Raw genomic sequence first — 67,446 nt, 5'->3', positions numbered from 1 at the left:
AGGGGGTCGTTAGCTCAGGTCAGACAGACGGAGGGGCCCACCCTCCTTCGGGAGCTGCTGCTGAACCCCCAGGACCTTGGAATGGGACTCGACTGGGCAACAGAGTCTCTGCAGGTGGGAGGAGGGAAGGACCTGGGAGGAGGTCGTCCTGGGTCAGGTGGCCCTGCGTCCAGTGACAGTGTCCTGAGAAGGGACAGAAGAGGAGACACGGACAAGGAGGAGAAGCCACGTGGAGATGGAGGCAGAGACGGGAGGGACGAGGCCACCAGCCCAGGGACCCCTGGAGGCCCCGGAGCTGGAAGAGGCCCCTCCCTGGAGCCGGTGGACAGAGCTGGGCCCCGGGACACCTGGACCTCAGACGTCTGGAAACCTCTGGCCCGGCTAGAATCTTCTGGGGAACTCGGCCCACCGGAAGGCTAGGGTCAGGGTTGCCTTCTCCACCGCACCCAATACAAGTCCCCCCTTGTCCCCCCGTGTCCTGGCGGGACCCCTGCCACCAGCAGGCCCTTCAGAAGGGACCCCCAGGGGACTATTCAGGGGGTCCCCGCCTCTTCCGACACCCACCTGAACCATTGAGACCCACCCCCCCCACATGCACCCGACTTCCAACGAACCTCTTCCACGCTTCCCGCACTGTGTCTAAAGCCTGCCCCTGTCCCACCCCAGGGCTCCAGCTAGGAGGCTGTCTGTGTCTCCCGAAATTCGGACTCTGGAACATTCCCTGTGAGCCCCTGTTGGAAGCACGGTAGGGCTGCCTCACTCCCAGGTGCAGAGCTCCAAAACACCCACCTGTGCAGTTGACTGTGAATAAGGCAGATGTCTTGGGCACCAGCCCCCCAGTTCCAAATGCACGTATAACCCGACTCCCCAGAAATGTAGGTGCCCCCCCGTTTGCTGTTAAGGAACACTGGCCGATCACCTACAGCGTCGATGAGCCCACATTTCGGAGGTTCTATGCCTTACGTACTGTATCCTTCCAATGAGGTAGAGGAAAGGAAATGCTACTGAGAAAAACCATGAGGAAGAGGAGATGGATGTACGGGACTTACTGAAAACGGAGCAGAACGCGCTCATGGACCTGCCTCCTCCAAACCCGGGCTGTTTGAGCCGCAGCCGCACTTTGGTGGAGGACAACCCAGGGACATCGTCCCCCCCCACACCCCGAGGGCTGGCCTGAGCCCAGACTTGTCTGCCTGGCTCCTGCAAACCGACCCCCAAACCATCGTGTTCAAAATGCCTCATAGTGTGGCAAATGGGTCCCTTCGGCTTCCGCGCTGTGAGCCCCACGACCGTCCAGGCCTTGGAAGAACCGGAGGCTGCTCTGGGGGTCCCCAAAACAGGGCCCTTTGTGGAGGTGGCAGCGCTGAGCCCCAGGAGGCCCAGGAAGGAGCCGCCCAGTCACCAGCAGCCCTGGAGGCCGGGCCGGGCGTCAATGTTTACAGCAGCGGGTCCCTGGCGTCCACCCTGGGGCAGCCCCAGCTGACCCCTCTATTTATAACTCCGGCAGCACCAGGCAACTGCACAAACAGCGACAGCTGGCCGCTGAGAGGGTGCCAGGCTCGGGCACTCAGGCCTGTCAGGAGGGACCAGATTGTGTGGGGTGCCCCCCGTGGACCCTCCCCCCAGCTGTGGGGCAGCTGGATCCTCGGGGGTCAGCCCTGCAGACTCTGGGACCGGACACGACCGAGGAAACTGTTCGGTCATCCTTTTGTCCCTCCCCTGGGGGGTCCAGTGGCCCCCAGTTTGGAGGTGCCACGTCCCCCAGGCCAAGCTCAGAATCATGCTGTCCCCAGCTTGGCCTGGCTCGGGCGGCCGCGCTGTGGGCGGTGAAGACACTGTGTGGACACGCAGGAATCCAGGGCCGCAAGCAGAGGCAGCTCGCCGTGCCTTTAAAAGGCGAAAGCGGCGTCTAAATTCGGACCCCGGCGTTCCTGTGGATAATCCCCCGGGGCTCACCGCGCCCCAGGCGCTGCCTTGGCTCCGGGGAGCGTGTGAGGAAAATGCTGGGACCAGGTGAGCCGCCCGCCCTCCGCGCCCCGAGCTATTCATAGGGGAGGCTTTCGGAAGCTTCTCCCAGCCGGAGGCGCCCTTGGGCCTCAGGAATGCAACGACTTTGGAATTTCGGGCTGGGCCGGGGAGGCCAGCAGAGTCCCCAGCTGTCCTGGACCACTGTGAGTCCATTTTTATTTTCATCCCTCTTCCTGGGCCCGGGGAGGCCCCCGGCAGCGGGGCCCACGATCCCTTCCATGAAAAGTGTGCGCTCCGTTGGGCAGGCCGGTCCTGCCAGGAAGGACGAGCCAGACTGCCTGCCCCTGAAGTCCTCCCTGGCCACTCAGGCCAAGAGGTCGAAGCAGCCCATGTATCTGTCAGTGGACAAAACGCAAGCACAGAATGGGGGCCAGCCTCGCACACGGTGGAATATTACACAGCCAGGAACAGGACCGAGGCTCTGGCTCAGGCGGCAGCATGGATGGACCTTGAGCACCCGATGAGAGAATGCCAGACACTCACAGCCCCATGGTGCGGATTCCATGTGCGGGACATGTCCAGAGCAGGCCAATCCGCAGGGACAAAGGCGCATTCATGATTGCCTGCAGGAAGAAATGCCGTTTGGGGGGTTTTTTTGGAGGGGGAGTGTATTTTGGAATTAGATAGTAAGGGTAGTTGCTCCATACTGTGCATCTGTTGAATATGACACAGAATTGTTCACTTTCAAAGGATTCATTTTATACTGAGTAAATTTCACTGTAAAAAAAAATGTTCAAAACACCCCCCCCCCAAAATTTAAAAACCCACGACCCGACCTCTCTCTCAGAGAACAGCAGCCCCAGTCCCCAGTGCCGAAGTCCCCAGCAGCCCGGGGAGGCCAGCCGGCTCCGCCCCAACCCCGACCTGCGCCCACGTCACCTCCCCACCTGTACGGCCGGTGTCCTGCTGCCTGCTGCCCTGGGACCCTGCTTTGTCCCCTCGGCGGGCAGGTGGGACAGAGCTCTGCTGCCAGCCACCCCTGCGCACATGGTCACAGGCACATGCAGGGGTGATACCCAGTTTCCCAGGCTCCTAGACGCACGGATCCCTGGTTGCACAGAGGCACGAATGGGTGGGTGGGCGTGTGGATATAGCAAGATGGAGACATTGATACATAGGTGGCCAGACTGATGCGTAGGTACAGAGTAACAGATGGAAGGACCCGGGACGGATGGACGGATGGATAGATGGACGGATGGATGGACGGATGGACGGACGGATGGATGAGGGGATGTACAGATTGTCGGTAAATAAATGGACAATGGAGAGACAGGTAAGTGGCTGGGTCGCAGCTGAGCCCAAGAGCCGAGAGCCCCTGGATGAGGTCCCCCAGCCCTGTCCCCGTCCGTGGGCCGGCTTCCTGGCCCAGGGGTGTCTCCGGGTCACCCGTGCCGGACAGAAGGGTGGACGAGGCAGGAAATGTCACCCTGGGCGGCCATAGCGACGGGTAAACAGACCGGCCGGCGCTGCTGACAGGAAGGGGCCCACGAGGACGCCCCGGCCGTGCAGGTCAGGCCCCAGCTGTCCCTCCAGCACAGCTGCTTGTCCCCACCACAGCCGTCAGCGCTCCCGGGGCCACAACCTGAGGTGAGGCACGGCCGTCACCCAGCGGCACAGACGCCTCCGCACCGGGCCACGCCCCAGGTTCGCCACGGCCCGGGCACACAGTGACGCACAGGACACGGCCTTCTGCACCAGTGTGGCCTGAGGACACTGCGCTGTGGGTCACGGCCAGGTCTGCCAGGGGGCACCTGTGCCGAGGCTCTGACTGATTCTGGGGGGGGAGAGCCCCAAAGACGGGGACACCCACGGAGGGGGCAGCGTCCTCTGCGTCTGGTCCTCAAGGGGGCGCCGACCGTCCCCACAGCCGCCCACCGAGTGCAACGTGAGAGAGGCAGGGACAGAGGTCCGATGACCTCAACACCGACCTGCCCTTTTCAGAGGGGCAGGGTCCCTTGCACCTGTGAAGGAAAGTCCCGCGGCCGTCGAAATGGCGCAGAGAAAGCCTTTGCAAAATGCCCAGGACGTCTTCACGGTGAAGACTCAGTACATGAGGCAGAGGAGGCAGCATCCTCAACCCGTGGGCACCGTGCTGGTTCTTAATGTCATGGGACGGTCCCCACCACCTGGGAAATTGGGAGAGCGGCCAGCCCGCCCCTCCGCCAGCTTTCCGCCCACAGAGGCACAGGCTGGCAAAGCAGCAGGACTCGGGAGGGAGGGACCTTGGTCGTGGCTCCAGGGACATGGGGGGCTGTGTGGGGTCCCACCCACAGGGGACCTCTCGGTGTTTGCGCTACCAGCCTAATGTGGCTCAGGACGACGAGGTGACAGTGTTCTCTGCATGGAAGAAAGGATGGCCTGGTGATGACAGCTGGCCGCAGGCTTGGCCGCCTGAGTTCAGCGTCCCCCCGCCCCACCCAGGGCCCCCGTGGAGGACGGCAGTGACCGGGGTGGAGAAGGAGACCGTGGTGATGGCACAGATCCCTGGCTCGGACCCCCTCTCTTCCCCTCAGTGCTGCCTGAGCCACCCTCTCCTAGTCATGCTCACGGTTTTGGTGACAAAGACGCAGGGGTGTGTGAGCAAGCCGGGGCCCTGTGTGGACATGACCAGGATCATGAAGAAGCTTCACAACATCCAGACGGACGTGGGTCTGTGATGGGGGGGAGTGGACACAGTGTGATCGGGACAGGCTACCACGGCATTTGTTAGCCCTGGAAAGTGAACCTAAGTGCCCGGATGTTTTTCCTGCTCAGAGAAAAACACAGGTTGGTCAGTGAGGACAAAGTCGAGGAAGGAAATGAACCCACGTTTCATGGAAACCATGTAGCAAAACAGAGGTTACAGCGCGCTGTTTACCAGCAAGCACTTTTGTGCAACTTTGCGTTCCAAACATGGCTATAATGTTTCAGATCAAAAGAGGGCATAAAGGTCCGTGAAAGCCTTTTCTTTTTTGTTGGTGGAGCCTTTTCTCATTAAAATCGTTACGTTTTGTCTGGAATTATTCCCTCCTTGAACAAAGAGCGCATTTTTGGTTTTTGTCTCAGGACGAAAAAACAATTATGCTATTCCATGTTTGGCTCCAAAGATGTACTGTAATATGAAGTAATAAAAAAGAAAAAACAATATAAAGTAAGAGTTAGACAGATTAAATTACCTAATAGAAACCTGAGACAGCAAGGCCGGCTCCGCTTTATTGAGAAAGCTTTTACGAACGTGCAATCAATAACAAAGTTTATACATCCTGTTTTATGATTTGATTAAAAAATTCTTCCATTTATTAAATAAGTCCACATCGTTCTGAGGAGTAATGAAACAGCTGCCATGCCTCTCAGGTCGTCTTTCTTGGGAGGGCAGATGGCGTCGCACACGGACCTCCTTTCCGGGCGCCTTCCACGCGCGCAGACTTTAAAGTCTGGAGCAAACCCCGCGGATCCCCAAGGTGACCCATGTCCACGGTACCTGGTTCCCCGAAGAAACTGGGACACGCAGGTGCCAGGCATCCCGCGGTATCCGAAACGCGTCGTTTGTGGCATGTGGCCATGTGGCTGTGATTTACCACAATTTCCGGGTCCCGGGTCTAGGAAAATAACAAAGGGCTGTAATAACAGGAATCCGTGGGCTGAGCTCTGCAAACGGGGCCCTAAGTCTCTTCAAGTGAGGATGCTACGCCTGCAGTTTTAAAAAATATTTTATTTGCTTTTAGAGAGAGGGGAAAGAGGGAGAGAAACCACCCCTGTGTGGTTGTCTCTCGTGCGCCCCCTACTGGGGACCTGGCCCAGGACACAGGCTTGTGCCCTGTCTGGGAATCAAACCAACGAACCTTTGGTTCACCCGCTGGCGCTCAGTCCACTGAGCCACACCAGCCAGGGCTCAGCCTGCATTTTTCGATGTGGCCGAAGACACCTGTCGCTTTGGGGGAGGAGATGCATTGGGGAGCTGCTCAGGGGCAGAGGAAGCGCCGGATGGCCACGCCCATCTGCGGCCCTACACTGGACTCAGCTGGGTCCCTGCCCCGCTGGACACTGTGGCTTTCAGGTGCAGGACGAGGCAGCGGGGACCGGCTTCCACGCCAGCTGCGCCGCAGCCCCCAGGCTCCAGGGAGTCCAGCCTGGACGTCGGAAGGCTGACACACCGCTACAGAAACACACCATGCGTCCACATGCCAGGGGCCTACCTGCGTAGAGCACCGGCTGCCCGCCGGCCACCTGGCCCTCCTCGGCCCCACCTTCACTGCCACTGGGCCCCCTTGGCAGCCCTGCCCCCCCACCCCACCCCCCACGTCCTCCCACAAGGTCACGGTGACACACAGGCCCACCCTGTGCCCACAAACCTCTCCCTCCCAATCCGGATGTGGGCCGAGTGCCCTGGGTGACGACATGCCCCTCCCTCACCAGGACCAGGCTGAGCACCCCACTTCGGGCACCCCACCTGCTCCTTCCCCCACCCAGGAAGGAGCTGGGGGCAGGGCCCAGATGTGGCAGGCCCCCCCCTCCTCAGAATGTTCCGGAATTCGGATAACGTCTGCCAGTGAGAAGACCGTCCCCCACACCCACGGGGCAGGAGATGGTGGGAAGGTGCCACATGTTTATTTTATGTGCAAACATCTCTTTTTGCGACTCCTGTCTCCTCCGAGTCCGTGTAGGTTCAACAACGCACAGCATGGTGAGTGGGGGGTGCACCGGACTGTTGGCTTCAGCACACACAGGCCTGGGGACCCCTGCTGTCCAGCCCCCGGGACAGGCCCATGGACACCTCCCTCTGCCCCCGAACACCCCAGAGTCTCTGACTGCCCAGGAGACAGCTCCCGTGGGAAACCCATTCAACACAGAAGAAAGGAGAAAGCATGAAGGACTGGTATCCTCAGGATTTCACACAAAAGTTTGCTTCTGCAGGAAAAACGCAAAGAAAGGAACACACACAGTCTGGTGCCTGTCTGCTTAGGGATGGGGCAGGGGAGGGGGTGCCTGCTTTTGCTCAAACAAGCTCCTTCATGCCTGAGGTTCCCACGGGGCCTCGGGGTGGAGCAGGGAGGGTCCCCGTGAGAACCGTGGCCCCAAACGGGACGGGGACACAGGTCTATAAATGCTGCATCAGGTGCCCCGACACTGGGTGAATGCCCCACGCGTGCAGCACAGGTCTCCCGGCACAGTAGTAGCGAGACGTAACCAGCCCTTTGCCGTGAAGAGCAAAATTCTCTTCCGCCCTCGGAAAAACCGTCTCCCGCTGCGACTCTCTCCTGGATCTGAAACCCCGAAATCGGAGGCTTCCTCGGCTGGGCGGAGGGAGCCCGAAACATAAAATGGGAACAGGCGTTGGAATCTGCCAGCGTCTCCAGCCGCCTGCTTGCTCCTTCCAGCAGCTGCCGTCCCGAAATAGAGCCGGTCCGCACGCCGATATCAAGTGACAGCCAGAGGTGTGTGGGACAGATGCCGTCCCCGCGGTCAGAGGGACGCTTTTAGGGTGTTGAAATGTGGTCCACTTGTGCCGTGGCCACAAATAACCTGCCCCGCTCGGATCTGAGGCGCCCGCCAGTCGTGGGGGCGGCAGCCTCTCTGCACAGATGGGGACAGAGCTCGGGGAAGTCACCTTGTCCCACAGGGTCCCCTCCGGACCCGAGATGGCAGCTGCTTCATCCTGAGCGTTCGCATCAAAGACGCCCCTTTTTGTGATAAAAACTGTCTTCTGCGTGCGCCACAGTCTTTTGTTAGTTAGTAATATCATGCAAACATCTCGGGTGCAACATTGTAACAGCGTCTGCCTACTCTATCCCCGGCTCACCCAGCAGACCCAGTTTCCACCTATCTGACCCTCTTCACCCAGTTTTGCCTTTTTCCTCCCCCCCACATTGGTGTTCTGTATCTGTGAGTCTGTTTTGCTGCCTTAACTTGTTACTTTCTTGCTTTCTCTTCTACATGCCTCGCAGTGCTGTTTACAATAACCAAGACATGGAAACGACCCTTTATTTCCGAGCTAAAGCTGCAGCCTCGGGCTGCCCTGAGCCCCCAGGGACCTGGGCTGGGCTTGGCAGGCCCAGCACCCCGCGGACCCCGAGCGGAGAGCTGCAGCCGCATTGGGCTGGGCCTCGATTTCTGCTGCATAACCATCCCAGGAGACATCCATGCGTCCCTGCCTGGCACGGGGACACTCTCCCCTGGACACTCTAAGCATATGACACACGGATCTTCAGATGCTTGTGGGCATAGCGCAAGTATCTGAACACACGAGACAGAAGGATGCCAGCCTTCGGTGACAACGTCAAACTATGAATAACAGGTCGATGCCCAATTCTGCTGACAGGCAGACATGCTTTTCAGAGACCAGGGGCAGCCCCTGCAGAGTGGGAGCAGGTCCTGGGTGCCACGTCCACTGCCGCGTCCACTGTTGGATCCCTCTCTCCGTGACAAGGTCCTGAGAGGGGGTGTAAGACTTCAAGGAAGCAGTTTCCAACCTGGTGGACGTGGCATGGAAGGCCTTGCAATACCTATTGTGATTGTGCTTGCTTTGGAGATCATGACCTTTTTGCTTTAATTATTATGAATACCCTGGCAGTGATTCAGATAGTGTGCCTAGACCTTTCCCGGCTCAATGAACAGAATAATAATATCATACTAGAACATCAGGGAATATAGGCACAAGGAAACAATCAGAACAATCTGAGAATTCAGGCTTAATCAATAACAATCATTAGAAAAACACCCAAGATAAGATAGAATACTCTAGGAAATCATAAGATAATCTCACTACTTTCTTAGAAAGAATTAAAGTACAAAACATGTTTATAAAAAGAACTCCTAGAGAAACTTAGAAGAAGTACCCTTGAAAGCCCCCTGCTACATAGGAATAGCCCTTCCTTTACCTTGAATAGGAATATATATCAACTAGACAGGCAAAGTAATAAGAAAAGCTAGTTAGTTATTACAAACTGAACAGTTACTAGGGAGTCAGAATTTATGGTACACTGAAAAAATATTTTAAGCAAAAAAAAGGTAGATAGCTAAGTTAGACATCACGAGGGCTTCATAATAAATCTCCTATTTTCTCTACTCAGTCTAGCGTATCCTTATACCCTATACCAAATTCTGAGAAACTTTGGTATACAATAAGATATTTTTAACTGTCTGATTAATGGCTCTCCTAGTTAAAATAATTTTTAACTGAATCTATGAGAACTTTTATACTTTTACTGATTGCCTTTGTGTTGATTTTTTCTGCTTAAATGATCATGTTATACTGCAAATATTAATCACTACCTGAAATGAAAATTATAAAAACCTGCTTGTACTTTCAATAAACGGAACAGAGCTTCACTGTCCTTTGAGGCGTGATGTCGTCTGTTACCCAGCGCCGACGCCTTGCCCTCACCTGTGGGACCCCTTGACCCGCTGCGGCTGGACCGTGGCACCTGGGGACACTCTGGGGCACAGGGCCTCTCTGGCTCCCTCTCCAGCCCAGAGAGGCCACGACCCTTCCTTGCAGCCTCCTGTGAGGTGCGGTCACCCAGTGGGACCCTCATCCTCCGGGGCCAAGGCCAGTGCACAAAGCCATCTTCTCAGTCTGTGGGGTCATAAAGGCAGCTCATTACTATATTATATGCACAGGCATGGAGACCAGGCCTCTGAGGTCCCGGGGTCCCAGGGCCTCCTCCCCCCACAGGCTCCAGGGAGGGGCCTTCCCGCCTCTTCCAGCTCCAGGGGCTCCAGGCGTCCCCGAGCTGGTGGCCACGTCCCTGCCGTCTCTGCCTCCATCTCCACGTGGCTTCTCCTGTGAGTCTGCGTCTCCTCTTCTGTCCCTTCTCAGGACACTGTCACTGGACGCAGGGCCACCCTGACCCCAGACGACCTCCTCTCAGACCCTTCCCTAAACTACAAAGACCCCATTTGCAGGTGCAGCTCCCCTGCAGGTGCAGACAGGTCCCGAGGGCTTCCTCATGCGAGTCGCCGTCCTGTGGCATGGGCTCCGATGAAGGCAGCGTCACCAGGGTGGGGACTGGGGTTGAAGCAGCTGAGTCCCGTCGTGGGGTCACAGACGTCACCAGGACCATCCGCACATCAGGGTCACAGTGAGGTCACATCCGAGAGCCCAGGAGCCCGGGCTGGATGGGGTCTCAGAGGTTCCCCAGGGGGAGGTTTTGGGGTCACAGATGGACACACACATCGAAATCCCTCTGCCCCGATGGTCCGGCCCACAGCTGGGTGTCCACAGTCTGCCTCAGTGGCCAGGTCACAGAAGGGCGGGCGACCCCTGCCCCCTTTTGTACCTGGGACCCTGGACACGCTGTTCCTGGGTGGAATATGGACAGGAATCTCATCTTCCTTCTCGGAGGCCCCCAGAAAGCCCCCTGTCCCACCTGGGCCCTGCCCCTCCCTCGGACGTGTGTCCTGCGCAGTGGGAGCAGCGAGGACGAAGCCGGCAGCCAGCGTCACGGCGTGAGTGAAACAGTGTTCACCAATGGTGCGTTGTCCGCACGCTCCCTCACTGTGGGCCCGGTGAGCAGGTGTGTGGACGACGGTCGTCATCGTCACTGAGACTGAAACTGCACTGGGCTGCAGGAGAACCAAAGGGGACACCGCGGGGACATGCCTTTCTGCCTTCGCTGGGTCCACCTGAAGGAAAACGTCTTTCAAAGGGAGAGGCGGCCGCGGTTCTGTGCGATCCATGAGAACAGCTACTGGGGGAGCGCTGACTCGGGCAGGAGCCCACGCAGGGTCCCCGTGAGGAGCAGACACAGGGGTGGCACCTATGAGAGAGGAGAGGGGACAGGGACACCCACAGCAGGGAGGCGTGGACGTGGGCACAGCTGACATGGCATCGTGAGGCTGATTCTCCACAGCGAGTTTCATGCTCAGTCCTGGGCTCATCTGTCCAGTCGTTACCCCGTCTGCTTTCCTGTCCCCTTTGCACACAGCTCTGTTGGACTCAGGGTGGCTTTCGGCCCCGAGCAAGCAGAGGTGACTTTGTCCTGGTTTAACATCCACAGGGTGGAGGCCTCTGACGGCTGAGGCAGCTCCTCGGGGCGGCGGCTGCAGCTCCATCCCAAAGTGGCTTCCTTTATTGTATCAACCGCATCGCTCCTACCTGTTACATAAAAAAACAGCTGTGCACAGCCGGCTGAGCTGGGATCTGCTGGCCCCAGTCTCCAAACTCATTGCAGCCACGAGCTCTTCCACACCCAATGACCCAAGTCCTGCACCCCGGCCCAAAATTTGTCTCGGGAAGGGGCAGAAGCACTGTTCCAGTTCTTCCATCGGGTAGCTGGATTTCCCGACAATAATCTGCTTCTAATTCTCCGTTCCCCGAAAGGATGAATGTCCTCCTTGGCCTAAATCCCTCCTCCCAATGCACTGAGTCTCACAGCTCGTCCTCATTTCTCACCAGGCACCCCGCTCGCCGGAGGCCGCATTTATTCAGCGAAATGGTGGGGGGCAGCCGCCACCTTTGGTCTGTGGAGCTGCTGCCTGTTACATGCTACCGCTGCATTAATTCTTAATCCGTGACCACCTTTCCCGGCCGGGGGGTGGGATGACAACGGGGCTGTGACGGGCGAGGTAATAAGGGAACTCGGGGTCTCGTCCTGAAATGTGTCTCTCTGCGCTTTATGAGAATATCGAACAGACTTCATTATGCCTTCCCATCCCGGACTGCGTCCTGCCATTTGATTACGCGAACCAGAAGTATTTCCATACGCCATCCATCACCCTGACCAGGGCAACGCGCTGAATATTCAGATTAAATTGGAACTTTTTCCCTATGAATAAGGAATTGGATTCTCTTCTATAATATACACTGTCTCCAGGGACAGGAAATTGAGTTGAAGGTGGCTGAAGGCAAGTAAGGAAATTTTATTAACCAAATACAGAATTCTCTTCCTTATCATCAAAGCCCCAAACAGCGCCGTGGGGAACCAAGGGGTCAGGAGAGAATTCAATTAGAGATGAAAATGGAAAAGGGGCATTTTTCAACTTACCTTTTATTTCCCCAAACAAGTGCCAGCAAGAAGCGGCAGGGGACAAAGGGGTATTTGTCAAGGTGTCTGACTGACTTCCGACGGAGCAGGCAGCCGCTGTGCAGAGTTGCAGCTGCGGGCAGATGGCGGGACACATTTGCCATGCCAGGGACGGCAAGCCTGGCCCCGACCCTGACCCTGACCCTGACCCCAAGGTTGCCCACCTCCCCTGCGCAGTGCGCTCAACGGCCAGGTGAGCTCATCTTTGCTCCTGCAGTGAGAGCCATAAATGCTCCCGCATCTCAGAGGGAGGGGGCAGCCTTTCACCCGCCCCCCCAACTCCGACACGCACCCGTACCCCACCGGCAGGTGCAACACACAAGACAGCCGTTCTCCCCTGCAGCCCGCTGGGGCATCCCAACCCAGCGACTGTGACCTTGGGCTTCCGAGCCCCAGAACAGTGACAGGACACTGTTGCGTTGTGTGAAGCCACCGAGGTGGTGGCAGTTGGTTACAGCGGCCAGAGGACACTCACATGTCCTCTAATATTGCAGCAGCCTCTTCATGGGCATCTGAAGTCCCATGGCTGTGGCGGATTTTGTCCCTGACGTCGGATGTACATGCTGCACTCCTATTCCATGGTTTCAACTGCCTGGCTTGAAAACCTTCGGTGGCTCTGCGTTTGCTGTACCCGTCAGCTAACTGTGCGTGACAACCATCCCAAACTCAGAGCTTGGCTGATCCAGGCCAGGGCTTCTCTCCAAAGCCACTCACAGGGGTCCTACTCACTTCAGACTTCTTGTCTTGCCTGTTGACCCACCTTCGTTCTTCCAAACGTCTTCACAAAGGGCTTTCGGCCTTCACTGGGTCTGGCCCCCAAGGCCGTGCCATAATGGACACACTTTCCAAGGGAACGAAATGACCCTGCGGTCTCCAGGCTGACCGCCTCGTCCCTGCATTCTTTGTGCGGAACTCTCACTCCTGCAGACTCAACGGTCGTCTCTTTCATGAGCACTCACCCACCCAAGGCTGCACGACCAGCCCCCAGGTGTGCTTTCTGACGCTCTCCCAGAGCTGCAGGAGTGCAGGGCACCTTCTCTGCCCCCAAGATGACCGCAAGCAACAGGTGCACGTAACGTTTTGGCACAGCGGAACACGGGGTGCTGTCTCCAGCTCCCCACTGTAACAGCCAAATCTCTGTGGCAGACACGGAAGCCCTTCCCCGCAGAACCCCAAAAGCTCTTTCCACTTTTGTTTTTTCTGGGTTCCGTCCACTCATGCTGTGTTCCACTATTAACCGTCCTGAAAAATTCCATGCCAGTAGCACGGCCTCTCACAGGCTCCTCTCCCCTCCCCTCCGGTTTGTGTTCTATCGTAATCCTGCGTTGTGTTGCATAATTGCACAGTGAATTATCTAATTACATAATCTCCCCCCCCCCCCCGCCGCCCCACTGTTAGACCCGCATCTGCGAGATCATCGGCTGTTTTATTTATCTCTGTCCTCCGGCTCCTGTGCACACGCCAAACACCCAATCCTAACCGGTTTAATTAGGCTCTTCTCAGGCATAATAAACACATTGTGAGTAAATTAAAACAGAAAGGACTGGTAGAGGCACGCGAGTGGATGGGACGAGCTCACAGTGAATAACAGGCATGTGGGCAGTCGCTGGATAAAAACAAACCAAAAAAAAAGAGAGAAAGAAAGAAAAAAAGTGAGGCAGTCAGTGGCCCCTGAGCGGGCAGGGGGTCACACAGCCCTGCTCCCACCATTCACTGCTTCTCTTTATTCCTGTTGTATTTATATTTCTTTTTTGAGAGAGGGGAAGAGAGGGACAGAAACATCCATCAGCTGCCTCCTGTATGTGCCCTGACCGGGCACCGAACCCGCAACCCAGGCAGACGCCCTGCCGGGGATTCGAACAGTGATTTTCGTTTTGCAGGATGATGCCCGAGCCACTGAGCCACACCAGCCTGTGCTCCTGTTTCTGCTTCAAACTGGGGTGTTGGCTAAAGCAAGCCAGCGGACATCTGAAAGGTTTCGCCGCAAATACCTAGGCAAAAAGGCACACAGTACCTCGGTACAAGTCTTTCTTGTGGATGAAAGGGCAAATCTGAGTGCTCCTCAAGATTTGGGGGTCGGTTTTTTACTTTTCGGTTCTCTTTAGTTTGGCTAGAACGGCTGTCAATTAGTTGCACTATCTCTGATCTGTTCAATCCTGCCATCCTTGTAAAGCTCACAGAATGGGTGCTAACAAAATAAAATTAGTGTTTTCAATGACCAGGGCCACCTAGCATTTCATCGGGAATGATACTGTTTAGGCAGAAATTTTAATGGGCTGCCCCCCTTTCCGGGCCGATTGCGGCACAATGAGAGCCCATCAGGAACGGCCGTAAAACCGTCTCGACTGTAAAAACCTTCAAAGGCCATTTGATTCATCGTCCTGTCTGGCGAAAGCTCTCCCGTGAAACTGCTCTGCTTTTAATCAGAAAAGCAGGGCGCTGGGTGCTGGCTTGCCGGCGTGCGGCAGGAAGGGGTGCCAGCTGCACAGGAAGGAAACCTTTCGGAGGCGACAGGAATAAAACATGCGGTATTCAAAGAGTGGAACGGGCCTGCGGGTCAGCGGCCTGTGGCCCTCGCACAGACGGACCGGAACGGCCCCGGAAAAGAGCAAATCCCCGCACTTTCAAGTTGCACGGAAGGCAGACTGATGGAGCCGCAAACGAAACCAAATGTAGAGAGAGGAATCAGTCGGCCATAAAGCAAGCACAAGTGGGAAAGGGGAAGACGAAGATGGAATTCATAACCGGTACCAGGGCCCACCAATCACGAAGGGGCCTGGACAGGTTTCTTTGAACATCTCGTTAGCTACTTGGAGAGGAGATGGCTTGACATCAAACGTGCACCCGAGTGGCAATTCCGGCGTCCTATGCCAGGCGCGAGGCGCGGACGGAAACAAAAGAAGCTCACTGAGGTTCACGCAGGTGGCAGACACAAGCGCAATCTGCGTCTGATCTCTGGCCGCACTGGTGACGTGCGCTTGGCACCCGAGGCCAACTCCAGGGCCAGGGGGATTCACCTCCCCGCACCCTCACTGGGGGGCATCTTCCTTTCTCACACCCAAGCTTGCCATCAATCACCTGGGGCTCTGGTGCTTTCAGACTGTGTGTGATTCACTGTGAGGGGATGGTTTGAGATCCAGGCACCTCAGAAGCTTCGGGTGTGACCCCAGGGCTCAGGTGGGCCAAGGAAGGTGGGGCCCACCCTCCCACCTGGCCTAGGTAACGCACCTCGGAGGCAAGCCCACCCAGCTGGTGCTCAGACCTCCTTCCGGGTAGTCCTCCAGAAGTCTCCTTCCGTGAGCAACGTCCCCACCCCCTCTTCTGTCCCTGGGACGTCTTGCCACCCCCTGGAGACAGAAGGAACCAGCTCAGCTGCCCCCCACGCCACAGGCAGACCCCTGCTCCTGCCGGGGCAGGCAGTGCCCATCCCCACAGGCCTCCCGGCCACAGCCCCTCTTTGTGCTCCTGGGACAGCTCGGCAGAACCCGCACACCCTGAAGGGGCATTCTGTGCCTGTCCTGCCACAGAGTTCTGTCCCCTTGGCAGCCACACAGGCTCTCCCTTGGTCTCCCTACTGTGCCCAGGCAGATAAAGCCGGCTTGTGCAGCAGCTCCAAAAGCCCTCTTCCCCCCAAACCGCTAATGAATGGAGCTCTGACAAGCAGCTCATTACAGCCCCGAGTGAAAGGAAGCCTTGTTCTTGGACAAGAGGGCTGTATGCGATGCCCAGACAGACAGCTGTGCTCCTGTGCGCTTCTCCCCAGAAGGGACAGCGTGGCACACACGGGCACGTGCTTCCTGATGCGCGGACCTAACTCAGAATCCCTGCCCCTGGCGCCCTGCAGACTCAGGCCACACGGATCTCCATCTCCAGTCAGGGACAAGAGCTGAGCTTGGAATCGTTGGCTTCCAACAGTTATGTCGTCGGTCTGGCTATATCGACCCTGTGCAGAAGTATTTAGCAGAAACCAGACCATTACGCCCTGCAATTACCCCTAAAAGAGACCAGAAACGAGAAAAAGCTTCAGAAAGCTTTTGTTAAAAAAAAAAAAAAACTCACAAAAATAAAAAGATCAGGAATAAAGGAAAGAGGTGCATGTGTGCAACGGAGATGATTTACCGACCCTGGAAGAAGCATACTCGGAAATAAACGAGGCATGGGGCAACGTCATGTAGTTAACTCCAGATTTATTATTTTTATTTTTGCAGTCAAAGAAGCAGTTCAGAAAAGCAAAGCAGTTCACTCTCATCCGAATACAACAGTGTTGAAAGTGGTTGCACGCCTCCAACGCATCGTTAATCACTTGGTAAACTAAAGGGACATAAACGGGTCGCCTTCGCTCTAACCCGAGCTCGGGCTCCGGCTCGCGCTCGCTCCTGGCCCCGCAACCCGCGTGCTCGCCCCCGAGCTCGGGGGACGCACTGCGCGTGCCCGGCCGCTCCCGGAGAGCACGCGCGGCGCACGCCCCTCGCGCAACGCCGGGCCTCCAGTTCTAGCTTGGTGGGCACACAGTGCGCATGCTCAACCCGCCGACCTACTCCCCGCCCACCTCAGACCCCGGCGACCACGCACAGCGCCAGCTCGCACTTTCTAGGCCCTAGGGTGGCGTCGTCCGCGTGGGTCACACCCTTAGGAAGCCCCACAGCAGAAAAATTTCTTTCGGGGCGACCGCCACTCCCGGTCCCCGCCCCCACCCCTACCCCAGTGCCTACACGCCCCTGGTTCCACCAAATGCCTCCACAGAAGCCCGGCGGCCGGCACGTCGGCCAGCGGCGACGTGCGCCGCCATGATGACGCCACGCGCCGCGGTGACGCAAGACGTAGGCGACTTGTTTGGGAGCGCGGCTGGCGCGGCCGTTTTGAAGCTGTTCTGAGGCGCGCGCGTCCTGCCTGGGCCGCCTCAGCCGGTATCTCCAAGTCTGTGCAAAACGCCGAGGCGCGGGCGCTCCGGCGCCTGGACCGAAAAGTCTTGTCAGGCCGGTCGCTCCCTCCTCCCGGACGCCGGGCCCGCACCCCAGCCTGGCCGGGTGCCGCCTGCACTTGTGTCCTGCACCCCCGAGGTCCCTGGCGGCCGCACTCGGCCCCTGGCGTGTGGATCCGGGCTCCCAGAAAAGAGGGACCGAGCCTCAGAGATGCCGCCCGGCAAAGCCCTGCAGCCCGTGCTGAAGATGAAGGTGGACGAGCTGTTCCTGCGCTGGCTCAGCGAGGCCGGCACGCAGGCCATGCTGCGGGACTGTCTGCAGAGGATCCGGGCGCCCGGGCGGGCCGACTGCGGTGATGGCGACGCGGAGCGGTCCCGGCCCACGCCCGCAGCCCCGGCCCCCGCGGCGCCCACGCTGCCCGTGGGAGCCGCCTCCAGCCCGAGGCATGGGCCGCAGGTCCGCGGGACTCGAAGGTCGGCCGGGCCGAGAGGAGTAAGTTTCTCTTCCTTCCGCTAACGCCTGTCCAGGGCCAGGTAACTCGGGACGCGGACGCGTGGCAGGTGCCGGAGGAGGCAGAGGGTGGCAACGGCAGATGTGAGCGCTGGCGCATGTGGCGTGTACCCCCCCTCACCCCGCTCCCTGAAAAAGACAGCCCTACATGCTGGAAACGTAGGGTCCCACGTTGGCCATAATTTTGGAGTTTTAGTCAGGTGGTGTGAAATTTTTTTTCCTCTTGAGAGAGAGAGAGAGAGAGATCTATGTGTTGCATTCATGGGTTGCTTTTTGTGTGCATCCCGACTGGGGAAGTGAACTGCAACGCGGATTATTGGGACGACGCTGTCACCCAGTGAGCTCCTGAGCGTTGAGGTTTTAGACCCACTGTGTCTGGACCTGGACCTGGACATGGACAGAGCGTGAAACACAAGTTGATTTCTGCCGTTTAGCACAGGGTCCATTTAATAAGATGCGGCCTCCACTTATTACGGAAAAACGTAAGGTTGGTGCTAAAATCTACCCACGGTACTGCATGGGAATTTGCTGTTAACCCTTCAATTTGCAGTGGGATCCCCTGTGCCGTCCCCAGCACTAAGCACGTCCCAAACTGGTACCATTCAGTGTCACAGGGTCCCCACCAAAATGCAGCTGTCACCCAGGGGAGAGTGGTGGGTGGATGTCCACCCAAAGACAGGCAGGCACTTGGCAAAGTTGGTCTGGAAAGTGAGTGTCCCAGGAGCACAGGTAGTGGGTGGGGCTGGGGCAGCTTCGCAGACCCCCAGGCATAGACCCCCCCCAGAGGAGCGCAGCAGGAGGCCTGTCGGGACCCCTAGGAACCGTCCCATGGAACCGTCACTGAGCTCTGACCTGGAGCCCTTCCCAGTGAACACTACGGGCCGGGGCTCAGGTTGGTCCCTCCAACACTGACGGAGTTTCCTGCCCCACTGGCGTCTGTCCCTCTGTATCGTCTGTCCGGACTCCCCGGACGGCACACCCTGGACTGCTCCCATCTTTACGGAGCTCCCCACCGTGTTCCCGGAACTGGGCCCAGCAGCGCTCCAAGGTGCATTCCTGCAATTCGTGCCCTGTGCCTGTGTCCCCGAGGGACCGGGGACACAGAGTACAGACAGGTCAGCTCTGTGCGACGAGACAGTCCAGCAAGGGGTCCTCGGCCGGCACAGGGCCTTGTCTTTCATGTGGGAAGACAGGGCACTTCATCCAGGATGGACGGCGCACCCACTGTGGTCCGCCGTCTATTCCAGGCTGCCTGGGTTTCTGTGAGCAGGCAGCAGGCTCACGGGCCCTTGAGCGAAGGGCCCTCCTGTCTCCATGCGCACCGGCTCCTGGAGGACCCGGGGGGGCCCACTTGGGAGATGGAAGGGGGGGCTGGGTACCTTTCCAGGAAGGGGCTTCCCGGTGGGATTGTGGGGTTTGGGCAGGTGTTGGGCCGGCACTGTGTGGGGTGGGATCTCAGTCTTGGGTGTTGCGCGACTCTCTCTCTCTCTCCCCCCGTGGCCAGAGGACGGCTCCTTTGCTGGGGGAGGTGGGCCATCGGGGCAGCACAGGGCTGGCGTCCCAAGCTCCAGGAGCAGCACCTCCTCTCCAGGTCTGCAGGAAGGAGGACAAATGAGAGCCCCTCAGCAGGAAGCCAGCCAGCGCGCAGGACTGCGCCAGTCTGGGGGAGCGCCTGGCCGCCCCACCGCCACCTGGATGGTGGTCTGACTCCAGCCCCCCGACCAGCTCGCTCTGAATGCTGCCCGTCTGCAGTGTGGAGCCGAGGGGCCTCCTGCGTGTGGCTGCTGAGTGTCAGAGGGTGGAGCTCGAGCACCCACCCAGCCTTATAGCCCAGCTCCCAGGTCACCTGGCACCCTCTTTTCTGTCCCTCTCACGGTGGCGTCATCTCTCAGTTCTCTGTCTGGAGAACTTTGAGGGGGGTCACACCCTGAGTCCTTCACGACATTCAAAGTGTGGGCAGGAAGGTGGATTTGAGCAGAGATGGGGCAAGGCGGGAGCCCCGAGGGAGTGACCCTGAGGAGAGCCTGAAAAAGGAATGGGGGTTCAGATGGTGCAGACACTGGGGGGAGAGGCAGTCAGGGCCCCTCCTGTTTGCCCCCAACTCTGTGATAAGCGGGAAGGGGCAGACTCGGGGTGGCCAGTGATCAGAGGTGCCCGAGGTAAGAGGGAGTAGAAGGGCCACCGGCCGAGAAACTGCGTGAATATGGTGGAGAACGTGCTTGTGTTGGGGGGGGGGTCTGCACTTCAGTGCAGCCAGCGTGGCAGCCGTGACGCACGCAGCCCCCGCCCAAACAGCACGTGCACCGTGGGGTGTGCCGGAGCCCACGGGGGCTGCGTGCCTCCTGCCTCGCGTCCGTGACCCCGAGGCTGCTGGAGGAGCAGAGGCTGTTAATCGATCAGAGACGCAAGGTGGGCAGTGGGGCGGGTGCTGTGCTCTGTCTGCCCAGCTCTGTCTGGCACCATTGTCCCCAGTGGCAGGGACACGCCGGCGGCGCCACCTGCCTGTCGGGGACCCTGTCACCATGCGGCTGGGGGCCTGGCAGAGGGAGCTGGTAACCCCTCTGCATGTGGTGCTGTGTCTGGCAGACTCAGGCCCCTCCACCCCTCAGCTGACAAAGTGAGTGCACAGGGAGGGGTGGAGAGCAGGAGAGGCTGCCCTCTGTGGACCTCACTGAGGGGAGCCTCCTGGACTGTGCCCAGGGGAAGAGGTGGGCAGTAGGCACTGGCAGGCAGGTGCTGCCCAGGGCCCGGCTGTGAGGTGTAGGGGCCCTGACTGCTCTGGGCTGTGGGACCCAGATGGAGCTAGGTGCCGCTCAGCATTGCCCGGCCACAGTTGCTTAGAGAAGTCGGACACTGTGAGGCTGTCTTCCCTCTCGGGCAGCCGGATGTCCCACAGCCCCCCTTGCCACCTGACCTAGTGCTGCTGACCTGGTGTCCCGCCCCCCCAACAGAGCTCATGGTCCATCACAGACAGGGCCCCTCCGGGCTCTCCTTTGGGCAGTTCAGGAGCTGACTGCTGTGTCCTGTGTCCTCCCATCTGTTTCACCACCTTCCCTCTGGGGGGTGCACCCTGCTCTGCAGCCGAGGGCACGCAAACCTGCTTTATTGCTGGGAGGAGTTTTCCTCAGAACCCCCATGTGGGACCCCCCTGGGCTTTGGACGTGGCTTTCCATCTGTCAGGGAGGCCTGGGCTGTGATCTCAGCATCTGGGCCTGCCCCCTGCCGTCCCCACCCTCTTCATCCACCTCACGGTCAGGACGTGAGGCCTGCATCGATCCCAGAGCCAAGTGGAGGGGCCCCCAGGCCACCCGGCCCTGCAGACTCCTTGCCTGCTCCTCAGCCCTGGGCAGACAGCCTGAGCCTGCCCTTGGGAGTTGGGACACTGGGCGTCAGCGCTGCAGCGGAGGGGGTGGGGGCGGAGCTGGCAGAGCCAGCGTGTGCCTCTGGGAGGGAGCAGCTGTCCCGGCCCTCCGCCGGCCCAGGACCACAGGGCAGGGTGCGCGCTCCGGGGCAGGTCCTGTCTGCTGCTGCTGCACAGCCTCCCCTTGTCTGGAGCGCGCCTGCCTTTGTCCCCTCCCTCCCGGGAACTCGCAGGCGCTGCCCCTGCGTCCTCTCGCCGCCGCCGACCTCTCAGTGTCAGTCTCTGTCCCCGTCCCTTGGGTGGGCTGAGCTGCAGACAGTCGCCGCGCCCCTCCCGTCACCGGCACAGAGAACAGCTCCGGCAGCCACCTGGGGCTCCCTCCCTCCCTCTCGCTGCTGCCGTTGCCGCCACAGCGGGCTCCCTGCTCAGCTGCCACTGCCCTGCCGGCCCTGCCTCCCCCACCCTCCAGCCATGTGCCCGCCTCAGCCTGTGGAATGCGTGCGGCCCAGGGCCGGCCCCCAGAGCGCCCGCCCGGCCGCGCATGGAGCGCGCTGAGCCCGGCCACCCTCTCCGCCCTGCCCGGCACAGCTGCCGCCTCGAGCCCCCTGGCCCGGCCCAGCCCCGAGACCCCGGGCCCCGGTGGCCCGTGCGTGTGGACATGCGGCTCCGCGAGCTGTCCCTGCGCCAGGACCCAGACCTGAGGCAGGAGCTGGCCTCGCTGGCCCGCGGCTGCGACTTCGTGCTGCCCTCGCGATTCAAGAAGCGGCTCAAGGCCTTCCAGCAGGTGCAGATCCACGCGTCCTCTGACCCTCCGCTGGCTGTGTGTCTGTTCCCGTGGGTCCTCGCCCGGTCCCTCACTCGTCCCTGGGGCGGGGGCTGCGGCCACTCCGGTGGGGGTCCGTGCAGCTCGGGAAGTTTGCTGGGGCAGAGCTCCCTCTGCAAACAACTGCAGCAGCGTCTCCCCCGCGGTCTGGCTGCAGATGCCCCCGTGGCTGTGGGACTGGCTTCTGCGTGCGCCCCATGGCTGGCCGGGCACCGAGTCCGCGGGGCTCGGCCCTTTGTGGGGGACCGGGCGCGTTTTCCCCGTGGAGAGAGAGTGTTGTGCGCGCACGTGTGTGGCGCTGAAGCCTCACCGGGGCGCTGTGGGCTGCAGTGCGTTTGAAGGGGTCTGTGGGGACAGTCACACCCTGGACCACCCGGAGAACTGAATTCCATGCTTTTCAGGGACCGGTGGGTGGCAGGGCTTGGCCGTGACTCCCGTGAGTGCTCAGAGTGGTGAGGTGGGGCTCGGGCTGCTGGCTGTGCGCGTTGTGGGAGTGAGTGCAGGCACCGTGGAGCGTTCCTGGGACACCTGTGCACCCCTTTGTGACGGGCGGTTCTCCTGCTGACCCAGCCTCACCCTCTGCTCCCTCTCAGAGCTCCCCCCTGCTTTACAGTTGCTGCCCCTGGTCGAGCTCTGCGCGGGGGCGCCCTGTGGCGGCCTGAAGACCAGGCTGCGCCAGACCCCATGCTTCACCTGGGCGAGCACAGGCCCGCTGTCTGCCGGGGCTGCCGCTGGGGTTTTTCCGGGAGCACACGCCAGCTCATCTGCAGCTGCTGTGGCCCCCCGCCCCCGTCTGTCCCATGTTCCCAAGTCCCACGCGCTGTCTGCCCCTCCCTGTGAAGGGAGTCTGTCCAAACTCGTCTGACTCGGGGGCCCTTGCGGTGGACGCCGCGCAGTGTGCCCTTGCTCAGCGGGGAGGGAAGCCGGCCGTGTGGCCGTCAGTTCCCTGCAGGGTGGTCACAGGGCGTGTGGTGCGTTCGGGCCTGCTCCTCGCGTGGCGGGCACTGCCACACGGGCTCGTCTCTGAGTCTGGACTGGGCTGCTCGTGCACCCGCGTCAGACTCCGGGGAGCGGAGTCTCTGAGTTCCCCATGTGGGGCGTCATTTCTCATCGCATGGCACGCGTGTCCACTGCGGTTTCGGGGGGACAGCCTGTGTCACCCCAGTGCCTTTGTGATGGGACCCCCATGGGCAGGGAAGAACCAGAGGGTCGTTCTCGTGGGGGTCGGGGCAGGCGGAGGCACCTTGCGTGGGTGTTTCCGCCCGGTGTGGTTCCGTGTGGCCCGCGGCAGAGCCTCAGCAGGTGGGCACGCGTGTGTGGTTGGGGGGGTGGGAGTGATGGGCCCATGGACCGTGAGGAGCCCACGGGGCGATGGTGAGGGTGGGGTCAGACACACCAGGGACGCTGTGCAGGCTGCAGTGCGTCTGGCTGTGGGGCTGCCTGGAGCATGGCCACGGGGTGCGTGGGCCACGTCCACCCGCCTGGGACTGTGCTGCCACAGGGCCCAGTGGGGGTCTTGGGTGCCTCCCAGTCCCAGCTCTGGGACCCCCAGGGCCCCAAGCAGAAGGTTCCCTGTGTACGGCACGCGGCTGGCACCGCCTGCTCCTCGCCCCCCGCCCTGCCTTCTGGGTGCACAGGCTCTGCCACCGCCACCCGTCCTGCCGCTGTGGGCGCCCGTCTCCCCCAAGGACACGTTTCCTGCCCTCGTAGGGAGAGGAGGAGGCGGGGGTGGGGGACCCAGGCAGACATGGGTGTGGGAGAGACCCCGACCTGCTGCCGGCCTCGCGCACCCCGACCGGGCGTTGAACCGCCCCCACAGGCACATGCCCTGACCGGGGACGGAACCACAGGCTTCCCGTGTGCGCTGGCACTCCCGCCCGCCGTGCTGCCGGGCCGGGGCGCAGGCAGGCGACCTCTGAAGAAACCCTGGCAAGGGGTCTGCTTTCTTATCTTTATAAGAAAGATAAGGAAGGACCAGGTCTTGTCCCTCTGTGTTTGATGTGGACCTGGTCGCTCACTGTGGTTGTGTGGGGTGGTCTGCCAGGGGTGTGGAGGGCCCTGGGCTCCCGGACAGAAGCTGTGGTCTCCCGCTGGGACAAGCAGTGGTGCTGTGGGTGCTCCAGTCACGTAAGACCCTTGTGCTGCTGGGCCAAGCCCCACGGTCGGGGTCCAGCGTGCCAGACTGTTCCTGTGCCCTGTGGGCGTCCGCCCTGGGACCCCGCAGCACCTCTCGGCCCTTCCCGGCCTGCCTCTGCCTGGCCTGCCGGGCCCCTCCCACATGCGGGGGCCCCGCTGGCGGGCCCGAGCCCACAGCAGGACAGGCTGGCTTCCTGAGTCCCGCACGTGCCTGGGGCACTCGGCCCTCAGTGGGGACCAGCGTGTCCACAGGCCTGGCCCAGCTGCTGTCTCGCGTGGACTCCTGGCACCACAGGCACAGTGCCCGCACACACACACACACACACACACACACGCACGCAGGTCACCGCCTGCGGGGCATGCTTCTAGGGGCCAGGCGGCGGCACGATGTGCTCTGGGAGGCTGCAGGCATCCCTGCGATTCCTGGAATTGGAACGGGCCTGAAAGAGCCTGTGCGGGGAGGGCGCCCGCACAGGACGGGCAGCCGAGGCCCAGGTGAGGAGGGTGAGGAGCCCGCTGTGCAGCGGTGTCCTGCTGCACGTCCCCTCTGGGCGGCCGCGGGCCTGTCTCACGGCCCTCCTGACTCTCGTGCACACTCACGCCTTTGCACCCATCCCGGCTGCCTCTGCCCCCCTCACTGGCGTCCAGCCCGGTCACACTGCGCGGTCAGGAAACGCTGTCCCGGTGCACAGCCCGCCAAGGCAGCTGGCCAGCTCCTGACAGGGTGGGAAGAGAGTGTTCCTCTGCGGCTGTGCTGTGGCTCTATTTCTGTCCCGCAGGCTAAGCCTGCAAATCCCCGAGTCCGCACGGGCCCTGCTGCTTCTCCTCGTCCCCCCAGCTCTGGGGGGGGGGGTGGTGGGGGCGCCCTGTGCTCGGCCTCCCTCCGTGCTGCCTTTCGGCACTTCCTGCCAGCGCCTGCCCGCAGTGCGGGCACTGGGCGCTTGGGGGGTGGCAGTTCCCACCCCCGGGACGTGGTGACGCTGTTCCTCCCGGGGTCCACGTGCCCGCCTGCCCGCGGACGCAGCAGCGCCTTCCTCGGCTCTCCACGGGGTCACTCGCCCGTAGACCTGTCATGACTTGGAAATGCCGTGCGCTGAAAACACACTCGACCTGGATAGCATCACAGCCTGGCCGCTCCTACCAGTGGTGGCGGCTCCCGCAGCGTTGGCCGGCTGCACGGACCCCAGTGCGGGTCCCGGCGTCTGGGGCCGGCAGTGCCCCTGGGGCAGCCGTGCATTCAGACTCCCGGGCTTCCCGCTCGCTGCCCTGTCCCTGCTCTTTCTCCGTCTTCTCAGGAAATGCCCCTGTCACTGTCCTTCCGTGTCCCTCACAGGTCAGCGAGGTCTTTGCCAGCCTGCCCTTTGTCTTGGGTGCAGGCGTCCGCCCGTTCGCAGTTGGCCAGCAGTCTTTCCCCGTTCCGGTCTGTTTTCAGTCTTAGCTGCTGTTTATTTGCCCGTCCTCCCCTGTCTCCTCTGTACGGCTTCCTCGTCCGCCATGCCGTACACCCTCCTCCCGGCTCCCTGCTCGTCCTGACAGCGGGGACCACTCATGTTTCCTCAGTGCACGGCCGGTGTCCCCACCCCTCACGCGCATATGCTGCTGCCATCCTGCGGGTTTCAGCGGGGGGCGAGGCTGCGTCCTCGTGTCCGATCCCTGTGCTGGGCATGTGCAGGCTCCCCCTGCACCGGCCCGCCAGGCCTGCCTCCTCTGTGCACTTGTGGCCGTGTCTGGGGCACTGGGCCCCTACCGGACACACAGCCTCCGGCATTTCCTCGCACGGTGTCTGCTGATGGTAAACCAGCTGTTTCTTTTGGGTGTTGCATTTCTGAGCGGACCCAGCACAAGCCCCAGGGGTACCGCACACCCACACTGCCTCTCAGGGTGTGCTGTTGTGTGTGCCCGCAGCAACCAGGGGTCAGTGCTGGGTGGCCCGTCCCCAAGGCTCAGCCCAGGCTCCGTGCCCCAGGGACGGCCCGTTGTCCCCTCACATGGTTGCCCTGGGGTGGGCGAGGCGTGTGTGTGTGTGTGTGTGTGTGTGTGTGTGTGTGTGAGAGAGAGAGAGAGAGAGAGAGACAGAGAGAGGGAGCGCACAGTTTCAGTCCCAAGTGGACTGAGTACCAGAGCTGCAGCTTTGTGGCCACTGCACAGGACACGCAGGTCATGACCTGACCTGTCCAGGACGGCCGGGCACGGCCCACTCCTGCCCTTCTAGGTCCTGACACGGGGGTCTGCAGCACCAAGTCGCCAGAAGGAGGCAGGGCCAGGGTGTAGGTGCCACCCAGCCCTGGGGGCGTGGGGTGGGCATCCTGATGTCGTGAAGACACGGGACAACCCAGACCCTTGCGAGCTGCAGGCACCCCCCCCGCCCCATGGGAGCACGCATGGCCCACCTGTGTGGCCCTGACTCCCTCGGGGGGGGGATGTGGGACAGGCTGTGTGCAGCACTGGGTGCCCTCAGCGCTGGGGTGGCAGCCGTCCCTGTGCTGGGGTCCCCTGCCCCGGAGCAGCAGGACGCCGCTGAGCAGCAGGGATCCAGCCCCGAGTGGCAATCACCACGCCACACACGGGTGCTCGGAGCACGTTGGCTCCCCGAGGTCTGACGGAGCCGCCTCGCGTCCTGTCTCCCAGGTGCAGACGAGGAAGGAGGAGCCCCGGCCGCCGGCCTCCAGCCAAAACATTCCCGCCTTCTACTTTCCTCGCGGTCGGCCACAGGACACAGCGAACACCGACGCTGTCATCGCTAAGATCGAGAGAACCTTCGCCCAGTTCCCACACGAGAGGGCCACCATGGAGGACATGGGCAGAGTGGCCAAGGTGGGGATGCTGCGGGGGGTGGGGCAGAGCTGGTGGCCCTGGGCCCGCCCTCTTCAGTCGGAGGGTCATGCACACGGGGCCTTGGGTTCCCTTTTGTCCTCAATGTCAGGGAACCGGAGCGTCCTGTGTCACCTCCCAGGCGAGAGAGGGGAAATGCCCATGTGAGGTGGGGCAGCGCCCAACGTCAGGTGCGGGTGCTGGGCAGACCCGTGGCTGCGTGCCCTCCCTGCTGGGGCTGCTTTTGCCCCCGTGCGGGCGTCTGCGGTTGGCGGGTGTCCTCAGTGCCGGCAGAGTGGCTCTCATATTGTTTTCTCTGCCTTGCGTATGTGTAAGTCCCGAAGCGGGGCGCGGGCGTGGGGCAGACCCCGAACCCGGCCTTGCGGATCCTGCGCAGGCCTGGGGGGCGGGGCCTCGGGCCCCACCTCAGTGCGGGCTGTGCTGGTTTCCAGTCGGTCTTCTGCACCGGGCGCTGGGGCCCGGGGGCGCGCTCGCACGTGTGGAACAGCCTGTCGCCGCCTACAGTTCGCCACAGTCACACCACCGACCAGCTGCATGACGCTTGTCCCCTCAGTCTCCCGGGCTGCGTCCTGCCCACAGCAGCCCCGGCCACAGGCGCCTCAGCTTCGTGGGAGCGTCGGCTCTTCCTCCCGCTTCCAGAGCTGTGACCGCTCCTGGTGCACCCACGCGCCGCAGAGTGGCCTCGGCCTTGGCAGGGCAGCCTCAGCGCTGCGTCAGGCAGCTTCCGGGGTGCGGGTGCAGGCTCCTTACCGGACTGGGTCCGCCAGCTCCGACCTCCCTGAGCCTCCCTTTGGGGGAGTCGCCAGCACCCCGGGTGCTGTACTGGGGCTTCTGCTGTTTCGGCCCTGAACCTCTTTCAGCAAGCGTGTTGTCCCTGAGTGTCACCCGCGGGTTGCGTTGTGGAATCACGTGGTTGTACCTATCAGGACAGCACCCTGCAGCGCACACCACTGCTGCGGACTTGGGTGCGAGACCACGTGTCTTAGGGGCTCAGCACCCTCTCGTGTTGGACCCCCACTCGGGTGGATGGAAACATCCTGACGACCCCCATGTGGCTGGTCCCGGCGCGGATGGCGCGTGGTCTGTGCTCGTGCAGCAGCGTGTGCTGCGTTGGCGGTGGCGGCATCGGCCTGGGCCCCCGGGGACCTGTTTATTCCTGGCTGCCCTCCGCGGCTGCTGGTGCTGGTGCTGAGCTCAGCAGGGAGCTGTTGGGCGCGGTCCGGCTGCTCACTTCCTCCTGATGACAGCTTGTTTACGGTGGGGGACGCAGCGTGAGGCTTCGCCCGGAGCCGGCCGTGCAGCGGCCGTTTTCCTTTTGTCAGGTGCCCCGGCTTCAGAGTCTCTGGGGACCTCGTCCCGCCACTTCTGACACGGACGTGCGGGCCCCGCCTTTTATGCTCCATCCCTCTGTCCACGTTTTGTTCTACCTTTCCCAGAAAGTGGCGTTCGGTGTTAGAGGTGTTTCTGTCACGCTGATTTCCAGGCTTTGTGCGCCACGCCCCCTTTTCAGCCAACACAGGGCTACTGTTTTCTCTCTGCGGGGTCTCCTTGCGCAGCTGCGCCCGCCCTCCCTGGGTCTTCGGCGCACTGCCACCGCGAGGTGTGCACTTGCTCCCGAGTGTGGCCCCAGGGCGCGCACACGTGCAGCGGTCGGGGTTTCTCAGTTCCGTTTTGTAGCCGTGGGGTCCTGCTGTCCTGCCACGTGTCCCGTGTGCAAGAGTCGCGTGGACGGTGCTGGTTCCGTTTTTTGCGGTTTGGAGCTCCTCGGAGGCCTTTCGTGGTGGGCGTTCGACTTACCCCCGTGTCGGCAGCCAGGGGCCCCGACTGCGGTGCGTTTGCGTTACCGGGACTTGTTTCAGGGCAGAGGGCGGCCCAGCTCAGGCCGCAGCCTGGAGTCCTGCTTGGAGAGGAGTGCGCGCGCCCTTGGCTGCTGCTCTCAGACGTGCGCGTGCACCTGGGAGCGACTGGTGCTTCCCGGCCTGAGGGGATGGTCCGGTGCTGCGCTGGCCTGGCCACTGCGTGCTGGTCCTGCTCTCAGGCCCTCTGGCGTCCCTGCTCTCGGCGCCTGCTGGCGGAGGTGGCCTGAGGACACGCTGAGGGTTTCTCCCTCCCCTGAGCCTCTGTTCTCGCAGGGCTGTCCTGCTCCGGTGCCGCTGCTCAGAGCAGCTGGAGGGCATTAGGTCCACAGTGGACAGAACCCAACTGCTGAAGGAGGCCTGCGTTTCCCTCCCTGCCACGCCGTGGGCGTTGGGCAGCGGATAGGGACCCGTGAGAGGCCATGGGTGCAGACGGGGATGAGGCATAAGGACCAGACCGACTGCTGGGACGACATCCGGCTTAATGTTATGTCCTTGTGCCAGAGACACCATCATCTGGTGGGTCGGCGTGGAGTTATTCGGCCTGTGTGTCTGTCCCCTCGGTCATCCGCTCTGGGGCCCGAGGTGGTCACAAACCCGGCCCCTGGTGTTTTGTTTCTGTTTTGCGAAGTTGCAGTTGATCTTTTCAAGCAGCGCACTTGGGATTTTGTGGATTCTTCCCCTTGAGTACTTGCTTTCTCTTTCCTGCCGGTCTTTTCATCCTTTCTGTCCTTTTCTGAGCGGAAGCTGTGTGCCTGGGTCAGCCTTCTTTCCCGGTGCAGGGACGAACGTCCGGGTGCTCGTCCTGTTGGGCTGCGCTGCACAGAGCGAGGTGGCCGTTGTTGCCGCACTCACGATGTTCTCCAACGTGCGCTGCCCTTCTCTCCCTGGTGGCTTCCCAGCTGCCGCTTCGTGTGTCCGGGCAGGGGACCTGCTGCTCGCGCTCTTGGGGCGCTGCCCTACTCCGATGTGGGGTGGTGGCCCCACAGCGGGATGCGTTTCAGCTGCCGTTTGGGGTGTGGAGGGGGCGCGCCCTCACGCCGATGCTCTGTGCGCAGGCCTGTGGCTGCCCGCTGTACTGGAAGGGGCCCCTCTTCTGCTGCGCCGGCGGGGAGCGCACGGGCTCCGTCTCCGTGCACAAGTTCGTCGCCATGTGGAGAAAGTGAGTGCCGGGCCTGGGCTGGGCACCGTGGGCTGGGTGGGCGGTCGGGCCACCTGTTTCACGGCTCGTTCTACGGGGCCGGGTTCACGGTCCGCATGGCAGCGCCCCATCCCCGCACTGCGGCCGCTGCTGTAGATGCAGAGGTGTGACCGGGACACGTGGGTGCCCTCCCCGCCCCCAGGATCTTGCAGAACTGCCACGACGATGCCGCCCGGTTCGTCCACCTGCTCATGAGCCCGGGTTGCAACTACCTGGTGCAGGAGGACTTCGTTCCCTTCCTGCAGGTACCGCCTCGGCCACCAGCACGTGCCCCCACCCCTTCTCTGCCCCTTACCCCCGCCCTCAGCCACCGCTCACACGCCCCGCCCTCAGCCACTGCTCGGGCCCCCTCACAGAGGGGTGCAGTGTGGACACCCTCCCAGGCTGGCTGTCCGGCCGCGCCTGCAGGGGCTCCCCCGCCCCCAGAGCTGACTCAGCCCACGTCCCCTCGGTCATGAGTGCGGATGGCACAGGCTTGTCCCTACAGGGCGTGCCCTGGGAGACGTGGTGTCCCTGAGAGGGAGGGAAGAGCACCCGGCGTGGGGCTTCTTGGTGCGTGGGCACGTGGTCCAACGTAACTACACCTCGGTAACGGCACACGCAGCGTGTGCGCGCCCAGCAGTCCTCCGAGCAGCGGCGCGGGGCTCGGTTGGGGAGCTGCCGTGTGCAGCCCCCGCAGCTGCCTCCTGTGCCCAGCTGCTCCCTGTCCTCTGTGCAGGACGTGGTGAACACCCACCCCGGCCTGGCCTTCCTGAAGGAGGCGTCGGAGTTCCACTCGCGCTACATTACCACGGTGAGTACCCGCGCCCACCCGGGTCCAGGCCCCACCCAGACGCCACCTCCTCCCCCTGGATGAGCTCTCTGCCCTTGGCTGGGCGGGGCTGGGTGCCCGAGGGGTCAGGGCTGAGGAGGGGCATGGCGTCGGCCTGGGCCCCGGGTGCCTTCCGCCTCAGCAGCACAGTGAGGGCGCAGGGCGTGCAGACCCCTGCCTCCCCCCGCCGGGCAGGACCCTAACCCTCCCGCGATGCGCGCTGCTCTCCAGCAACTGCTCTGGTTGGAAGCCCGTGTCCCATAACACGCGGTGGGTCGGGCCGCGATTCACACTCAGCCTGCGCTGTCAGCATCATGGGGTCCTCACGGGGCCAGGATGTTGGACAGAGTGTAAACGGGGCCTGTGGCCGGTCTCACGCGGGGTGCTGCAGCCATAACTGTCCCGCATCGCACGGGCGGGGGTTGGGGGTGTCCTGGGACGGGCACAGGTGGCAGTGTGCAGGGCTGGCCTCTGTGAGTTCTGGGATGTGTTCTAGTCCAGCTTTCAGATCCCGCTGTTCCTGGGGTGGTGGATTAGTGGGGACGTGTGCGGAGCTGATTCCATTTTAATGCACCCCTGCAGCCCAGGTGTGTCTGAGCCGGGCACAGGCCCCGCCCTGGGTGCGAGGCCCCGCCCACCTGTCCCTTCCTCGGGTAGCGGGCGCCCTCTGCTGGCGGCGGGTGGTCCTGCAGTCTGCTGAAGCTCTCCTGCCCCGCAGGTCATTCAGAGGATCTTCTACGCTGTGAACAGGTCCTGGTCGGGGCGGATCACCTGTGCTGAGCTGCGCAGGAGCACCTTCCTGCAGGTGAGCGGTGGGGCGGGGCCTGACCTCCACCCACCCTCCGTCCCTCTGACCGTCTGTGTTTCCTGCGGCCTGTGCAGGAGGCAGAACCTGCAGGACCGAGGCGTGCCCTGCACACTGAGGGCACGTGGGCACGCGGGCCTGGGGGCACTGAGCAGCAGGGCTGACTTGGGGGGCCGCTGGGACAGCATCTGGGTCCCCGTGCCGGCCAGGGCGGCTGTGCTCCCACCCTCAAGCAGGGCCCGGGCCCCGTGGGTTCCTGGGTGGGATTTCTGAGGCGCCCACCGGGGAGGCCTGTGCCCCCCAAACCGCAGCAGGGTCTCGGGGCGTTTGCAGAACGTGGCGCTGCTGGAGGAGGAGGCGGACATCAACCAGCTGACGGAGTTCTTCTCCTACGAGCACTTCTACGTCATCTACTGCAAGTTCTGGGAGCTGGACACCGACCACGACCTGCTCATCGACCCGCAGGACCTGGCCCGGCACAACGACCACGGTGAGCGTGCTGCTGCGGGTGGGGGCCCGAGGGGGGCTCACGAGCAGCGAGGTCTCGGCCCGTGCGCTGCCGCTCCCTGGGAGCTGGCTGGGCGCTTGTCACCACACGTCTCCTTGGGCCAACCCTGGGTGTTCGGGGCCCTCCCGCCGGTCAGGTCAGGCCAGGGCTGCAGGCAGCAGGTCACGTGAACCCTCACTCGCCAAGGGCAGGTGTCCGCACGGGTCTGTGAGCCCTGCCACGCCTGGGGCTCCCACCGGAGCAGCCGCAGGGCCTGCCCCGATCCTGGAGAGGGCCTGGCAGAGGGCTCAGGGGTCCATCCCGTGCGCCCCGGACGTGTCTCCTCATCTGCTCATGGTGCCAGCCGACCCGCTGCCTGGGAGCGGTCCTGGTGGGGACCAGACAGCCGGAAGCGGTGCTCTCTTGCTTCTGGAGAGCAAACGTCCACATTCAGCTAGTTCAGGAAGGGGCTTCCCCCCGAGGGTGTGCAGGACACGCTGCTCACACACAGCCGCATCCTCACGCTTAACACTCGCCCTCCCGTGACCTGGACCCTGGGTTTGTGAGGTCCAGGGTCCCAGGGCTGCGCTCCCTCTACAGGCTCCGGGGAGGGGCCTTCCCGCCTCTTCCAGCTCCGGGGCTCCCTGCTGGGGCAGCCCCGCATCCCGGTATCCCCAGGCTGGTGGCCGCGTCCCTCCTGTCTCCACGTGGCTTCTCCTGTGGGTCTGCGTCTCCTTCTGTCACTTCTAAGGACACTGTCACTACATGCATTAGATGCAGGGCCACCCTGACCCTGGACGACCTCCTCTCAGACCCTTCACTCATCCCACCTGCAAAGGCCCTGTGGACAGATATGGTGCAGGTCACGGGTCTTGAGGTCAGGACAGGGACGTAAGTTTTTGGAAAGTATGTTCCACCCTCCGACCCGAGTCACTCGCACCTGTAGTGAGCACCGCCGAGGCGGGCGAGCAGGGCCGTGGACGGGCTGGCTCAGTGCCGTCTCCTGGGCGCGGTGCTGCCTGCGGGCTGGGCTGTGCTCCTGAAAACGTGTGCATCGGGGTCCCAGCCGGCAGGGCCTCCCTCACAATGGGGCTTCGGGGTGCGTGTCTAGAGGGGGGTTGGTGAAATGGGGTCAGTGGGGGGCCCTGACCCCACAGGACTGGGGGCTTTATAAGAAGAGGAGTTGCGGACACAGACACACCCAGAGGGACGCCTGAGTGAGGACACGGGGAAGAAGGCTGTGCACACGCCCAGGAGAGAGGCCTCAGGAGGGGCCAGCCCGGCCCACGCTGGGTCTTGGTGCCCAGCCTCCAGAACGCAGAGACATAAACGTCTCTCCTTTGACCCACCCAGCTGGGGGCCTGTGTCGCGGCATCTTTCTGCGTACGCGTTGTGGGTGCCCGGAATGAGTTTCTATCCCCGTCTCAGTGACGGTGACACGGGCTGTGCGCTGAGACAACAGCCCCGCCCCCGTCTGCCCTGCCCTCTGTCTCGGGCCCAGGGACCGCCTGGCCCGCCCGTGCCTGTGAGTGGGCTCCTCGCAGCCTTGGAGTGTGCAGGGCACGTGCAGGACGCCCAGTGTCGGGGTCCACCCGCCGTCCCGGTGGTTGACCCCGTCCCGCCGGCTCCGCGAGGCTGCCAGGGCCCTCACACTCCCGCCGTCTCTCCCGCAGCCATCTCCACCCGCATGGTCGAGAGGATCTTCTCCGGAGCCGTGACGCGGTAGGTGTCTGCGCCAGGCCGTCGTCCTGGGGACGCGGCCCCGGGCCTGGGCAAGGGCTCAGCTCCAGGGCATTCACGGCCAGGACAGGATGTCGGGGGGGGGGGGGCCTCACAGGGTCATGGACGAGACACACGGATGTCACCCAGCTCCATCGCGTCCCACGAGGTCATTGGGAAGGGAAGGTGCACACCACGGTCTCTGGAGGCTGTGAGGGGAACGTACGTCGTGGGCACCTGTGGAAGTGGCCTGTGTGTGGCCCCAGGCACTGAGGGAGCCTGTGGTCGGGCCCCCTTAACCACGAGACAGTGTGGGCGAGTCCGCGGCAGCCGCTCCCCCGTCGGGCCCAGGAGCCTGCCTGAGGCCCCCGCACAGGCCACAGGCCACAGGCCAGTGCCCCGGGCCCAGCGGGCAGACCGGGGCCGCCTGCTGCTGCTGCTCCCCAGACACGGCCTGGTCTCTCCGTCCCCGAACGCAGAGGCAGGAAAGTGCAGAAGGAGGGCAAGATCAGCTACGCCGACTTTGTCTGGTTCCTCATCTCCGAGGAAGACAAGAAGACCCCGACCAGGTAGGGCCGGGGCTGCTGCCATGGACGCCTGGGTCCGCAGGTGTCTCCTTCCCTGCGGACGCTCCTGGGCTGTGTCCCTAGAGCTCTGGGGGTCCGTCACCGGGGTTCCGGGAGGAGGGCGGTTACACCTGTGGCAGCCAGGCTGAGCTCACCGCCCACCGGCAGCATCGAGTACTGGTTCCGCTGCATGGACCTGGACGGGGACGGGGCGCTGTCCATGTTCGAGCTGCAGCACTTCTACGAGGAGCAGAGCCGCCGGCTGGAGGGCATGGGCATCGAGGCCCTGCCCTTCGAGGACTGCCTCTGCCAGATGCTGGACCTGGTGCAGCCGGAGTGCGCAGGTGTGAGGGCGGGGGCTGGCTCCGAGTGGGGGTGCCCGTGGGAGCAAAGAGGACACCCCGGCTGAGGCGGAACCCCGCGTGCCCACCGGGAGCACCGGGGCGGCCCACGGGGCGTTGCAGGCTGCTCCCACCCACCCTCCTGTCCACTCCGTCCCCTGGCCCTCCCCACGCCAGGGTCCCGTCTGCCTCAGAGCACTCAGAGCCAGGAGGCTGGGTGTCCCAACCACAGGTCCACGTCCTCAGTTTCCCGGGCGCACCTGTGGGGACCTGGGGGCGCTGGTGTCCCGGCCAGGTGCTGGGACTTGCAGGGGCAGCCGGGGCTCTGCCCTCCCCTGAATGCCTTCCTGCAGGAGGCGGCCGGTGGTGCTCGGGGAAGGACGTGCGGCCCTGGGGTCAGCGAGGGGGACAGAGGGACAGTCTCTGGACTCAGACACACCCCCTCAGTGTGTCATCTGTTGAGTCGGGGCGTTTGAACGGAATCGTCCTGGGACCCTGCTGAGCCTGCAGGGGACGGGGGTGGGGACATCCTCTGCTGTCCTTTCCCTGCAGCTCAGATCGTGTGTGCACAGCGCCCCCTGGTGGCGACAGTGCCCGTGTTCTCAGCCCACTGCCGCTGCGGGGTTGCTCAGGACCCCAGGGCCCTGTGCTCTGTTCTCCTATGGTCCTCATTCCCTCTCTGTCCCCCTGACGACTTCCCGGCTCGAACGTCACCGGGGAGGAGCTCCCGCCTGCATTGCTCACGTCCCACTCTGGGTCAGCACGTGCGGTCGTGGATGGGCTGCAGTGAGATGCGCGGCCCCTGGTGGCCGCGCCCGGGAAGGCGCCCCAGGCCTGAGCGTCCCCTCGTCCCACAGGCAGGATCACGCTGCGCGACCTCAAGAGGTGCAAGCTGGCCTACGTCTTCTTCGACACCTTCTTCAACATCGAGAAGTACCTGGACCACGAGCAGAGGGAGCAGGTGTCCCTGCTCAGGGTGAGTGCGCCCGGCCCCCAGCTGCCACTGCCCACCCACCCATGTGACACCCGTGTGACACACGTGTACCCACAGGAGGCGGAGGCAGAAGGCCCTGAGCTGTCGGACTGGGAGAGGTACGCGGCCGAGGAGTACGACATCCTGGTGGCCGAGGAGGCCGCGGGGGACCCCTGGGAGGATGGGTGAGTGCGGTGGGGGGTGCGATGGGCAGGGACATGGGGCGGGGGGAGGGTGAAGGGGACAGGATGGGGTCGCATGTGGTGGGAGCCGTCCACGTGCTGCTGTGGAGGCCCTGGGTTCAGGGACTGTGCTCCATGCGTCCACCTGTGCGGCCTTTGGCGGCGCTGCTTTCCACGGTGTCCGTGTGGACAGGTGAGAGGCTCCGTCCCAGGAAAGGCCCTGGACCACAGGGTTGAGGTGGCTGCCCCACTCGGGTCCCTGCCCGCCAGGCCACAGTTCCACTCCTTCCCTGGGTGGGCCGTCCACGGGTCTGTGCGCTCCGGTCTCCCCCCAGCCTCTGAGTGCCTGGCTTTCTTGTCAGTGGGGTCTGGGGCTCCCTTTTCTGCGGGGTCCCCGGCCGCCCTGCTCCTGTCCTGGGCATCTCGTGCTGTCTCCCAGCCGCAGCGGGTCTGTGAAAGTGTCTTCCACGAAGCTGTGCCCTGGTGCCGGGAAGGTTGGGGACCGCTGGTTTTCTGGACACAAGCCCAGCCCGGACTGGGGGGAGGGGTGTGGCGACGTTTCCCCCGGGTTGGAGGCTGTGCTCCTGCCCTCACACGTCCCCTCTCCACGTGAGGAAGAGCCGTCAGCAATCCACGTGCGGGTGTCCTGGGTTGCGCTCGCTGCCTCTCGTCACAGACCCTGCGCCGACCGAGGGCAGGGATGCCGTGCTGCGCACGCAGGCTCGCCCTTCCACGCAGGCGCCCCACCCCCTCCGCACTTACAGCCCGCGCACCGCCGCGGCGTGTTTCCTGGACATCACGCACCTGCTCTGGACGGCGTCCTACGTCCCGGCCTGTCCTCACAGAGCCCTGCCCCCAGCATCCCCCTGCGCTCTCACCGCGGCCCCTCCTGCAGGTACGAGGCGGAGCTGAGCCCCGTGGACCAGAAGCTGAGCGCCCTGCGGACGCCGCTGGCCCAGAGGCCCTTCTTCCAGACGCCGTCCGTCCTGGGTGCCACTGACCTGTACGAGGACGAGGAGGAGGAAGAGGAGGGCAGTGACGACGACATGCAGCCCTCGTGACCGCCTCCGAGGGCCGTGGGTGTGGTCGGCGACGCCGCAGCTCCTGCGTGGAAGCCAACAGCACTGTGCGTGACCGTTCCGGAGGGTGAGCTCTTTACGGAACACGAGGTGCGCTCGTTCAGAGTGATGCGTCTGTTTATTTATTCGGCGCCGAGGCTGGGCGCAGCTGGGCCCGGATGGGGGACACTGCCGCCTGGCCCGGCGGGCAGAGCGGACGCTGGCCCGGGAGACGCTGGGGCCACTGTCAGACCCACGGTTTGGAGACGGACCGGGCCGACCGATGGGTGACGCCCCAGGGAACCCTGTTCTGTCTTGGGAGGACCTACCCGTTCCTGGGACCTGTCCCTGCGCGGTCGGCTGCGTCGCTGTCTGCGTCCGGTCGGCGGCGAGTGCGTCCAGACGCTGCGCCCTGCATCCCGCGTCTGCCCGCGTCCGGGCACTGGGCTGCCCCCTGGTGACGCTTCTGCGATCCTTTCCTCCTCCGTGTACAAACTGTACAGTTAACGTGTATTTGCTGTGGAGCGCGATTTTAAAACGTTTTACGAGATCACATTTGTATTTTCAAATAAATAATTTAAGGGTTTTCAGCCTCGGGTTCTGCTCAGCCACCGCCCACGGCAGACAGACCAGGCAGCCGAGCGCTCTCTCCTCAGCTCTGGGTCCTGGCAGTGAGGACACCCCCTCCCTCCAACCACAGGGGGTGTTTTGCCACACAGTCCGTGGGTCCTGGGAGTGTGGGGGCAGAGGGACAGACTGGCCCAGTGAGACGCCTGTGGGTCACCCCCCTTTTGCAGCAGCATCCTCCTCCCACCTGTGCCCGAGATGCAGAGGCACCGCTCTCCTGGGAAAAGCCGAACCAGGGGCCCTGAGACTTCTCGCCGGCTGCCCGGCAGAGTCCTGCGCCCTGCAGTGCACCTGGGAGCCTGCCCTGCCAGCCGGCCAGTCCCCCTCACCCCGCCCGCTGGGCGTGGACACTGTCCCCGGGCAACAGCAGGACAGGTCACCCGGCCTCACCTCATCCTGGGTGGCCGTCACCCGCAGGGTCCCTGCAGAGCACCGAGGCCATGAGGTGCCTGCGCCCGGCATGGGGACCACTGTCCTGCCCTGGCTGCTCCCTGGAGCCACACAGACTGGCCCTCAGTCCCTCCCAGGAGGTTCAGGGCCCCAGGAGTGACGGGGCAAATCTCGTTTTCCTGGGACCACAGCCAAGGGGGGTGACCTGAGGTCCATGTGGCCCAGACCCTGCTGGGAAGGGCCCCGTGGACCAGTGTCTCCGCTGTGGTGGCTGGGGGCCACCCAGAACTCCCGCATGGCCCACAGGACCCCCGCACCATCGGCATCGGAGTCTCGCTGTGCTTGTCAGGCCCCGAGACCACGTGCCTGGCAGGTTCTGGTGTTGGGGTCCCCCCTCCAGGACAGCTGCCGAGCCACCGAGACTCGGCCTGGCCAGCTGCTCTGTGGGTTGGGGCGTTGCCCCAATACCCTACGGGGCGAGTTCCATCCTGGGTCAGGGCACAGACAAGGGGCAAGCAAAGACGCATCAATGAGAGGAACCAGAAAGCACCCCCTTCTCTCTCCACGCTCCTTTCCTCTCTGAAAGCCATAAACAAAGATGTTAGAAAAGAGAGCACACCACTGCCAGGTGCCTGCTGGACCCGGGAGGAGGCTCCGGCCAGGAGGGTGCGGGTGGCCCCAACCCCAGCACTGTAACTGCTGTTTTCCTCACGCCCTGCCCTCACCCCTCCCCAGCAGCTGCACCCCCCCCACACCCTGCTCTGTGTCCCCCTGCTCTTTCCCACCTTGCTGCACCCCACATGGTTTTGTTTGTCCCCATGCACCCCATTCCCACTGGTCCCTGCCCCCTGGAAAAGCCAGGTGAGCACACTTGGGGTGTTAACCTTCACACATGCAGGAAGACCCCAGACCTCAACGTGCTAACACCCTCATGCCCTGCAGAGGGGGCTGTCGCAGGTCCCGGGGCTGTTCGGGGCCAGGCCTGTCCTGCCTGAACTGCCCTGTGTTCTAGAAGCTTAGTCTCCAGCGCCGCCTGTTAAACAGGCTAATAACCCCTCCTCTCCATCGTACTCCTGAGACACTAACGAACACCATGCACATTACCTGGCCCCTCTCCAGCCCCGTGAACACCTGCAGCCGCTGAAGCCAGAGGCCCGCACCCCAGGGCCAGGACAGTGCCCTGGCACCCGGTCAGGTGCAGCGGTACTGGCCGCAGACCAGGCACCATCTGGCGGCTTCCCCTCCCAGGCCCCGCGCCTGGGATCCCGTCCTCCTGGGCAGCACCCTGGTGGTGCTGGGTGGCCCCCACCTGTTGGAAGAAGCTCTTCCTGGGATCTCTGGACCCTGGAAGGAAACCTGCGCGTGGGCCCCTCTCTGGACTCTGTGCTCAGGGCAGCCAGGTGTCTGGCAGTTTTTCTGCCGGCACCGGGCGAGTCAGTTTCCTGGGTCCCTTGGTAAAGTGCGCACTACCCTGCGTTCTGGAAGGCTCACCCGTTCCTGAGGCCGCGGGGTTGTGGTGGTGGGGGTGGACAGGCCCCGGCGCAGAACCAGCACTGCCCACTGGCCTCCCGCCCGTTTCCACGCTCCCTTCGACCGGTTGGTTCATAAAGACAACCAGCCTGCCCTGACTCGACTCGTCCTGTTCGTGCCGTGCAAGTCGGTCTAAATCACCAATTAGTCCCACTTGCAGTCTTCTCCTGACGCCCCCACTCCCAGCCCCCCACCCTGCCTCCATGATGAGACCACCCAGGGAAACAAGCCCTGCAGGGTAGAAGCAGGAGACCCCGGACCAGAGCCCACCAGGCATGTCCAGGTGCGGTCCCAGGACTCGGAGTGGCAGTTTACAAGTGCGCCGAGCCCCGCCCTGCCGGCCCTGTGGCCCCTCCGCCCCACCTCGTCCATGAGCCCAGTCCTCTCGCCCCCGCGCGCCTCCGTGCAGGGTTCATGCTACAGCCCCGTCCCCACCCCACGCGCCACGCCTGCCCCAGCCCTCTGCGCCCCCACCCCGTCCCTGGTGTGCTGCCCCAGCTTCACTTAAAGGGTTCTTGTTCAAGTTAAAATCCAAAATTAGCAGCTCCTGTACTTTTTGACATTTCTCCAGCACTACAGTACAGATTGTAGTGGGACGGCTACCTCATGCGCATGCGCAGCGATTACAAACCAGTCCCCTCTGTATAAGATCAGTACATGACCTCAGAGGTGACACCTCCGTAAACACAGAAGCCCAATTAACATGCGGTATTAATCCTAAGATATCCACTAGATCATATTCCGGGCAGCCAATATGCAGTGTTACATACTTCTTCAAAGTATATATTCAGAATACATTTTTGAAAAAGATTTTATTTATTTCTAGACAGAAGAGGGAAACATGAATGTGTGGTTGCCTCACGTGCGCCTCTGAGTGGGGACCTGGTCCGCAACCCAGGCATGTGCCCCGACTGGGAATCGAAAGTGTGACCCTTTGGTTCCACACCAGCCAGGAACCAGATACAATTTTAAGTTAAAAAAATAATATACAGGGTGGGGCAAAAGTAGATTTATAGTTGCGTGTGAAAGTTTGTTTTTGTGTCATTGATTAATTGTATTGGTCTCCATATGAACAACTGAAAACCTGTTGCTCCCCCCTGCATATGATATATTTTTTTGGGTAAAAACTTAAAATATATGTACACTCACACGTAGGCATGGGCCCTCCATATCAGAAGGTTCTGCACGGGCGAATTCATCCAAGCAGAGATGGAAAATATCCAGGATTAGGATGAGAAGTTAGGGTGCTGCTGACTGGCAGTGTGTCGTTAGTAAATGTTACCTTCTAGCGGTGTAGTCAGGTCTAAGTAGGTTGTGCATGAACTGAACTGTTTCCTTGTCATTATTTCTGAAATGATACAGTGTAGCACTCACCCAGCATTGACATCGTATAGTATTCTGGACGAGATTTTGAAGTCTACAGGGGAGGATGTGTGTGGCCTGCGTCCTATTATTCCATTTCATATAAGGCACTGGAGTGGATTTTGGTGTCCGAGGAGGGCCGTGGAACCCACCCCCGTGGACACCGGGGGACGACTGTAGGCAAGCGCGTGTGTCTATAAAGGACTGGAAGAATAGACACAAAATCTTAAGGTCTCTCTGTGTGGTCACGTTGTAAGGGATTTTCGTGTCCTGCTTTCTTTTCTGCACCTCCTCATTATTCTGCTGCAATGTATCACTCCCCCCCCCCCCCCCCGCCGCAGACCAAAATAGGATTCAGAGACCAAGTAACCGGCACACCTGCCCAGATTCCCATTACCCCAATTCTCTGGGAACGATCACTGACACTCTCGTGGACACTGTGTGTGGAGACTAGACGCGGGGTTCATCCCCTCGTGGCCAGACCGTCCACCAAGCCGTAATGAAAGTCCAATTCCCACCAGGTCCTTGAGTCTGTCAAACGTGGAATGCACCACCACGAGCTCAAGCGTTCAATCTTTCTCAAGGGTGCGGACCCCCGGGGCGCACTGGGACGCCCCCAAGGCTGGGGATGGGAAGACACCCCGGGGCCACACTCGGGCTCGCAACATACACCTCGGAACCCCTCAGCTGGATTCCGAATCCCCACGCGGCACACGCAACCCTCCCTAGATCCGCAGCAGGGACCATCGGGGAAAGGCTCGTGCCCCAAGGCAAAATCGGGGGCCGCACTGTGACCCCGGTGCCCGCCGGAGCAGAGCGCAGGAAGGCGCCGGGTGTCGAGAGCGCCCGCCGAGGGGCTGGGCCGAAGCCAGCCCCCCTGTTCGCGCAGTTTCTAGTCTGGGGGTCGGATGCGAGCTGCTCGCGCGGATGCAGATCTAGTCCTGCGCGCCTACGCCGCCGGCCCCTCCTTTCCTGGCCTCCGCAGGGCGTCTTTCAAGCGGCCGCGCACACGTGACACGCACGGCCAATGGGGAGTCCGCACAGTCGCTTGACTCCACCCGAGCCCCGCCCCCTGGCGTTAGAGACGGAGCGGGATGTGGACCCTGCGGGCCGCCGTCCGCCTTGGGGCTGCGCTCTCTCGCGTGGTTCGCAGCCGGCCAGCTCTAAGGGTTGCGCCGCCGCCGCCGCTGCCTTCCTGTCCTGATCGCGCGCTCGCTGCCCTCCGTCCCGACGATCCGGGGGCCCTGCAGGGGCGAGGGGGCGGTGGCCGGGGTCCCGGTGCGGATGGCCGGAGCGGCGGAGCCGTACTGGCGGGGGAGGAGGAGGAGGAGCCAGAAGATGCAGAGAACGAGGAAGAGGAGGAGGAGCTGCTGCGGAGCGAGCCCTTGCTACCCGCGGAGGCCCAGCGCGTGTGCCTGGTTCACCCTGAGGTCAAGTGGGGACCGGGGAAGCCGCAGCTGACGCGAGGTGAGCCGGCGCGGGGCTGCTGGCAGCGCTGACGGGGCGGGGCTTCGAGAGGCGGGGCTGCAATGGCTGAACATGATTGGGCCCTGCGCCGAGGGGGGCGGAGCTCCGGGTCTGTAACGCAGGACCCGGGAATGGGGCTTGGAGTCTAGAATTCAGTACGGGGACCCGCAACACTGGGGGCTTAGTTCGCGGAAGGTGGGGAGCCGAGGGCCTGGACTTTATGGGGCGGAGCGCTCAGGGGCGTGGCTTCGGTGGCTGGACCTTTCGGGGCGGGAAGCCCGGGAGCGGGGCTTCGGGACGGCTGTCCAATTGCCAAAACTCCTACGGTGCAAGTTTGAGGCTGGGGGCTCTTAGGATGAGAGGCAGAGGGGCCGGACTCTGAGGACAAGAACTCATAGGCTGGTGTTCCTGAGAAGGGGGCTAGCTATGGCGGGCCAGGGGCTGGGGGGCTTCAGTGAGCCCCCTCCTGAGCTTCCCTAAGTTGGCTGGAAGCAGCCGTCCCCAAGGATACTTCTCTCCCGGAAGCCGAGTGGCAGGTAGCGGAGGCGAGAGCCCTGGTGCACACGCTGGACCGCTGGTCGGTGGTGGAGACGATGGTGGTGCCGACCAAAATGCCCGACAGGAAGCTCATCTTCGGCAAAGGGACCTTGGAGCACCTGACAGGTGGGTGTGGTGCGCGAGTCCCTGCTTTTCCCCAGAGGAATGGCAACCGCAGGCTGCTGCTGAGACTTGGATCTGACCTCGCTGGGACTGGGATCTGATGCTGAAGAACCTCTAGCCACATCAGAACTCAGTGGAGCCTGTGGGTGGGCAGTTCAGAGAGGGCAGCCCAGCCCTGAGGTGCCCCTCAGCCGCCCATTCTTAATGTCTGATGTGGGTCCTGCTTGCGAACCCCACTCTCCTGGGGCCCTGACAGTCCCCGCGTCAGGCTGTCGTGGGCTCAGGGTTCAGAGCAGGTAGTTGGAAGGGGGTGCTCCCTGCCCGTCTGTGTGCCTGAGCCTTGGGCGCATTCACTCCCAGTGCGATCGTGGGCCCCAGGTTCTCCCTGGACCCCCGTGCACACCTCAGCTCTCCCAAACTCCTTGCTGAGAGGGTCTGGCGGCACGGCCCACCAAAGTGCAGGCGCTACCTGGGACCGATGTTGTGGGCGGGCCCCGACGTGACCTTCTCTCCGCAGAGAAGATCAGAGGGTTGTCGGAAGTCACGGCTGTCTTCCTGAACGTGGAGAGGATGTCTGCGTCCACTAAGGTACTGGGGCCCTGCTGTGTGCCTTCCACCCCCATGCGGGGTCTTGGGTCAGCCTGCCCAGGGGGGCCCAGGACACTGCGTCCGGGACCGCACCACGTCCCCTCTCTGAGGCCCAGCGATGCGGTGGAGTGAAGGACCTGCAGGCTTGTAGGACGAGAGGCGGACGGGCTGGACTCTGAGGGCAGGAACGCTTAGGCTGGTGTTCCTGAGAAGGGGCTACCTATGGGGGCAGTGACGGGGGGCTTCAGTGAGCCCCCCCCAGGCTGTCCTGCAGGTCCCTCACCCACTCTCCTTTTCCAGAAAGAACTGGAGGCCATCTGGGGCGTGCAGGTGTTCGACCGATTCACTGTGGTTCTGCACATTTTCCGCTGCAACGCCCGGACCAAGGAGGCGCGGCTGCAGGTGGCCCTGGCGGAGCTGCCCCTGCTCAGGTGCTGCCACAGAGTCTCGGAGAGCAGGGCCTCCTGCCGGTTTTCCCAGTCGGAGGGTTTTGCCGGCGTGGGGGACGGACAGGGTGTGGCTGACCCCGCCCCCTGCACGGGGGCTGGTTGGATACCTGACGGGGCCCACCCTCCAAAGTGCGGCCCACGCACACCGGCCATCCCCGCTCGGCCACACCAGTGTGCTGTGTGGCGCCCACCCCCTTCTCCCTGGGCGGGCCTCTGCATCTTCTTCCATCCACGGAGTCGCCCTGTTTCCACGGCAGGTCCAACCTGAAGAACGTGGCAGCCCGCCCGGACGGACGCGGGGGGAGCTCTCGCTACATCATGGGCTCAGGTAACGTGTCCCGGGTCCGCTCACCAGCTGCGGGGCGGGGGGGAGGTGCCTGCACGATCCCCATGTGGCTGCGCACGGGCCTGGTCTGCGGTTCTGCGGTCCCATCCAGCCACTTGGGGGTCCGGGTGGCCTCGGGGCAGTTGTAACAGAGGTCCGCACACCCACGCTCACAACCACAGCAGTTGCCCCGGCTGGCGTGGCGCCGTGGCCGCCTGAGAGCCAGCCTGCGGACCGAAAGGTCTCCGATTCTACTCCCAGTCAAGGGTGTGCCAAGGGCAGCCAGTCGCTGCCCCTTTTTCCCACTCTTCCCCTCTCTAAAACACAGATTTATTAAAAAGTCGTTTTAAAAAAGCAATAATTGTTGTACAAAATGTAACTTAAAAAAAATTGATCCCCCTCCAGCCCCTGTTCTGGAGACTGCACATGTGAGGTCCAGGTGGCCCCGGGGCTGCGCTCCCTCCACAGGCTCCAGGAAGGGGCCTTCCTGCCTCTTCCAGCTCCGGGCGCTGCAGGCGTCCCTGGCTGGTGGCTGTGTCCCTCCCCTCTCTGCCTCTGTCTCCACGTGGCTTCTCCTGTGGTCTGCATCTCCTCTTCTGTCACTTCTCAGGACACTGTCTTTGGACGCAGGGCCTCCTGGCCCTGGACGACCTCCTCTCAGATCCTTCCCTCCTCCCACCTGCAAAGGCCCAGCTCTCCAACAAGGTCCCGTTCCCAGGTTCTTAGGTCAGGAAGTGGTACATTCTGGGGCTACCATGCAGCCCACTGGGGATATTGGGGTTGTTCTTCCAAGGCTCTCAGTTCCTGCCAAGTGAAGGTGACCTCAGACGTTGGAGGGAGACGACTGTCAGCGGCAAGCACGCTGTGTGTCAGAACCTGGGGTGCTGGGTGCAGCTGCGTGGCGTCCTGGAGCTCACAGGCCCTGCACCCGCGGGGCCTCAGTCCGCCCAGCCACTTTGTGCGTTGTCCTCCGTGTCTGCGCACTGACTCAGCGTCCTGCGCTTGTAGGAGAGTCGTTCCTGCAGGTGCGGCAGCGCCTCCTGAAGGAGAAGGAGATGAAGATCCGGCAGGCCCTGGAGAGGCTGCGCAGGAAGAGGCAGCTCCTGGGGCGGCAGCGGCAGCGGCGGGAGTTCCCGGTGGTCTCCGTGGTGGGATACACCAACAGTGGTGAGTGGGCGGCGGGGGAGGGGGCGCCTGCCTCGCGCGGAGATCGCAGCCGAGGAGTCCGGCTGCGCTCCTGGCCAGGCTCCGCGCGCTGAGTCGCAGGCGCCCAGAGGAGCGAGAGCAAGAGGCACACCGTGTTCAGCTCCGCTGCACCATCCCTCAGCAAGCGAGTACCGAGCCCGCTGAGGCCCGGCCCTGTCTGGGTGAGGTGGCAGCACCCTGTCCTCAGGGGCCTCGTCGTCTGTGTGCAGCCGAGGGCAGTTCCCTCAAATCCTGCAGCACGCGGGAGTACGCCCAGGCTACAAAAGCGCACGTGTATACCTGCGGAGCCCTGCCTCCCAGGGAGCGCAAACGCGGTACCGCCGCGTCGGACAGCCCCCGGGGGGGCCCAGGGGATTCGGGGACTGGGGGGGGGGGGGGGGGGCTGTGACGCAGCGGTGCCCTGATGTGCGATGCCCAGGGAAGACCACGCTGATCAAGGCTCTGACGGGAGACGCCGCCGCGCAGCCCCGCGACCAGCTGTTCGCGACGCTGGACGTCACGGCGCACGCGGGGTGGCTGCCCTGCCGCATGGCCGTGCTGTACATGGACACCATCGGCTTCCTGTCGCAGCTGCCCCACGGCCTCATCGAGTCCTTCTCCGCCACCCTGGAGGACGTGGCCCGCTCGGTGCGTGGGGGGTCGCAGCCAGGCAGTCAGGGCCGGGGTCCCCGAAACACAGCCCAGGGAAGGCCGGGTTGTTCCACAGGACAAATGAGGGGTGACTCTGGTTTTATTTATTTATTTTTTGGAAGAATGATTTCTTTTTAGAGAGGAGAAGGGTGGGGGAGAAAGAGGGAGAGAACTGTTCATGTGCGGTTGCCTCTAGAGTGCCCTCTAGTGGGGACCGGCCCGGCGGGCCCCGAGTCCACTGCTCCGTCCACCGGCTCCAGCTCTGGGGTCTTCAGAGCCCAGCGCTTGCTGTGCGGGCCTGGGGACAGCGTGGGGCAGCTGGCCCTGGGTGGGTCTCCGCGTGGGGTTGGCACCGGCGCCCTCACACGTCCTGCCCCGTGGCCGTCGGTCCCCAGGATGTCATCGTGCACGTCAGAGACGTGAGCCACCCTGAGTGTGAGCTGCAGAAAGCCAGCGTGCTCTCCGCCCTGCGCGGCCTGCGCCTGCCCACCCCTCTGCTGGACTCCGCGCTGGAGGTCCACAACAAGGTGGACCTGGTGCCCGGGTGAGCTGCGCCCGCCTGCCTCGTCCCTGCCCACGTCCTGGAACGCCCGCTCCCACAGGGACCCGAGGGCCTTTGGGTGACAGCGTGCACTGCCAGTGGTACAGGGGAGGCTGCGTGCAGGGCGGCCTGGCCCGTTCAGGAAGGTGGGGGGCTGGGGTGCTCTCGACCTAGCTGCCGTGTGTCATGTGCAACCGAGTCCCCAGAGCGCTGCCTGCACCCTGCACCGCCCCTGCTTCACCACGGACTGTTCCCAGACTTCCCGGCGTCAGCCTGTCTGGAGAGAGGCGGCCTCTTGTCCTGGGACGGCCTGAGGAGGAGTCACAGTCGGGGGGCCCTGTGGGGGGCCCTATGGGGACCCTCGCTCGGCTGACTGCGGCTGAGCCAGGTCCCTGGCCGTCCCTGCCCAGGTACAGCCCATCGGAACCCGGTGCCCTGGCCGTGTCTGCCCGCCTGGGGCTGGGGTTGGAGCAGCTGAAGGCCGCGCTGGAAGACGCCGTGCTGAGAGCCACGGGCAGACGGGTGCTGACCCTGCGCGTCCGCCTGGCAGGGCCACAGCTGAGGTGGGTCCGGCTGTGGGGCGGGCGGGGTGGGCCCGGGCGGCGGTGCGTTGGCGGTGCGGCCTCGGCGCCGGCCGGGCACTGGTCGGGTGCGTTCTGAGCGGCGGCGTGGCCTCCACGCGTCCCATTTGGTCCCTCCGCAAGCTCATCCTGAGCGCGCTGTGCGTCCCACGCTGCCGCCCCCCTAAGCCTGCCCTCCCCGCAGTTGGCTGCACCAGGAGGCCACGGTGCAGGACGTGCAGGTGGTCCCGGAGGCTGGCGTGGCTGAAGTCACGGCCATCATCAGCAACTCCGCCTACGGCAGATTCCGGAAGCTCTTCCCAGAGTGAACTGGCGCCGGTGACCGGGACGTCCTCTGCGCCTGAGGGAGGCGAGTCGGACAGGGCAGACCCAGCGCCGCCAGGTCGGTGGGCCGGCAGCAGTCGTGTGGACGGGTTTGCTCCCAGAAGTCCCCACTGCTGGACTCGAACCCTCAGTTTCCCAGTCCGTCCTCCGGCCTCCGTCCAGAGGAAACCCAGCGCCCAGAGCTGGACCCACAAGCGGGAAGGTGCTTCTTGGAGTCAAACTGCCGCGGAGACGGCCGCTGCTGAGCACGGGGGCCGAGACAGGCCGAGTGCAGAGCTAGCCGGGGTCCTGCAGCTTCCGCAGAGACGCGCGTGCCTCTCGGAGCCCACGCAGCCCAGCACGTGCAGAGCGCAAGGGGTCTGTTTGCGTCTTTTGTCACGTGAGAAGTGTCTGTGCGCCTCTTCCCTTAGACTGGCGTAGCGCCGCGTCTGCACGGCCCCAGCGTCAGCGAGCGGGGTGAGGGGGCAGCGGCCTCTGCCCTGGGCTGGGCTGTGCTGAGCCTGCTCAAGGGGCCCGAACCGGACTGAACCCAGCGCAGCGCCGTCCTCGTCTCCGGAGACGCGCCCCATCACTCCAGCCTGCTGCCCGCACTCCTGGACTTCCCACACCTGCCGCAGACCAGGCCATCCGCGGCTCCAAATGCAGAGAATAAATCAGTGAGGCCTGAACTCCGTCGGTGGTGGTCATGTGACCCGGCGGCCTGGGGTGGGCGCGCACCCGGGTATGGGAGGCCAAGAGCCTGTATAGGCCCATCTGATCCATTCAACTCGGCCTCCGGATGAGCCATCCCCAGGGGTCTCTGAGCTCAAGGCCTCCTTCAAGGAGGCCACCACGGGCGGGAGTCTCCCGCAGGGCCACGTCCGGGCTTCACAGGTGCAGCCCACAGAGCAGTGTCCCGTGGCCTCCCTGGGGGCACCCGCCCCCCTCGCAGTGGCTGTCTCTCCCCCCCCAGTTCCTCCCTGGTGGGAATGCGAGGCAGGGCGGGGGGTGTTTGGGTCCCTGGGCCCCCGCTGGTACCCCCACTGCCTGCCACGCCCTCCCCAGTCCCAGCGTCCCCACCGGAGTGGGCAGAGGCTGGCTGGGTCCGAAAGTCACAGCGGGAGCTCCGCGACGGGGGCCCAGAGTCAGGGCTGAGGCCTCAGGGGCCCCGGGGAAGGTGCTTCCGAGAGGGCGCATCGGGCTTCCTTTGGGGGACCAGGCGGTACCCGCTGCCCGCCCCAGACAGGCTCGGGTTTGCTTGTAGTTTGGGGCGCACTGCGCCCAAGGAGCCCGATCTCCACACAGCCCCCGCAGGGCGGGCGGGCAGCCGCGGTCAGCAGCCCAGCAGCTTCTCGTTGAGCCTGATGACGTCGCTGACGAACGTGTCGGCGCCGATGAAGTCGCCCGCGATGATGTTGGTGCAGCGCGGGCCGGGCCCCGGGCTCTGCTCCCGCACCCAGGCCCCCAGCGGCGGCAGGCTGCGCAGCGTCATCTTCTGCAGCGACTGAGCCGGGTGCGCCAGGATGTACTCCAGGTTCTCGGTGAGGTTGATGCCCGCCACAAACACGCCGTCTGCAGCGGCAGGGGGGGCGGGGCTGGTGACTCCGAGTCCCCGGGAGAGGGGCCAGCCCACCTGTGTCCCCTGCAGCCCCCCAGGGTTTTGGCTCCCCCTCCAGAAACGAGAGCCGGGTTCGACCGCAGTGTCCAATCTGTGTGCTCTTGTCGCTTCTGAGCGCGGCCGGCGGAAGTGGCCCCCAAGACCCCACGTTCGGATTCCACGTGGGGACGGAATAGCGTCCCCAGAGACCCTGTGTCTTAGTCTCCGTGTACACACATGGCAAGGGGGTCCCATGGGCATGCCCACACGTGTGCGTGGACAGGTGTACACATGTGTGCACTTGTACATGCAGGTCACGCGTGGATGTGCCCATGGGTTTATTCTGCGTGTCCGTGCAGGCAGAACCACACACTGGCGGCCGGCCCTCCCCTGCCGGGCCCAGCCCACGCGTGTGACCTGCCTCCCGCGCGGCCCACACCCACCTGGGCGGCCGCAGCTCTTCATGTGCTCCAGGTAGTGGATGAGCTTCTTGGGCTGCACCTGGTTGCCCCACCAGTAGGGGACGCCGGGCCACAGCGCCCCGTGCCGGCTCACGGAGGCCGCGTCCTCGTAGGAGAGCAGCACCTGCTGGCCCCGCGCCCACAGCTGGCGCAGCGTGGGCACCTCCTGCAGGGCAGGGGCCGGTCAGAGCTGGGGGGTCGGGGGTCTGGGGGTGGGCAGGGGGCTTCTGTGTGTGTGTGTCATAGCATCGGTGCGTCACGAGACACGGATGCTCGCTTTCATGTGGCCTGGTCCCACTCGGTTCACCTCGGACAGAGGGTCACCGGGAGTCAGTGTGACACGTGAGAAGGCCGCTCTACTGTCCCTCCGTGTCTGGCAGTCCCGTGTCCCCACCCTCGGTGACATTCCGGGGAGACTTGGACAGCTGGCACACCCCCGGGCAGCCCGTCCCCCGGGAGCCCTCTCGGGGACAGGACGGGGTGTCCCTGGCTCGTGGCAGCTCTGCCATCTGTCTCACCCCAGACCCATCAGAGTCCAACTCTGTGCCTTTGCCAGTGTCACCGGGGCAGGGCCAGGCGTGGCGGGGGGTGCAAGGACATGGGGCGGCCTAAATGCCGGGGGGTGGACTCCTCCAGCTCCCCTGGGCGGGGGGACGCAGCCCAGATGCCAGCAGCCACCACAGAGACTTATCTGCTTCATGAAACCACAGTGGGGACACGGGCTGACCTGTGTCCCCAAGTTCACATGTCAGAGTCCTGACCTGACAGGTCTCTATACATGTGATTTAGGAGAAACGGGGTCCCTAGGGTGGCCCTGATCCCGCAGGACTGGGGTCCTTGGAAGAAGAGGAGATGGGGACACAGACACACCCAGAGGGACGCCCGTGTGAGGACACAGGGGGACGACAGCCGTCCACACGCCCAGGAGAGAGGCCTCCGGGGGAGCCAGCCCTGCCCACTTCGGGGTGACGTCATGGTCAGGTCAGGGAAGCCCATGAGCAGACGCAGCCTGTGCTGTGTTCTGACCCCCACTCCTCCCAGTAGCGGTGCAGAGGCCCGGCCCGTCTCACCCCTCGGGGACACAGCATGTCCCCAAAGATGTTCTTGATGCAGGTGACCAGGTACTCGTGCAGGTCCTGCGTCATATCCTGGAAGTTCCTGCATGCCAGGATGACCACCTCCCGGGGGTGGCTCTCCAGCCACTCAGAGATCTCAGTGAGCGTGTCCTGGGCAGGGACAGGAGTGCACAGCCTGACCCAGCCTGACAGTCACTCAGCCTGACACAGTCACACAGCCTGACAGTCACTCAGCCTGACCCAGCCTGACCCAGTCACACAGCCTGACATAGTCATTCAGCCTGACCCAGCCTGACAGTCACACAGCCTGACCCAGCCTGGAATTCAGGGATAACCCTTCCCACGAACAGTCAGCCAGCACACAGGCCAGGTCCCAAGGAGCAAACACAGAGGGCGCGTGGCTGCCCTCTCTGGACTCCACTGCCCAAGGGACACTGGGCCAACCGGCCACTGGTGTGGGGGGAAGTGTGCATGTGCCTGGCTGTGCGCATGGAGTGCCGTGTGCACACAGTGTGCCCGCGTGTGTGTGCCGTCCACACTGCGGACGCTGCATGTGCAGGCCCAGGAGGCTCCGGTAGCACGCCAGGCCCGCAGGTGACCTGCAGAGGGAGCTCCAGGGCTGGCCCCTCCCCGCCCCGGGGTCTGCAGTGGGGCCCAGGACAGCTGTGGAGTGGACGGTGACCCGTCCTATGGCGGCTTTGGGAACATCTGTGCAGCCGCTGACAGCTGGAGGGACTGAGACCAGCTGCCCCGGAAGCAGAAACTCCACGGGGATGCGCGTCTGCAAAACTCCAGGCAGCCCCAGGGAGCAGGCGCACGGGGGCGGCGCGGGCTCAGAGACCTGGGTGATCGGGAGCGGCCGGCCGCTTCCTGCCCCGAGCCCTCGCCCGCCGCCCCCGCGCCCGCCGCCCCCCGCGCCCGGCCGCCGCCTACCTCCACCAGCACGGTCGTGTACATCATGTGCACAAAACGCAGGTTCTTCTCAGAACCGCCCGGCATGTGCGCGATCCGCAGGTCCAGGTACCGCACTCCCGCGTCCAGCTGCTCCGTCACCGTCAGCACCTGCACATTGGGGGGGGGGGGGGGGGGGGGGGGGGTCACCTCTGCGTGGGCGGCGCTGGGTGGCGGCTCCCACCTCGCTCATCTTCCACGTGGGTCCCCCTCTGCAGGGGGCACGGGCCAGTGGAGCCAGGCAGGGTCCCCGAGGTGGGGCCTGTCCTGGGAAGCGGCCAGGCCGGCCCCCAGCAGACCATGTGCTCTTGGCTCCACCCTGGACTGGGGAGATTCTTCAGGGTCCCACCTTGCCTTCCTCCCAGGCCCTCACCGGAAAGAGCCCCATCCCGGGGGGGGCCCCAGCAGCCCTGGGGGGGGGGGTGTCCAGGACCCCCTGCTGGGCCCTGGGAGGTCAGAGCATGTTCAGGAAGGTTGACTCCAGTGGGGACTCTTCACCCAGAAGAAGCTCCAGGAAAGGCAAGAAGGAATCAGCGACAGGAACAGAGGAAGAAAGGCTGTAAACCGCCCGCACCGGGGAACCGGGGAAAAGCCATGAGAACAACACGCTTGGGAACCTGCGGCCTCTGCCCCCACCCCACGGAGTCACGAGGGAGGTCAGAAAATCAATGTGGCCCTGGCTGGTGTAGCTCAATGGATTGAGCACGGGCCTGCGAAACCAAAGAATTGCAGTTCGATTTTCAGTCAGGCCACGTGCCTGGGTTGCAGGCCGGTTCCCAGCAGGGGGCGCACGAGAGGCAACCGTGCATTGATGTTTCTCTCTCCTGCCCTTCTCCTCTAAAAGTAAATAAATAAAATCTTGAAAGAAAAAAAGAAAATCAATGTGAAGACAGGACATGGGAAAGGAAATGGTCTTTTCTCTCTCCAAACCAGTACCAGAAAAAGTCAGGAGTACCATCGCATGAAAATAAACGAAAATGGTAACTCTGCTCCCTGTAGAGACAAGGATGGAAAAGCAGAAAAAGCACAAAGGAAAAGAAGGAAGACAAGGTCTCTGCCCCGGAGAACAGAAGAAGCGAGAAAGGTCAACCGCGAGGACGTCCGCGGCGATGGGCTCTGCTCAGAGCGACACAGACAAACCACTAACGGCCGGGAAAACTGTTTGCAGCCCGCGTGGCCCTGCAGGGAGCTGGGTTCCTGCTCCACGCGCCCCCAACCCCGCTGGCGGGGCCGGACTGAACCCAGCTGACTGATCCCAGGCCCCAGAGGCACAGGCTTTCAGTGCGAGCAAAGCGGTATCTGCAGCCGCTCAGGTCCCACCTGCTCCTGGGACCCGGGGCCACCAGCCGGCCAGTTCCCTCCCGTCCGACCCCCCCCAGGCCCGGCCACCCGGAAAGTCTAGGTTCAGCGCCTTCCGAGGCCGCGGGCCTCTCAGCAACTACCCCTGGGTCGGGCCGCACTGCCGCCCCCGTGTGGCTGCACGTTGAAGTGCAGCCTGCGCTGCTTTCTCCGCTGATTCCCGATTCCCGGGAGGCTTCCAGCCCTCCCCAGCGGCCACCTCCGTTCCAACCCCCACCCACCCCGCCCTTCCTTCCGGAAAGGCTGCGGGGTGACTGTTCTGAGGCTCCCCGGATCCCGGGCACCTGACGGGTCCAGGAATGCGGCTTCCCTGCGTTCCACACCGGGCTCCCCGCCCCGGCGCGTGGGCCGCCCACCCGCCCGCCCTGCGGGGACTGATACTGAGTGCAAAGCCATCACGGCGCAGGGGGCCGGTTTCTGTGACAAATGGGGCCTTTGTCTGCTGCCCCAGCGCGGCGGGTGCGCGCTGGAAGGAGCTGTGTTTCCATTTCTCTCCCTCGGGGTCAGGTGGGCGGCCCAGGCAGGGGGACATGGCCCAGGCAGGGGGACACGGCTCCGCCCAAGGCCCGCGCCCGCGGACACTCACCTGGGTGACCGACCACTTGAGCACGGCGGGCTGGGTGATGCAGGGCAGCACCCTGGCCAGCAGCTGCAGCAGCGGGGACTGCGTGTGGGAGATGGGGCACCTCCGGTTCAGGCTGTAGGTCATCGTGTCGTGGCTGCCTGGAAGGAAGCCACACGGCCGCCGTCAGCCCTTCCCTACGGTGCCCGTGGGCCGAGGTGGGGCTCTGACCGGCAGCAGGCAGGGGACACGCAGGACACCCGTGGAGAGCCTGCTGAGCACACTTGGGCAGCAGCCCCCACAGTCACACCCTCCCAGAGCCGGTCACTAGACCTGTGTGGACACAGGGCCTTGGCAGGTGGGATGAGGGAAGGATCTGAGAGGAGGTGGTCCTGGGTCAGGGTGGCCCTGCGTCCAGTGACAGTGTCCTGAGAAGGGACAGAAGAGGAGACGCAGACCCAGGGGAGGAGCCACATGGAGATGGAGGCAGAGACGGGAGGGACGCGGCCACCAGCCCAGGGACAGCTGGAGGCCCCGGAGCTGGAAGAGGCGGGAAGGCCCCTCCCTGCAGCCTGTGGAGGGAGCGCGGCCCGGGGACACCCTCAGGATCCTGCATCTCACCCCCGACAGGCAGGCACTCACCGGGGATGGCCAGGTGGTGCAGGGGGACGTCCCAGAGCCGGGGACACAGCGCTGACATCCAGTCCGCGTTGCCATTCGTCGCCGGGCAGGGCAGGCCCGGGCGGGTCCTGGGCGAACTCTCCTGCCCACCTGCGGGCATCATGGTGGGGGGTGGGGGGCCCAGGAGCTGAGGCGGGGCAGGAGGTCGTGCAGGGGGCAACCCCGAACACCACGGACGCTCTTCTCACGGCGCTGGGGCAGCAGCTTTGAGAGAAAAGAAATCCGACTTCTCCCAGGCCTGGTTGGAAGGATGGGAGGTTGGGAGGTTGGGAGGTTGGGAGGTTGGGAGGTCGGGAGGGTACGGGAGTGGGGAGAGTCCCTGACAGAGACAGACAGACAGACAGACAGGGAGGCAGAATCACAGACACGGAAATACAGAAAGGCACCGAGAAGGACCCAGCGGTCCCAAAGGCGCTTTCCCAGGGGGACCCCTCACTGTGGGGTCACACCGGCGCCCCAGGGCCGTGGGGCGGGGTGCAGAGCTGCACGCCCCAGGGTCTGAGTGCGGGTCTTCTGTCCCCTGAGGGAGGGCCGGACCGTGGACTTGGTCAGCGCCCCGGCCCGCGGGGCTGGGCCCCGAAGCAGGAATTCTGCAGCTCCGGAGGGAAGGGCTAGCGACCGACGCGGGGTCCGTCGGTCAGAGGGGCAGCTGGAGGACAGCGAGCTCTTTCTCAGGACGAGCAGACGAGGCGACACGCTCCTGTCGGGCCACCGGGGTCAGGACGCGCCCACGGGGCTCTGCGGAGACCCGCAGGGCCCGACCTCCTCCCCGGCCCCGGACGCGCAGGCGGCCTGGGCACCGCCCGGGCTTCCCGGGACCCGCAGCAGCAGCTGCGGCCCCGTCCCGCCCACCTGACGGTGGGAGACACCTGAGCCTCCGCGGGCCCAGCGCCTGCGCGCGGCAGCGCCGCGAACCCGCTCCGGGCTCCGCTGGCCGGTGAATAATCGGAAGGGTGAGCTGCCCCGGCCGGCGGCATTCCGCCCTGGCCGCAGCCCGGCCGAGGGACCCTGCCCGCCCAGCAGACGGAGGTAGCGGCCCCGGAGTCTCGGGGGCCCAGCAGTTCCTGGCCCAGAGCGTCCCACTGTCCCGCCGGGCGGTGACTCCGTCTGCCCGACACTGCTGCGTCGGGCTGGGCACGGGACGGCGGGCCGTTCTGCGCCCACCCGTCTCCCTGCGGGGACTCGGTCATCCGACAAGCAACACTCACCCGCGTGGTGCCCCGGTCCTCACAGCAAAGCCCCCTCAGTGGCCTCTGTCCCCAGCGTCGTCCCCGCCGAGACTCGGTGCTTCCGAGAGCAGCTCCTGGCTCATTGGCCGCGCGCTGCGCCCGCCCCGGAGGAGGGGCCAGAGGACGGACCTCGGCAGCCGGCTCCACCCAGGCCGCAGCGGGGTGCGGGCGGCGGGCGGAGGGGCCCCGAGTCCGGGCCAGGGCGCCGCGGCGGGGCCAGCGCTGCGGCGGAGAAGGGGGTCCCGTCCTCGCAGCCCCAGACTCCCGTGGGGACAATGGGGACTCCCAGGCCACTGCTGTGAGTGACAGAGGACGGGACAGGAGGGTGTCCTGGGGTGACCCCGGGGTCAGTGCTCAGAGGCCAGGACGAGAGCCGGCAGCCCGACCCCTCTGAGCGCTGTCCCCACCTGCGTGCGGTCACTCTGGGCCCCAGGCCAGAGCCAACCTGGTGTCGGCCCAGGCCTCTGGTTGCATCAGGCTGGCGGCCGGGCCTGTGATCTTGCCCCGAGTGGCCGCCTGCCGTCCTCAAGTGTCCGGCCCTCCAGCCCCAAGTGGTCCTTGTCCTGGGCCCACCAGGGTGTGTCACCTGAGTGCGAGGAGTGGATTTCCAGGACTCGTCCGCCCCGCGGGCTTCTCAGCCTCGCCCCCTCCGCCAGGAGCCCAGCCGGCTGGGACCCTCGCCCTCCTCCCTCTCTGGACCCCTCTCTGTGATGCGGTGGGCCGTCCCCTCAGCAGAGGGCCTCGGGCCCCCAGGGCCCTGAGCCGGCCCAGAGTGGACAGAGCCCGGGGGCGGGGGCCACCGTGGAGGGACGGTCCCGCAGGCTCAGAGGGCTGGGCGTTGGGGGTGCAATTGTTTCTCTACGCCCCGGAGCAGGCGCCCCTCCTCTGAGTCGGAGGCGGGGGGCTCCTTCCCGGGTCCCAGCTACTCTTCCGTGTGCCCCCATTCCCGAAGCCCCCCACCCACAGTGTTCGAGCAGGTAATAATGAGATTTCCACCCCGAATGGCATGCAAACCCTACGATCCCAAGCAGAAAAAAGGGCAGCACACTTACTCAAAGCACAATAAATCTGTTCAACTCCAACACAAATGAGAAGACGTTAAAAACATCAAAAGATGAAGACAATGATTAAACGAGCCAAACACGCACGGGCCGCCGCCTCGCTGGCGTGAACAGCCGAGGACGGACACCAGGGGGCGCCGTCTCGGAGGCGCGGGGACGCCGTGAACTCCGGACTCGGCCGGGCGGCGCCCGGAGCCTCGGGTGCGGAGGTTCTGTTCCGAGGGGCGCCCGTTGCTCAGGGTGCGGCCGGTCCGTGTGGCTGTGACAAGTCGGACAAAGGCAGCTGAGAGCCGGGGCCAGGTTCCGCGGTGAGAGCTCAGCTGGGGCGACGGCCGGGGCTGGATCAGGACTGGGCTTAGGCTTGGGGCTGTGAGTCAGCAGATGCAGGGACTGCGCTTAGGTTCAGGGTTCGAGGTTGGAGGTGCAGGTCACAGGTTCCGATTTCGCGGTCAGAGTCTGGTATTCATGGCACCGGTGAATGTGAAGGCTGCGGGTCAGGTTTAGCGTTACCCTTTAATTTAGGGTTAGAGTCGGAGGGTAGGTGGGGCGAGCGGTAGGGGCTGGAGTTAGGGTTTGGGTTCGGGCCTTTGGGGTAAGGATCAGGGCAAGGGTCAAGATCGAGTTCAAGGGTCAGAACCAGCGACTCAGTCAGGATCAGGGGTCAGGGGTCAGGATTAGGGCTGTGTGAGAAAAGCGAGAAGCCAGGACAGACGCAGAAAGAGGGGAGAAGCCCGCGCCGCAGCGGCCACCAAGGGCCTCACGTTCCAAGGGCATCAAGCGGCTGGTCCTGGGCGCGGGGTCCATCCAAGCGTCTCGCTGGGCCAGGTCGCCGCACACGGGGACGCGGGCGTCATCGCGCGACCCCTGACGCCCGTGAGGTGCCGCCACGTTTGACACCAGTGACGCGGTCGCTCCCAGTCACGTCTCCTGTACACACACACCCCACAACACGCGCGCCGAGTGCCCTCGCTCCGTCGCTGGGTCCCCGCTGTCCCGAGTGGCCGCACGGGCCTTGCACGCGAGAGCTCAGGACAGCGCTTCCACAGAAGCCACGCAGGCCCCCGTGGGGACGGCAGGGTGGTCTCTGCGGCTCCGCCCAGCCCCCAGGCCCGCCTCCCCTTGCACACCCGCCCCGGAGGCGCGAATGAAGGCACGTGTGTCCCTCTCACCAGGGTGTGTCCTGTATCACACACGAGATGCCGGTCCCCGGACCTGACACAAGTAAATGCTTCATACGAACTTCCCGCGTGTACGCGCTCCCTTCTCGGGCCGGACCTGCCCGGCGCTCCGCTCGGCCTCCCTGCGGTTCTGACGGTCCCAATCGCCCGGAACCCCTCTCACGTCCAGCTCGTCCCCATCCTGCGGCCTGCCCATCCCTTCTCTCCCCTCCCATGGGCTGCAGGACCCGCGCGCGCGGGCGGATGAGTTTGTGCGAGCGGAGGGGCGTCGGCGCAGTGGGGGAGGCGAGGGTCCCGGACACTGAGCGCCAGGGAACTTCGAGATTTTAATGGGGGGGGGGAGTGACCGTGACGTTGCCGGGTGAGTGACGGAGGGGCCCGGGAGGAGTGTTGGGGCGGAGGAGGGGCAGGTGGGGTGCGATACCGGCGGGTTGGGGTCGGGAATGGGGGTCGAAGCCCCAGCGGGCAGGGGCGGGAGGCGCGTTTCTGGACGGAGGACCCGAGCCTGGTGCGCGGTGCTGGGAAGGGTCGGAGACGCCTCTGGAGGTTTGAACGGGCTACTTGGGGGGGCGGCAGGGGGAAGGGCCCGAGAGGCATTTGGGTGGAACGGAGAGAACGGACGTTTCGGGTCCCGGACCTGCGCGTGGGCGGCAGTGATGAGACACTCGAGGAGGGTTGGGGCCAGGGAGATAGGGCGGGAGACGACGGGACACCGGGTAGCGCTCACACCGCCTTGGAGGTCCCCCTCCCCCGTCGGAGGGAAAGGAGAGCGGAGTGGAGCGGCCTCACCGCGAGCGACAGGCGCGCCCCGCCTCCCTCCCTTCACTGGAGCGCAGGGCGCAGCGCGGGTCCTGGGGTTCTCGGAGCCGGAGCCGGCTGGGGGTTCACCCAGACGTGCTGGCGAAGGGCACATGGCTCACCCCTTTCTTTCCTGTTGTGAAAGACGAAACCCCGGGAAAATCGGCGTCCGGGGAGCGTGGTGAAGGAGCTTCCGTTTCCCGCGGTGCGAGGACAGGGAGTCGCGCTGCGTTCACGGCCAACGTTTTGCACTAGGCACGTTGATGTTAAACTGGCTGTTCAGAAAGGGAAGACTGAGAAATTCCTTAGGATTGTCATCTCGGTTCTTCCTAAGAGGTTTAGTTGCCAGAGTTTGTTTTAGGAAGAGAACTTCAGCCCAATCACCTCAGCTTCAGACAGTGAGACTCCTGTCCTCGTAAGAGCTTGTTGACCCTCTTACTGTACCCCTTGCGTCTGAAAGTTGTGGGAGTTGCCCAGCAGAAATTGACCTGGCAGGTATACTGCCTTTTTTTTTTTTTGTAAATTATCTGCATGTCCCCCACTTCACCTTTGAAATCTCAGACTCTGTTCTTCCATTTTCCAAAATACCCCATATACTCAATATTACCTCATTATGTTTGGGATTCATTTTAATATGAATTCATTCCCCTTGCCCACGTAGTAGATGTTGAATTAATCCTCCCATGAATCAGATTATGTGAATTTGATTGTTATTCCAGCTGTTACAACTTAGAAGATAGGAGGAAAATAATTTTTTACTCATGTGACTGGTTTTGTGAGCTGGCCTGTGACATTCGTGGCTGGGACACTAACTTCTGGAAAGTGCAGCCTCTGAGAGATCATGGACTTTTCCTGGCAAGAGTAAACATTATCATTATTGTTTGCTCTGTCAGCCTTTTTGGTGTATTTTCAGCAGGGTTTGGTATCATTTAGTAGTGCAGAGAGTTATTTTCTTCCCTTGTACATTTGCATTGGCATAAAAAACTATTTCTGAGGCCAGCTTCTTGGACTTAGAGAGTCAAGAATCGGTGCTTTGTTGGCTCCTGGCCCTGTTTACATTGTGAGGACTCAGTTCCACTCCTGCAACTGGTAAGTGGGATCCATTGTCCAGCTTCAGCTCTGGGGTCTGGCTGTGGGGTCCTGCTTCCAGATCTGGGTTCTGTCTCCTGGGTCTGTGGTCTGGGGTTGAATCTGTGTCTGCGTGTCTGGGATCTGGAGTCTCTTCGGGTGCAGCTTCATGTCCTGGGAGGGTGTGTGGGGTTATGTGCAGCTCTGGCTCTTAGCTCTGATGTGTGGAATCTGGCGTCCAGCATTTGCCATCAGTCTCTGGTGTCTGGGGTTTGGCATTCAGGGGCGATGGTCTGGCCTGGGTCATGGGGACAGTTTTGGAATTGGGGTTGGGGTCTGGGGTTCGGCTTTTGGTTCTGGGTCTGCTCTGGGGCCCAGGTTCTGGAGTCTGTCTGTGGCATCTGGTGTCTGTGAACTGATGGTCGCTCCACGTCAAAGCCAGCAGGAGTTCCAGAGTTGGGGTGTGGGGGAGAAGGAAACTCTATTTAGTGCAAATAGCTCCGTTTTGGTACTAATGGGTGTGAGTGCAGCATGGCTGTTAGGAAGCTCAGTGTTGGTCCAGGTGATTCATGAAGCAGCCCCTGTGTGGGTCAGCCCAGTGGTGCTGCTGCTTAGTTGTGAAGAGTCTTGGCTGTGAGGGCCCCTCCCCAAATGAGGCAGCCCCAGGGCAAGTTGCCCCTCAGGCTGTGCTGCCCAGCTGTGCTCTGCTTATTCAGGTCTGGTCTTGTCATTTCCTCTCTGCTGGGCTGCATTTGCACACAAAGAAGTGCACTTTGGAAAAGGGGCCCCTCTGAGATTAGTTTGGGAGAGCAGAGTAAAGGCCTGTGGTGTTGTTACCACAGCAGACTATTTATTCTAAAACTATGCCAAGTTTTCCTCTTGCACCTTTTTTTTTGTTTTGTTTTTTTACTGAAACTGATACTGCCTTTTCTTTTGGTGGCAACTTACTTAAATTATACAGAAAAATAAAAATGAGTTCAAAATCCCACCCAGACAGGTAATAGCTGCTGTTGTTTTAAGTATATCTTCTTGCAGACATCTCTCCTTGTCTATTTCCATTCTTCTACTTTCCAGGATTTAATTCATTTTTCTGGGTTTGTAGTATGGATGCAAAACTTGTGAATTTTCAACTGTTTCCCCCTAATGTGCACATTTATCACTATGTTTTCCCATAGGTTTTTTAATGCCCTATTTTTAATATTATTCAGCTGAAATGATTTTTTAACTTCAATTAAGGTTCACTTTGAGGATTACTTAGAAGTGCATTTCATAACTTTTCATGTAAAAACTCTCCAGTTATATTTTACCACTGATTTCTAGATTATCTGCAATGAGAGCAAGAAACATACTTCATGTAATTTCAATCCTTTGAACTTTTTTTGAAACTTGGTTCATTATGAAATGCTCAATGTAAAAAATGTTTCAAGCATGCACCTCTGCTGCCATCTCGTGGTCATTTTGGGAATAACACCTTAATGCAGGTCAGCGGGAAAAGCTGTGTATAGTTAGTTATTTGTGAATGTTGAATCCAATTTGCTGCTCATGGTGTTTCTTACATCCTCACTAATTTTTTTTTAGGTGTTCTCTTGTTTCTGAAAGAGGTATGCTCTATCTGATGAGACAGGTTTGTTCAATCTGTTATGATTATAAATTATTTTTTATGTCTCTGTTCTATGTAACTTAACTTTATGATACTAAGTACCTGGTAAATTTGGATCTTTTGGGTAAATTAAACTCTTTGATATGAAGTGCCCTTCATCTCTAGTCATGCTTGTTACCTTGAAGTCCACTGCACATTATTATGTAATTTTCATGTGGTTTATGTTTGCATTAGACAGGGAGGGGCAAAAGTAGGTTTCGAGTTGTGAGTACGAGAAACAAAGTTTATTGTTGTGTTATTATTTAATAATTATGACATTATTGTTCATGTGAGCAACTGTAAAGCTGCTTTTGCACCATCCTGTGTGTCTTTTCCCATTCTTTTCCTTTCGATGTTTTTTCACCCCATGTTTTAGGTCATTTGTATTTTCTCCCAGTTTGTGTCTTTTCTTTTTATTCTCTTAAGTTCTTTTTCAGAGTATTCTTTAATTGTATAAAGTATATGTTATTAACGTATTCTTCATTAAACTGTATGTCCACAAATATACCTGAGTCCTGGCTGGTTTTGTTTAAATGGGCCACTAAAAATCAAACTTACAGATGGGGGCGGGGTCTTAGGTCAGAGGCGCGAGTGGGTTGGAGGTGAGAGGTCTCCAGGCTGCAGATGTGGGTGGGGCTGGGCAGGAGGCAAATGTAGGCTGGCAGGAGTGAGGGGCGGCCAGTTCTGGTGGAGAGATGAACCAGTATACGGGCTGGGGGTTAGGCGCCGCCGGCTCCTGGTCTCCGTGGTCACGAGGTGATGCTCACATCCTAACGTGATGCAAGCAATGCAGTCCAAGGACAGGAGGTGAGTTGCGTGGGGGCTATGAGGTGACGGGGCTGTGGGGGGCAGATACGGCCACCCTGTGGGAAGCATCAAAGGGGGGGCAGACTGTTTCTGGGGTACATGTCTCAGGTCCAGTTTAGCTGACTACTTCTGTGAGAGCACTTTTCTTTATACATCTAGATGATATTTCAGTTATAGATAGCTTTGATAAATAGAGATATGAAGATAGCCATTTTTTAACTCCCAAATAAAATGAAATTTTTCATTTGTTAAAGTTTCTGTTATTGCATAGCAATTTTCAATTTTGTTGATATACATCCTGTACATTGTTGTTAAGTTGATTACCAGGTTTTCTTGTAAACCTGTTTTGCTATTGAGTCTTTTTAAAAATTATATATTTAACTGACCATTTCTACATATTTATTTCTGCATGTTATTTTTCTCATCACTGCACTAAATTTTACTTATGGTACTTTTACATTGATTCTCATGAGTTATGAAGGTAAACATGGTCTCATGCAATCATGATCATTACATGGTCGTAGCTGTAAGTGACCTAGAAATAGTTAAAGCTTGAATGAAAACAGGAAGATGTGAGGTAATGTGAGGAGCTAGAAAAATAGTCATTGTTAGTCATGAATATATGAATGACTAAATAAGATAGTAACATCCTTCTTAGCATTTTAAATGAGTTTAGAGCCTGGAAGCACGGTGTTCCAGAAATGAGTATTTTTGTGACAGGAAATGTGCCCCAGGTAGGTCATCTGAGGAACACAGAAGGTAGCAAATGTCCACATTTTCAAAGAAGAAAACTTGAGATGGTCCAATCTGGAATCTAACAGAGTGAGATTCTTTGTTCTAAGTAACATCATGAGTCAGTTATGAAAGTGATGTGTGAGCAATGGAAAGAAGCAGGATCCTCAGATGACTACTCTGGGTAGTCACAGTGTGATCTGGTCTCCCAAGTGGACAGATCTTCCTTTGCCGCCTGACCTATTGCCCAGGACACTTCTCCCCAATGATGGCAAGATGGCTGGCATTTTTTGTTCTTTAAGTTTTAGCCTCCATACTTCCTGTTCCAAGAAAGGCAGCCTTTGAAATGGAGGATGTAAAGGGCTATGCTCTTTGTATTCTAATGGAGTCTTCATGATACAGAGCAGGGGTTTTTATTCTCAGCACCAGGGACGTTTTGGGCCAGAGAATTCATTCTCCTGGGGGATTGTCTTCTGCATTGTAGGTGCCTGTTAGCATCAAAGACCTCTATTCATTGTGAACGCCCTCACTTCCTTTCCCCTCAGGACCATCTAAAATGGCTCAGTATGTTGCCTGAAGTTCCCTTGGGGACAAAAATCACGTTTGGTTGAGAACCACTAAATTTTATTATTATTATTTTTGTTATGATTTGCTTTTATTATTTTTGGAAACCAGAAAGATCTTGCTGTGTAGTATTTTTATTATTTTGATATGTAAATTATTTTCCACTCTGTGCTTTATTTTGGGAAGGTATTTAGAAGTGTATTTAAAACATCTAAATATAGGGACTTTGTAGTTACCTTGTGACTGACTGGTTTTCAGATTAATGGCAAAGACAGCAGTAAACATAGCTTGTGAGACATTTGTTGAAACCTGCTTTATAGCTAAATACAGTCATTTTTTTAAAAGTTTCAAGTGTTCTTGAAAACTATTTGTAATTTACTTTGTTGCTGCTTACTTAAACAATGAGAAAAACACTTATTCCAAATTCTACCCCAAGAGTTGAAAAAACTGCTGTCATTTTATGCACTTGCAGATATCTCGATGTGCATGTTTCTGTCCACCTTCTTTGAATCTAATATACTATTTTAGGTTCCTAATATGGGTACAAAACTTGTAAATTTTCAGCTTTTATATGGACAATGTCCAAATTGCAGTATTTGAGGGTGAAGATGTTTTCATAAGTTTTGGTATGTAGTATCTTTATCACCATTCAATGTAAATTCTTTTGCAATTTGAATTGTTCTATTTTTGAGGTTCTTTAGGAGTGTGTTATACAACTACTAAATATGAGGACTTTCATGTCACCCCTTTTTAGTGAATTCTACCTTAAGTGCAATGAGAGCACTTAGAGGAACATATTGTATATACTTTCAATGCTGCGATGCTTCTTGAAACTGGCTTTATATTGGCATTGGTAAAAGATAAAAACTTTTGGGAATGTGGAATTATGGATGCCTGAAAGATGGCAAAAGCAGTGGAAGAAAACATGGAATACATTGTTCAACAAGGTTCGTTTTGAAAACGTGCCTTTTACTTTGTCTTTACCAAAAAACGGAATGAACCTTTTGACGAAGGAGATAGTTGTGTTCCAAGTGTGCCTCTCTGCTGCCCTCCCGTGGGCATTTTGGGAATAACGTGTTAGTGGCAGGTGGGGGGGGAGTGGTGACTGTAGAAATATAACATCAATGAATGATGATTGCAATGTTATGTAGACGTGTAGGTAGTCACTTTTAAATATCAGAACTTACTAGTTACCTTTTGTTCCTGATTTCCACAGTAGCAGCAGTGACGGTAGAAACATACTGCGCATAATTTCAGTCCTTTGAAATTGGCTCAAACTGGCCGTAGCACAGGATGGTCCCTTTCAAAAATGTCCCAAGTGTGGCTCTCTGCTGCCATCTCCCGTGTCACCTGGGAATAACAGCTTCGTGCTGGTCAGCAGGAAACGTCATTGACCATAGTGAATTATCTACTAAGGGTTCACGGAGTGTTATCTGAGAAGTGTATTTAATCACAGTTAAGTAAAAGGACTTTGTAGTTACATTCTGTTTCTGGCTTCTAAATTAGTATCCTCGAGGGCGAGACATATTTTTCATAATTTCAGTCCTTTGGAGTTGAAAACTGATGGATGGTACAGTATGGTCATTTCCAAAGTGTTCTAAGTGTGCATACTGCTGCCATCTCGTGGGCATTCTGGGGAATGACATGCTGCTGCAGGTCAGCAGGAAAAGTGGTTGATTCCAGTGGAATGTCAATGACTTGATGGCAGTGGTGTTTAGAAGTGTGTTTCAAAACGTCTAAGTGTAAGGACTTTCTAGTTACCTTGAGACTGGTTTCCAGATTAGTGGCGAAGGGAACAATAAATGTGCTTTATGTGCATTTGTTGGAATTGGCTTTATAGTGTAATATAATCAGGTTGTTAAAAGTTTCAGGTGTGCTTCAAAACCATTTGTCATTGTCTTGGTCTGTTGCAGCTTCCTTGAAGTTATTCATAATTTTGCACTGATGCAAAAAAAAAAAGAAATATAAGCACCATCGTTGTATGGACGTGCCCTTCTGGACATGTTTATGGGCTTGCTTTCTCCGCTTTGCCTGGACTTTGTTTACCATTTTAGGTGGGGCCCTGTATGGGTGAAAAAGTCATACATTTCCAGGGTTTGTTTATGACGTGTGCATTCAAGGGCGAAGACTTCTTTCTCAGGTTTTGGTATGGAGCAGCTTTAGCATCATTCATGTCGAGTTACTCTGTAATTCAAATCATTTTGGAGGTTCTGTAGGAGTGAATTTCAGAAGTTCTGTCCAGCAGGACTTTCTCCTCATGCTAGGTTGAGTGCATTAGAGCTAACATATGTGAATGCCAGCTTCAGTGCTATGAGAGCAGAAAACATACAATATAGGCTTCCAAGGCTGTGATGGTAGTGGAACCTCGCTTTCAGTGGGGTTGGGCAAAAAGTCAGTTTGGCCCCCCACCCTCACGCTGCCCCCTGGTACTCACCATGTCAACTGGTGCTTGTCTTGCGCAGTTGCCTTTAATGTCATTTGAAACTGTTTTGTTAGACTGTATCCTGACAGCTGTCGTATCACAGTAGGATAAAAAATCTCATCAGCAAAACTGGTGAATGTGTGTATGGCCCTTTTCTCATTGGAGACACATGAACATAAGCAACATGTCGACCCTTTAGGCTGTGTCGTTTCAAGAAAGATAAAAGAGCAGCTGCCTGTAAGGCAAAGAAAGATTTGTGGCGTGTATGGAGATGTTGCTGTGAGTGATGGAACACATTCGAAGTGGATTCCCAAGTTTCGTTCTGCAGATTACTCTCGTGTGCCGTTGCCCCACAGGTCCGGCAGACCAGGTGCGGTGAAGAGCCATCCTGGGCAGATGTTAACTAGGACAGACCACATCAAGACATGCAGGAGACAGGCGAAACTCTCAAAGTATCCTAATCAGGGTTGGAAAATCATTTGCATGAGTTTGGTTATGTTAATCGCTTTGATGTTTGGGTTCCACTGAGGTTAAGCGGGGTGGTGGGGGACCCCTGTTGACTTCATTTCCACAAAGGGTTCTCTACTGAAATGTAAGGAAAACATTTTGTTTTCAAGGCCAGTTGTGGGAAGCGGGCGTGAACCATTGACATTTTACACTGGTGTGGAATAGGAGAGATTGTGAGCAAACAAGGGAACCACCAGCAGCAGCCCCTCCAAAGGGCTGTCTCCATCCGCAAGAGGTGCTGTTGCCCTTGTGGTGGATTCAGGAGGGAGTCCTGCTGCGGGGGCTCCTTGCAGAAAATGCCTTTGTCTCACAACGGCAACAGGCACTGCTCCCCGTCAGACCGACTGAAAGCACCGCCCGAGGGAAAGAGTCTGGAATTCGTCAGCAGGAGAGGTGGAAGCTCCGTGATAAGGCGGGAGCTCACGGTTCTCTTTGGTGACCAGGGAAAAATGGTTCCAGCCTGGCTGGGCAGTCCTGATTCACCCGCAGTGCTCACCAGACCTTGCTCCTTGGCATGACCATTTTGTTTGGTCTTCCTGAAATTCCGTTACTGGAGAGAAATTTCCACTCCTTGGAAGACTGCAGAAGGCACCTGGAAGAGTTGTCTGCTCCGATAGGTCACAGTGCTGTGGGACTGCCCCGTCCTCTTCCAACCATGCTGTCCAACAAGGTCCGGGCACGGAGGAGTCGAGTTCAAGGAATTCGTCTCCCTGGAAGAGAACGTGGCATCCAAAATGGGTTAACAGTGGGCTGTTTTATTTTAATTATTTTACTCTTGCTACTGAGTATGGACATTGTACTGTACTTACTTATTCCTGTGAAAATCACCCAAGAGGGAGGGACAGTTCAGGGAAAAACATTAGTATTCCCCACGGAACTGCCTGAAAGGATGGAAAAATTCCCACAGATTCCCTTCTCCCTTGTACAGGGGAGTACGACAGCCAGGGCGATATAATTGTTAACCATAAGGGAAAACATGTCAAGTTGTACAAATGACCCTGGTCTGAGCAACTTAAGGCGATCAGGACCACCATGGTGTACCAGAAATAAGAAAAACAAGTTAGATCTCTTAAATCAACAGTTAAGGCCAGTTAATAAAGAACCAGGTTATTGTTGCAAACACAGGTTGTGCTGCCAACAGTTGAGGGATTGGAAGAACACATTAGAAAGACGTTCCCAAGTCTGTTCCCTACCCACAGATACAAAGGGTCTTCCAAGAAGACAAGTAAAAACTATGTAGACCCCTACCCATAGCCCAGGGATACGGTCGGGACGGTTGAGATGCATCTGCAAGGCAGCGGCAACTGTGGCTGGATTTCCTGTCTATCTCTCCTTACATGTTTGTTTGGGTGATCAGAAGGTGGTGGGATTGTTAGATACCTGTATTTCAGGTTCATTGATTAGCATAATTCCAATGAAGTTGTACAAATTATTTTCTTGACCAGAGAACAAAATCCCCTCTAATGAAATAGCTCCTAAA

At 60.8% G+C, this 67,446-nt stretch overlaps 3 protein-coding genes across 7 annotated transcripts; 2 read left to right on the top strand and 1 right to left on the bottom strand.

Moving 5' to 3' along the window:
* Positions 1 to 16,853: 16,853 nt before the first annotated feature.
* PPP2R3B (protein phosphatase 2 regulatory subunit B''beta) lies at positions 16,854 to 37,205 on the top strand. 3 transcript variants are annotated; one of them, XM_053662851.1, is made up of 13 exons: positions 16,854 to 17,446; positions 26,413 to 26,598; positions 29,531 to 29,634; positions 29,816 to 29,918; positions 30,392 to 30,466; positions 31,203 to 31,289; positions 31,623 to 31,779; positions 33,450 to 33,498; positions 33,975 to 34,064; positions 34,230 to 34,405; positions 35,260 to 35,378; positions 35,454 to 35,560; positions 36,453 to 37,205. In XM_053662851.1, exons 1-13 carry the CDS (start codon positions 17,165 to 17,167, stop codon positions 36,616 to 36,618), a joined length of 1,701 nt encoding a protein of 566 aa, XP_053518826.1. In that variant the 5' UTR covers positions 16,854 to 17,164; the 3' UTR covers positions 36,619 to 37,205. The 3 variants fall into 3 exon arrangements, with proteins under 3 accessions (XP_053518826.1, XP_053518828.1, XP_053518827.1); XM_053662852.1 differs by lacking the exon at positions 16,854 to 17,446 and adding an exon at positions 20,938 to 21,609; XM_053662853.1 differs by lacking the exon at positions 26,413 to 26,598.
* A 4,390-nt stretch (positions 37,206 to 41,595) lies between these two features.
* GTPBP6 (GTP binding protein 6 (putative)) lies at positions 41,596 to 47,963 on the top strand. The gene is made up of 10 exons (XM_053662844.1): positions 41,596 to 41,991; positions 42,517 to 42,654; positions 43,169 to 43,239; positions 43,540 to 43,670; positions 43,946 to 44,016; positions 45,022 to 45,180; positions 45,638 to 45,846; positions 46,245 to 46,393; positions 46,801 to 46,953; positions 47,156 to 47,963. Exons 1-10 carry the CDS (start codon positions 41,619 to 41,621, stop codon positions 47,277 to 47,279), a joined length of 1,578 nt encoding a protein of 525 aa, XP_053518819.1. The 5' UTR covers positions 41,596 to 41,618; the 3' UTR covers positions 47,280 to 47,963.
* A 97-nt stretch (positions 47,964 to 48,060) lies between these two features.
* Positions 48,061 to 55,254, bottom strand: PLCXD1 (phosphatidylinositol specific phospholipase C X domain containing 1). Of its 3 annotated transcripts, none has more exons than XM_053662847.1 (7): positions 55,170 to 55,254; positions 53,923 to 54,661; positions 53,305 to 53,441; positions 51,342 to 51,470; positions 50,403 to 50,558; positions 49,315 to 49,498; positions 48,061 to 48,846 (listed from the first exon to the last, which is right to left on the bottom strand). In XM_053662847.1, exons 2-7 carry the CDS (start codon positions 54,062 to 54,064, stop codon positions 48,608 to 48,610), a joined length of 987 nt encoding a protein of 328 aa, XP_053518822.1. In that variant the 5' UTR covers positions 54,065 to 54,661; positions 55,170 to 55,254; the 3' UTR covers positions 48,061 to 48,607. The 3 variants fall into 3 exon arrangements, with proteins under 3 accessions (XP_053518822.1, XP_053518820.1, XP_053518821.1); XM_053662845.1 differs by having other exon boundaries at positions 53,923 to 54,199; XM_053662846.1 differs by having other exon boundaries at positions 53,923 to 54,165.
* Between the last annotated feature and the right edge of the window lie 12,192 nt (positions 55,255 to 67,446).

The sequence above is a fragment of the Artibeus jamaicensis genome, unplaced genomic scaffold, assembly GCF_021234435.1.
Source record: "Artibeus jamaicensis isolate MK-2021 breed Jamaican fruit bat unplaced genomic scaffold, CSHL_Jam_final contig_3056, whole genome shotgun sequence".
Lineage (NCBI taxonomy): Eukaryota > Metazoa > Chordata > Mammalia > Chiroptera > Phyllostomidae > Artibeus > Artibeus jamaicensis.
The sequence above is the reverse complement of the archived record's forward strand: the minus strand, read 5'-3'. Positions and strand labels throughout refer to the sequence as shown.

Bases quoted from the DNA above. Each gene is read 5' to 3' on its own strand.
- PPP2R3B (XM_053662851.1), top strand. From the start codon at position 17,165: ATGCCGCCCGGCAAAGCCCTGCAGCCCGTGCTGAAGATGAAGGTGGAC. The intron at 17,447-26,412 runs GTAAGTTTCTCT...CCTGTCTCCCAG, and splicing joins GGTCGGCCGGGCCGAGAGGA to GTGCAGACGAGGAAGGAGGA. The intron at 29,919-30,391 runs GTACCGCCTCGG...TCCTCTGTGCAG, and splicing joins ACTTCGTTCCCTTCCTGCAG to GACGTGGTGAACACCCACCC.
- GTPBP6 (XM_053662844.1), top strand. From the start codon at position 41,619: ATGTGGACCCTGCGGGCCGCCGTCCGCCTTGGGGCTGCGCTCTCTCGC. The intron at 43,240-43,539 runs GTACTGGGGCCC...CTCCTTTTCCAG, and splicing joins GGATGTCTGCGTCCACTAAG to AAAGAACTGGAGGCCATCTG. The intron at 46,394-46,800 runs GTGAGCTGCGCC...GTCCCTGCCCAG, and splicing joins AAGGTGGACCTGGTGCCCGG to GTACAGCCCATCGGAACCCG.
- PLCXD1 (XM_053662847.1), bottom strand. From the start codon at position 54,064: ATGATGCCCGCAGGTGGGCAGGAGAGTTCGCCCAGGACCCGCCCGGGC. The intron at 51,471-53,304 runs GTGAGTGTCCGC...CCCAATGTGCAG, and splicing joins TCAAGTGGTCGGTCACCCAG to GTGCTGACGGTGACGGAGCA. The intron at 48,847-49,314 runs GTGGGTGTGGGC...CTGCCGCTGCAG, and splicing joins GAAGAGCTGCGGCCGCCCAG to ACGGCGTGTTTGTGGCGGGC.